Consider the following 70,357-nt stretch of genomic DNA (forward strand, 5'->3'; position numbering starts at 1 on the left):
CTGTCCTCACAAGCTTGAATTTTTAAGCCATTTTCAGCGATCATGTAACGCCTGAGAAATGTTTCATGTAAGTGCTGTGTGTGTGTGTGTGTGTGTGTGTGTGTGTGTGTGTGTGTGTGTGTGTGTGTGTGTGTGTGTGTGTGTGTGTGTGTGTGTGTAATGGGGGTTGTTTGTAAAGCCGTGCTCGGTCATGTTTAGCAGCCCCGTAGAGCAGTATACCAGGGTTGTTTCACCGAGACTGATTTTTAGAGATGCTACACTGATGCATTTAAAGTGGAATACCTGAACTCTAGAAGCAACAAGCTAGATGTCCTTGTCAAATGCAACGAGGAATTCTTTAAGGACAAGTATTGACAGTTTAACTTTGTGTCATCTCACTTTTGTCTGACAAAACACATCCATTGCCTTTAGTGGAAAATAATATTTAAACTGTAAACCAGACTAATGCTTCTTCAACAAAAACCTGAGTCGGGCTTCATCATCCCTCATGACAAGTCCCCATCGCTCCAACACTGTTTTCCTTTTTCCATATGAACATAAAAAAAACCAAGATGCCAAGGCTTTAAGCTTTTTTCCCTCCTTTTTGTATTTTTCTATTCTTAAAAAAGCCAAGCAGAAGCAGCTGGCACCATTTTATTCCTCTGTGTGAAGTATATATTTCCTTTATTCATTCATATTCACTTGTACTGATACATGAGAGAAATGACATTTTCTGTGCTGGATGCAATCACTCATGTCAGTATAATTGCTTGACTACATTTCAAGGACAAACGGTTCCAATTTGCTCTCAATCTGTCACAAAAACCTCCTTTTCATAAACTGCATTTAATCAGAAACGTAAGCCCTAAGTTTGCAGCATGCTGTGCGGTAACTGTAACGAAGCTCGCAGAAGCAGCAAAGAACAAAACAGAGGCAGATGTCGGGCTCTGTTTTACACATTTCAGTTTATTATACAATCAGGTCACTTCACGCGTAATGATCCAGCAAAGGATCATTAAAACTGGCATCAACAGGAAAACAATCACACTGCTGTTATCACCCAGTGGGGTGATGATATTATTAGGGATAATAACAAACACCTTAACGAGGAGAAAAGGTGAGGTCGGGTTCCGTGTTCGGCTCAGAAGCCTCCGAGCCTTTTTAATCGTAAGAAGATGAAACTGGTCCTTAAAAAGAAGTGTTTTCAAGTTGCATCAAAATATGTACACATAAAAAAATCTTACAAATTTTATTGAAACACTAGTGCAGTTGGATAGAGAAAGACACGTGTAAAGTTACAGGCGGCGTGGACGGCTTAGTGTTGCGCAGTCTTGTCAAACTGCTGAGCACGGCGATGACGTGGTGCTACTTAACAACAAAAAGAAAGAAAGAAAAAACAAAAACGTGTGTGTGTGTCCAGCACACACAAACATAAAACACTCACACATACACACACTCCCTGCAGAGGAATGAGGGTAAAGGACTTTGGAGACCCTGGCTGGCTGTAATTGTTGGAGAAGTTGAACTTGCTTGCACATGCATGCTCACAAATGTTCTCGCCTCTTTCTTTCTTTTTTTAATGTACTGAATGGAGAGATGGATGGTTAACAACAGAGAGGAACAGACCGGTGACAGACAAGGCGAGGCGCTATTTTTAGGCCCACCAGCCAAAGTCGCAATCAAAACCCCCTTTCTTCTATTCTCGCTGCATTTTTAAAATCAACGAGTGCTTCCCGGTTCCTGCCTCAGTGGCTGGTAGCGACCTGACCTAACCTGCCGAAACAAGTATAACCAGCATCTGGATGGTAGCTGGTGGTTCATTTCCAGCCCGGCGAGAACGTCAGAGAAGGTGCTACGAGCACTTCCACACGCAGACGGCCAGGCTTCCTCCGAAGAACATGTAAAGAAGGTTCTTCACCTCGTGTGTGACCTCAAAGCCGAAGCCTTCGCCAATGACCACGTGCCACGAGCTGCCAAATTTCTTATCCATGGACTCCTTGATCATCTTTGCTGCACTCTATGGAAGACGGCAAGAAAAAGAAAAAAAGAAAAAGAGAAGCCGTGGCCATCAGCACAACACACGAGAGAAATTTGAAAAGGCATCCTCAATATTTTACTCAAGACTGAGAGCAAAATATACACACCTCATTGTTGGTGGCATACTTTTCACAGGCTGTAACACACAGCTCCATGGTCTCAACCCTCATTTCCTCTGGCATGTCTGTGTGCTGAAGACAAACACATACAGCTATGACATGAATATAAACAAGTCAGCTAGAAACAACACTGCATTGCCTTCATCCTTTCTGACCGGCCCCCAATGTGGTAAGACAACTTGCCATGCGAGCTACTTCTTCCCTAGCGCTGTCTGTCACTGTGATGCTTGGTTTAGTCAGCGTGCTCTGACTGATCAAATGTGTGAAGACACAATAGCTGCAGACTTTATTTTGCAGTTGGTGCTTAGGAGCTGTTTGCTAATCTTAGAGAATACGACACCTTGTGTGAGCCACACCTGAGCCTGCTGTGTTGCCTAGCGTGCACGTATTTAACGACCAAACAAATATTGTGAAGTTTAGTGTGCGCTCTTTTGTTTTCTCACAGAAAGAAAAAAAGAAAGTTCCCGGTAATAACTAAACTAACTCCTACATGAGTGTTACAGTTTCTGTGTCCTTGAGACGCAAATGTCACCATCAGATAATGGACTTCTTCATGACACTGCACCGGCTACACAGGCGTCCTTAAGTGACAGTGCAGCACAACTTTTTAAGATATGTAGTTTCTAAATTTCCAACTAAACTTTTAGAAGTTTAGTTTACACAGCAGAGTATGTTCTGTGCCCCCTTTACACTCATCCCTGCATGCTGCAGGTATGGCAGTGGGCTGCTGTCAGCCTGCAGCAAACTTTATCAGAAACTTCCCACTGGCAAACTAAACAGGCAGCTTTGTGCGTGGGCGTGAGATGACTTTTTCACACTAATCGCTGCTGAATAGGTGGTTTGATAGGGTTTTTAAATAAGTCTATTAAGTTCTTAGCGATTACATAACAAGTATCTTCATCTAAATTATTATTTTTTGAGTGCAGGCATATTGATTCTTAGTCCCAAAGATGAGTGAAACTATGAGCGCATACCACCACTCTCCTACTCATTTTCAGCCTCTTTCTTTCAGAGTCGTTAAGCAGACCTCGATGTGAAAATACTGACTGCAAAACTGCTCATTAGTGAGGATTTGCTTCACAGGTGAATTGTGATTGATGGAAATACTGTCACAGGCCAATCAGCATTTTTTTTTTTAAAAAATGGTTATGATGATTAGTCATGTTTAACCCTACAACTTTTAACTACGAATTAGTCCTTACAGTACTTACTGTGATCTATCGCAACACTAATTTGCATCTGAGCCATCTTAGTCTGCAGTAGTTGTTTTAAACTTAACATTAAATAAAGCTGACTGAGTCCTTCACTCATTTACAGTCTTCTTATGCATCACAACTACATCTACTAAACCTGAGCAGCCTCACACCTGCATAATCTTTTTATTTCACAGTATCACAAAAGTCTCATCCACACTCAGGACCTCCTTGTCCTGGTTCTAGGTGAACAATGTCACTTCATTCCTACCCTGATGAGAGGGAAGCTGTGCAGTCTCTTGTAGTCGGCCTCTTCTTTCTTTCCCTCGCCAGTCCCGGCCATTCCGACTCCTGCAAATAAAGCATGTGTGTGCACGTTAAAAATGCTGTCCCCGGAGCGTGTCACCAAGTGTCACTTCATCAGGAGTAGCGGCTATCCTGCACAGCAAGCTCACATCTGTGGCTAACATGACCTGTGTTGGGGACGAGGTTAGCTAACATCGCTTAGCCTATACTGGCTAACGACAAGAAGTCTCACATCGTAGTTCACACCAGAATAATAAGCGGTTCCACACTTAAACAGTGTCCGCAGGTATCGCGTCACGGCAGGTTTGTTAACGGGACAGCGCCTTATCAGGTTAGCAGCCCTAACAGGCTAATTAGCTTAGCATGTTTTCATAGCAAACATTTGATGCCACTGGTTGTTTTCTAGCTAAAACTCGCCTTATTTAGATCCACCGTCGCGCCGTTATGGGTTGCCGTGCGTTATCGAGACTTGATGAATGCGCAGTGACCCGGAGATGTGTCACTTACGAAGCGTTTGCCCCACGAAAACTTCTGCTGTTTGACTTCCAGTTCGGTTGTTAAGGAGACATTTTAAACAAGCGATATCCGTGGAGTTGGGCCCCGCCCAGCTCTGCCGAGCTGAGTTCTTATTGGTTGAGAGTCCGTCGATCAAATGGAAAGCAACCCGCCCGTTTCCGAGAACGCTAACGTAACCAAACTTAAGTTTTTATTCTTTTTTTTCATATACATTAAAAAATGTACATAAAATGCAAGGAAAATTAAAAAAAAAAACGGAAAAAATGTAACGACAGAAATACTATGTAACTGTGTAATTACTTCTGATTCATTTATTACATATAGAAAAAAAGGAGAACTCTTAATACTGACACTGGTTAAGGTGGACCTATTATTAACAGCTTTTTGATACAAGATGTTTATAATAACATATACCTTAAGAATAATTTTATAAAGGTGTCTAATTCTGTCATTTAGTGGAAAATACACAGAAGGTCTCTTGATTTGGACCAGTATAAATGATTTTTACTGTGGTACAGAGCTTGAGCTAACACAATTATCATCACTATCTACCTGCACACATAACTGTTTTTAAATTAGGCCACTCTCCTGTCGATCAGGCAGAGCATGGGTAAAACCTTTTTTATCCATCCTAATCAGCTCTCTGACAGTCTCTGACCCACATTCAGCTGGAAACATGTGCGAGGAATCCCCCAGGTGGATTGATTTGACCCAGAATCGTCAGTCTGCTCTACATACGTGCACCCACAAGCACACAAAACCAAACCCAAGCTCAGAAAACTCCACAGTGCTTTGAAAGATAAATAATTCCACGGTCTGTCAGTGAGAGGTGCGTTTGCTGGTTGTCCATTTAGCCTCAAACACTCTATGGTATAATCCAACCTGAAATACCAACCCGAGCATCTTAAAAAATAAATAAATAATCGACTCTGTTGTGGATTAGAGTGGATTATCAATCAATCCCAGAGAGAGAAAACAATCAGATCACTTGATAATCTTCCTCTCCTTCCACTCTCACGGTCTCCTCTGTTCTTGTCTCTATGATTAATTTCTGGAGAAAAATTCATGCTGTTAACCAAATGCTGGGACGTTTCAACCCTCACATCACCTCCTCTTTATCCGCTTCTCTGAAAAGGGAGTGCCCTGGCTCAGAGAAACACTGAGCCATTAACTAATTGCACAGCAGTGCATTATGTTATGACATGATTTGGCAGGATTTCTGATCAGCCTAATTGACCCATTTGGGTTACAGCATCGGTTTGAGCACCTGATATGTGTAGTTTGATAGCACATTCTGACTCTGTTTACATTCTTTGTTTGAAGCCTTTAACCAACGCACACAGTCTTCAAAGCCACAGAATGAATTTGGTCACTATGATTCTCAAAGATCTCAAGTTTTTCTTTTTTAAAGTTAAGGATCAGTCTTTACTTAACTTTGTCTTACAGCTTTCAAACCACATCTCCTATCTCTATATCACATGTTGTTTCATTCATTTATTATTATTCAGGTTAAAAATAAATTTTCATGCTTATCAGAAAAAAAGGTGCATATAAACTATGTGATCTGTACCCCACATGGCTGAAAATTGGGTGGGCAGATGGAGATAAAGCAGAGGTAACATAAATTGCAGTTCCCCCAATGGCCACTTGAGGCTGGCAGTACCATTCAGCTCCCCCACAGACTCCCATGTTAAACTGCTTAGCTTTAACACACACATGTATAAGAAATTGCCATGTAGAAAAATAAACTCACCCTTACTGTTTCCCTTGGAAACCAGCAGCTGCTAATCAAAAGCAGCTGATTAAGAGCTCATCAGAAAGCAGAAATTTTGGCTGTCTGTGGAACATTCGAGTGTTTGATAGCTTTATGTTAAATGGTAAATGGCCTGTATTTGTATAGCACTTTACTAGTCCCTATGGACCCCAAAGCACTTTACACTACATTCAGTCATCCACACACTGGTGATGGCAAGCTACACTGTAGCCACAGCTGCCCCGGGGTGCACTGACAGAGGCGAGGCTGCCGGACACTGGCGCCACCAGGCCCTTTGACCACCACCAGAAGTGTCTTGCCCAAGGACACAACAACAAAGACTGTCGGAGCCAGGGCTCGAACCGGCAACCTTCTGATTACAAGAAGAACTGCCAACTCTTGAGCCACGATCACCCACAATCTTCCCAGGAGTTTAAAATTCCCCCCGGTATCAGGCGACTCAATGTAGTAGAAACTGGAAGAAACCCAAGAGCTACATCTCAGACTCTCCAGACCTCAGATAGCATGTGAAAGTTCATGACAGCATAATAAGAAAAAGACTGAACATGTTTGGCTTTTGGGAAGGGTTGCCAGGAAAAAGCCTCTTCTCTCTAAAAAGAACATGACAGCATGACTTATGTTCGCAAATTTGCATATGAAAACAACAATAGCAAGGCTGGCATTTACTTTTTTATATGTATTTGGATTAGTTACATTCAAAATCATCAAGAACTTATTAAAATAAATGCTGAGTGGTATAAAAGACTTGTACTAATATAGTATTTTTCTACACAACTTGAGCACTCAGAGTGCTTTCTTACTCCAAGCCTCATTCACCCACACTTTCTTTTTTCCCCTCCCCCAACTATGCCTAAGTGATCCTAACCTAACATCCACACATCCACACTCCAATGGATGCTCTGGTGGCAACCTGGGGTTCAGTATCTTCCCCAAGGATACAGTACTTGACATGCCAGGAATCGAACCATGAATCTTCTGCTCCATCTCCTTAGCTACAGCTACCCTTCTCAGCTGTTTTACACTTCAATCACATGTGAAACAGCTTCTAAAAATACACTGAGCAGCAGAAAGCAAGCACTGCATACCCAGGTGAGAAAATCACAAAAAAGGTGCCAGAGGGCTGGTGGGTACGCTGAAATGAGAATGTCAAAGTAAAGGAAAGAAGGAGATGTTTTTGACAAACGGTGTGTTGAAACTATGTCAAGAGAAAAGCTGGTGATATAAAGACCTTGAGGAAATTATTTATCACAAGGGGAAAACACACTGTAAATATTTCATGGTAAGTATGAGATGAGGCCAACAAAAAGAAAGTAAAAGTAGTTTGGATAGTGGAGCCTGGGTTTTTAGAGCAAAGCAATTAAAGGTGAATAACTACTTAATTGTACAATTATGAGAGGATCTGTAAGAGCTGCATGACTGCAGGGCTCATGACAATGAAGCCATGAGTTGCAGTGACAATAAAATCCTCTGTAATCTTCTGTTTCTAAAGTCACGAGAAAGACTGGCGCTCGCCTCCCTGCCAAGTATGTCCTGAATGAAATGAGAAAAAAAATTGTTCAGAAAGATTCTGAGCGGCTGTAAGATTAAATGTAAAAACTCGTGTTAGACTTGTCGCTGGTTGGTAGTGTGTCACATAAGGTTTTTCATAATAAAATGCTGCCCTTACACAGAGGTAATAAGGTATCTATAATTCAACAGCTGGGGAAGCAGACTGTTGGGGAGAGGAAAGGAACGCTCCATGTGACTCTGCTAACAAGCTGTGACAGAGGCGATATCAACAGAAAGATGGAGCCAAGAATCAGAAATTAACAATGAAAAACAATATTTGCTGCTTAGATGATTCACTGACTGACTGACTAATTATCCATCTGAGTGATTGGCTGATGACTCTCGAAATATGTCCTTAAATCTCCATGTCGAGGAGCCAGCATCAGCACAAATGTGGCAAAAAGTGTGTTCAGACAGAAAGAGAGGCAATTTTTCACTGTCTTGTTCTCACAGATTTGGCTGGTTGTGCTTGTTTGCCTCAAATGGCCATTGTTGTATACAAGCATTGTTTGATGTTGCAAACCAAACATCCCACAATAATCCTATCCACAGGAAACTATTGTGCATCTAATATGGGGGCTTGTGTCCCTATCCTCTCTTTTTCATTCTCTTCTCTATCTTCTTTTGTTTCCCCTCATGGTCTATGGCACTTTTCTATTCTAACTGAGCACTTTTTTTATATATACAACTCACCTCATTCACCCAATCTACACTTTTTTCTATGCTTTTTTTTTAATGTAAGTACTTTCTATTTAACAGTTTAACAGTTTTTTCCTTCCCACAGTCACAAAGTTTAGTTATTAGGGTTTTCTTCAGAAGACTGTGGAGTCTTTACCTTACAGTATAAATGACCTTGAGGTGACTGTTATTGGAAATTGGTGCTATGTAAATAAATCTGAACTGAAAATGAATTGCTGGCTCCAAAAAAGCAACTCAGCTTTATAGCAGAAGCAGGTTTATTCAGCCTGGTGCAAAAAATTGTGTTGTTTTTTCATTTCCTCCTTCGCAACAGCTGTACAGGGAGTAGTCTTTTATATAACATGCTAATTTAAACTCTAATTAGGCATTATTGACATGTGGCATGTGGGTGTTGTTGAGCCTTGTTCACGTTCTTGTTCATATTCAGCTGTGGGCATACATGGTACCAAACATGGACGTAGCCTTTGTGTCTGAAAAATGAGGCCAATGCAGAAGTGCCATGAGATGGCAATAACTGCAGTTGCAAAAAGATTAGTTATTATTAGAAACTTTAATAAAAACCACTTAGTTAACCATTTTGCCTCCTTTTTTTTCCTTTTTCCTCATTCCCTGGAACTTTTTAGAGCAAAGCAACAAGTGGGGCTCGTCCGGGATTTGAACCCGGGACCTCTCGCACCCGAAGCGAGAATCATACCCCTAGACCAACGAGCCACTGATGAGTCACCAATGGCATAAAAGATTGGTGTACCTACATCTCTTGTTGAGCATACAGAGCCCTGTTTAGTTTCTAAGTAGCCTACCTATTAGCTTAATTTAATCATCTTTAATGATCCATTGTTAGCGTCTCCGTTAGAATCATGGAAAACAGGATGTACCTTAGTAACGAAGCTAACCAATGGTTAGTGGTTAGTTGGTCTATCCTTTTATCCTCTAATTTCTGGCTTTGAAAAAAAAAACAATATACACGGCTAGAATAAACTCAAGGGTTGAAAACATTACTTGATGTGTTGATTTTTTACAGTCTATCCTTGAAGCCATAAAGGTCAGCTTCCACTATTACCAAAGGTATCTAGCCACCATTCGTTTCTGCATGAAAATCTCACTGTGACCCACACAGTGGTTGTTGATTTTTCAGTCTAGAGTGGCAGAAGCCAGTTTATCTCTAAAGCTTTCTTTCCTGCCTCCCATAGATTATTAATATCTTCTTGGGAAACAGATCATAGATATCTTTTATTTCTTCTTCTTTGGCATCAAACACAGCGAGAACCTCGAGGGGATTCTTCTAACCAAACTCTCCCTTTTCAAAAAAAAATAAATAAATTTAGACAGATAACAGGAAACTTACTTAAATTACAGCTAAATTTGGTGTTTTTTTAAAGCAGCATTAGAGATAAAAGTATAGAGAGTGTAGACATAAATTGCTAGCCACCAGACTGTAAAGGTTGGGTTTTGAGGAAGTCACAGGAAACCAGCTGAAGTAAGATAGAGAACTTTAATGAAGTGTTGTGCAGTAGGAGGTTAGACTTGAGCTCACAGCTAAGATGAACCAATCGCCAAGAAATGTGGTGTGTGTGGGCAGATGAGCAGTCACGAATCGTCATGATCTTCGTTAAATTTATGAGTAATCTATTATGTCTACATCAGCGGTCAGGATTTCTGTGGAGTGTCTTTGCTGAGTACTGCCTCCATGTAACACGTGCCATCTGACAGCAAATATGCTGTTAATCCAGTCTTGCACACAACAAAAAGAGCTTAAATCCTTTTCTTAGTGTGTGATTATGTATAAAGGCTTGCAGGCTGAGTGCAGTTGTTTAGTTGAAGTGTAATCCGGATGGCTTGGCAAGTCTGAAGGAATCAGCCACTCAAACCCAGCACACACATCCCACACTTTCTTTTTTTTTTTTTTTTTGCTTTTGTTTTTTTGACGTCATGTTAAAAAGCTACGACTCCAGAATTGTTGTCATAACCACTTTATTAGTTTTTATCCACCTATTTCACAATACCAAAGAAGGCCCATGAAGATGCAGATAAGGACAAGCGCAACACTGTCACAGCCATCAACGACCAAACAAAACCGAGAGAGAGAGACAGAAGAAAGAGACGACGAAGAAGAAAACTCTGAAAAAGAAAACCTCTGACCATTCTGTGGGCACGAGAGCCCTGGCAGGCACTTTACAACAGGGTGTCAAATTGTTTGCGGGAATGATGGATTGAGGTAATAAGTGAACAGAAGCACTGAGTGTATCTTAACCACAGTTCATTTTGCTGCACAGTGTTGACTGGATACATTTCTTAGCGTAGCTGGACGAAGCGAGAATTAAACCCTCGGCCCTCACAGTGCATCTGGCTTGCTCTTCCCTCTTCTATTTACTGTGATGTCCGCCTCGCATATCCGCCTCAACTCCATACAGGCCATTAAGCGCATCCATCTCAAGCTGACTATGAAAGATACAAATCAAATGCCAGACATCAGAGAAATACAACCATGTGACTTTACAGATCCCCCGCAAAAAAAAACCCCAAAACAAAACACAGGGGGCACAGAGCATCACAGTTTAATTAATTGTCTGTAAAGGTTCTCAGTCATCCAGGTCATCGTAGTCTAAGGAGCTTGGAAACAAAAGTGCCTGGACTTCTTTAAGGTTCTGAGCTCATCGTCTGGGAAGGCCCACTCACATCCTGGGCCATCTGACCTCAAATCACATGATAGGGTGGGGCTAGGTTTCACAATGAGCTCACCCGAAACCTTGGCTGATTGTGACCTACACCCATTTTCACACCTTGGCTCATGTGATTAGGTAGAGGATCATTAGGGGGTCCATTGTCCCTCTCGGGGGACACTCCCACAGCATTTGACCCTAGAACTGAAGAAGCTTCTCAGATGAGAAGTGAAATGTCTTCAAGCAAGTTTAATTAATTATTTAATTTTAGAAAAGTCCCGTAGGATCAACTTTGGAAAAAATGTGCTCAAAACCAAGCAACTTAAATCAAGGGAAATATATATATATCCTTCATTAAATGTAAAAAATGGGACTCAAATGCTTCCATGGTGCATAACTATCAATAAAAAATGCCAACAATCTAATGTAATCTAAAGGCTTAATGATTTTACTATTTATTTGTTTGGCTTGTAGTTCTTCAGGTTACTTAAAAGGTGGCAGTAGTTTGAGTTTACTGTCGCTCAGTGGAAGCACAGTCTTCTTTTCAGGCTGTGTTTTCTGCACAGAGCCAGCTGCTAAGTACAAAATGGCCATCATGGAATCAGTCCACCTCATACCCTCCCCCTCAGTCTGTGAGGATTTAATAAAAACATGTGTAGAGTGGGGCAGTGTGGGAATACGTACACTGTAATTTTCACCAAAAAAACAAAACAAAACATTTACATTTCATCTGATTTACACTCAGTGATACCACAGTTATATTGTAATACCAGTTCTCTTAGTGGTGCTTAGTTAGACATGATGTTTTTATTTCAGGGGTCGGCTGAGAGCGCTGTTTTATCTAAGCTGCAAACAAAAAGAAAAAAAAAACGCTGCAACTTCACTTTGCTGGGCTGTGAGATGCACGAGAGGCTACAGCAGGCATGGGGCGGGGAGGAGCAGACTGATACAGAGCAACATTAGCAGAAGTACATTACACATTATACATTTATAAGTCCACTGGTTTACCGAATCGTGGTATGCAATATAGAAAAACCGAAAAGCACACAGACTTTACTCGACAGGATCATATACAGTTAAAAATGGACCAAACTCAGTTTCCCCATTGAGTAATAAAAATAGATATTACCACTAGAGCATGTCAGAAATCAGCTGTAGCATCATAACACAACCAGCTGGACACTGGATGAAGAAAAGATGGAATTTTGTGTCACTGTGTTGCAAAAAAACATAAATGGAGAAACCCTTAGATGTGGCATTGTTAAAGGTTCTTTCCATGACTGCACTGAAACCTGCTGGAATAATCTCGTATGGCTGACTGGCCCTAGAGATTATCATCTGAACCACAGATTCCACTCTATCAATGCAGAGTCTCTGTTTAAACACGTTCACGCCAGAGGTTGATTGACCCATGCAAGCCTTCACTAAGGTGATTCTGTGACTAAACTCACTGTATCTCACTGCAGAAGTAAACACATGAGCGTGGACACCAACACAAAGAACAGAACAGATACACCACGCTTGACAATTTAATAGTCCACTGGTAGTAAGCTTACCAACCCCCAACAAGCAAATTATACTGGATGCTCCAACTTGGATAAAAACTCTTTAGACTCTTGAATTCACTCCTAAATTGACCTCTCAAACATGGCTGCCCTCTCCCAGTCATTCTTCACTGTTTGGGGCCAGAGGGGTTGGATCTCTGGGCGGCGTGGCACGGGTCCAGGGACTCCTTGGTGGCGCCGCCGTAGACATCTACGTCGTGGTCGGTCCAGGGCGCGATGTTGCCCAGGGCCGAGGAGCTGCAGTCGGCCACGGCGGCCACCTCGGCTGGCTTCAACACCCGGTCCCACAGGTTAAACTGAGAGAGCTCCCCGACCAGGGCCTGGGAGGCATCAAAACGTCCACCCAGTGTGTCCTTGGGTAGAAGAGATAGCACATTCAGAACTTCAACACCAGCCATTTTAAACATTATTACATTATTATTTGTGGTGGGGGGAAAAAAGAACGATTTCCATTGGAATATCATTTGGCAGCAGTTTGCTTGACAAAGTTTTTAATTAACACTAAGTAAATAACGATTACCCACTTCTTTGGATAAATACCAAAACTATGCTTTAAATGTCAAATCAGGCAACTGGTGAAGGCACTGAGCTAAAATAAAGTTTATTCTGCAGGAAAATATTAAGTTTTTTTCTGATTTTGCACAAATACAATTAAAAGCATTAATTTCCCTCTTGTGTCCTGGGATTTTTCTCCATAAAATGAAGTCAACACATCTCAGCCAGCAGCAATCCATCAGCCATCCTCAGAGGAGATTAATAAAATACTTGCTCCCTCTCGAAACTATCCATCAAATTACGTCGTGCTCCATCAGTGTTTTTGTCCTTTATGCAAGGACAAAAGGGCTGCAGGATGAGCTTTGGGTTGTTCTTTCGACACCAGGGAGGAGGGATAATGTCGCATTTCGTAACCGTTTTGTAATGTAGTTGTTTCGCTAATGAAGCAGCCAAGCGTGAGGATAAACACCATTAGGTTTCTGCCTCTTCATGTGTGAAAAGCTAATGGTGGTTCCTTAAAATAGCTCTCCTGGTTTCTCTGTGTATGTTTATCCATGGATCATTCACCTATGAATCATCCATCCATCCATGCATCCGTCTCACCTGCTCCTGTCCCAGAATGAGGACTCCCCCGGGTTTGATTGGGTGCCAGGCCGCCAGTCCCTCCCCTCGTCCCTTCATCTTCCCACCCTGGTAGGCCTTCCAAACCCCATCTCTGAGGGTCCAGCTGACACAGATGTGCTGCCACTCATCCTGTGGCAGGGACAGGGGCAGCTGCGCCACCTACAGGCCAGAGGAAACAGCGGCCGCAGTTAGAATTTCTCAAACTTGCAGACACTGAGCTCGCATTATAATTGGAACACCTTTCACCACGGTAAACCTCCACTACACTGCACTCTCTCACGGGAACTATACAGCAACTATATGAGCAATATTAAAGGAAAAACACTGGCGTGCCGTGTTCCTCAATAATGCATGTTTGCTGTGGATCCCGCCGCTACAAATGCAGAAAAACACAAACAGAGGACACGTTCTTCTTATTTTTAATCGACTTTAATCGAGGCTTTTGTTCTGGACGAAGAACAATTTTAGGCAAAGTAATGTTGCAGTTTGCGACTGAATTATGGCCGTGATAAATCACAAAAAAACCACTGATTTTAATGCTCTTTTTTCCCTCCTATCTTGTTTATACTTGTAAATTTTTAATGTGTTGTTGAAGTGCACCGTCTGTTTTAGTTTTACGTTCTCTGCATTGTGGGAATACACACATTTTTTTGGGGGGGGGGGATCGATGGCAGAAGTGGGATCAACACCAGCGCACACCTGAGGCTGAGAACCGAAACCCAAACTTAATGTAGATGGTGATTCACACACTGTTTACTCAAACAACAGCACACAGCTGTGACATTTTCAGGTTTGCTTTTTCTATCACTCTTGTAAAATTCCATAAGTCTGTGAGAATGAACATGTTTACATCGCTCACTTTAATAACAGTAAGCCATCAACTATACTCTACTGTTCTGTGAGACATCGTAATTAGCTTCCTTGCAGGCTTCTTTGCTTGAGTAATTACAGGGGAACCTTAAAGGTTATGAGATATTAATGCTTTTTCCGAGAAGAACCATTAATTTTCCCATGTAAAATGTTCTGACTTGTCCCAATTTCCAGATATTAGCACAGGTACAATAGACAGGTAGGTCTGAGAAACCCTCGTTACCTTGTCATTGATAAGCAGCTCCACGGGATTGTGGACTCCCTGTAACAGAACCAGCTCATTGGGCTGCCCCGGCACAGAGTAGGAGAAGGGGGTCCCAATGCCACCCTCTTTGGCTTTGAGCCATAGGCAGGCAGTGAAGGCATACATCTCGGTAATCTCTTTTCTGACCAGGCCATACATGTAGTTGGTCCGCATGGGGAAGGAGATGACAAAGCCGTCAGGGAACGGTGGCTCCGTCATCGCTTTGGAGACACACATGAAGGAGACGAAGAGAAAGAAGTTAGACGCTGTAAGGCAGACCCAGAGAGAAAACAGCGAGCGATGATTGCATTAATTTATACAAGGACACTGAGGCTTCTCTTCTCACTTGTCTCTGCTAGTTTGCGCTCAGCACACACTTGGGCACAGAGCGCTTGGCAAGAGCTCAGATGTTACAGTTAATGATCACCCTCTCTAACTCGAGGCCACACTGCAGCTCTTAAAGCTGAGAAGATGTAGAGGTGGTCAGAGAGGTTGGGAGAATGACAGAGTGGTGAAAAAAAAGAGGATAAATCAGTGCTTTTTCCTATTAACCTTCCTCTTGGCACCCAGCAAACTCTCAATCTCACCTTTGAGCGTCCACTTCTCCCATTATCAAACAGCGTATACTCCTTTTTCGAGAAGCTTTCACCTGCAGTAACCTTATTTCTGCTCAGAAAATCTGCAAATAAAGCCCTTCAAAACCAACGTGACACATCCAGACCTCGTTCCTGACACCCGCAAAGCAAGAATCCTTCCCGTAGGTCCCCCGTGAGGATGAAGATGAAGTTTAAAGCAGGTAAAAGCAGCGGATGATTTCAGATATATTATTCTCCCCTTCCTTTATTTTTTTTATTTTTAGTTCTCAGCTCTCACTTTGACATTTTCCCACCCTTAAGCACTCATTAATCATCTAATTTTAATCTAAAGCATATTCTCTGCTGCTGAGATGACCCAGTTCACCAGCAGAGCTCGTTAAACTTTCATTTCAGCCTTCTCTTGCAATGCTCTGATCTACGTTCAGCTTGATGTTGCCCTTGTCTTACTACCCTTTACATCAGTTAATCTGTCCCTTCCTTCGTTTATTTAGCCAACAATGTCATGTCTTTATTTCGCCTCCTCTTTTTTTCCTTTTCTTCCCACCCCCAGACTCACTGTGTTCCAGCTCGGTGACACGGTGGCTGACGTTGTCGATGCCCTTGTTGATCTTCTCATGCTGGCCCTGAGTCTCCTTCCTCATGGCCTGTCTCTCCTTCTCTAGCATCTTTATCTTCCTTTCCAGCTCCCCTTCCAGGTCCTCCACCCTCCAGGTGCTCTTTCCACGCCCAGGGGGACCCTTAGCAGGAGGCCTGGAGACAGAGGAGCCTGGGGAAGCAGGACGGCGGCCCCCAGGGGCAGACCCTGCAGATGGGGAGGAAGTACTGCTGGAAGGCGGAGCTGGAGCCTTGCCGGTGTTACCAGCTGTGCTGCTGCTGCCGCCGCTGCTGCTGCCGCCACTACTTACACCCACAGATGTGTCTGTGAGGTTCAAAGCAGCAGGGCCTATCTCTGCCTGTAGAAGAGAAATAAGAAACATGAGGTCTGTGTTAGCATTGATGCTAGTTAGTACTGGTTAGACACATTTAGAGGCGCAGAGAACAAATTTAACAACAGCAGATTTATGACAAGGACATAAAATGATTCAGTAGGTGAGTAATGCTACAGTTCCAGTGACAGTTTGGAAGTAATCAATATATATATATATATATATATATATATATATATATATATATATATATATATATATATATATATATATATATATATATGTATATGCTATATATACATGCTGTTACATGCTACATTAGTAGCATGTAACACTTTCTATAATTACTTACACTTAGTGTAGTTTTAGAGTCAGGTTGGGAGAGTGGCAGAAGGATTGTAGATTATAAACCGTGTTTGGTGTTCACTGTTCAAAAGTAAAGTCATGCTACTATTTAACCGTTTTAGCTTATTACATGTGGCCCTTTAATGATTACTTTTCTAGAGCACGACCAATCATATATCATATCAGCTGATATCACCTATTTGCTGATATGTCAGTATCAGCAAATATGTTTTACACCTGAAGATAAATGAAAAATTAAAAAGCAACAAAGACATGATAGAAACACCCTTCAGCCACGTTACTAATGTTGATGTTACATAGTTTGTCCACCAGAGGGCACTCTGCAACTTCCTTGTTAGCAAGTGTTTGGAACACCAAAAACACATCAACCAGCTGATCCGAACAATTTGTTACAATAACAAAAAGATTATTTTTAAAGTTCACTGTCATCTTAGCAATGATTCATAAATAACTGAAAACAATAAATTTTAAGCAAATCTGTTTATGATTTGTGTTTTTTAAAAGAAATCCGATATATTGGATTTCTAAATCACTAAATATCAGTATTACTCTTATATCAGTCTGGCTCAAGCATTTTCTTAAAAGAAATGTTTTCTGTGCTTTAACATCGAGCATTTTGATCTTGGCAGCATTTTCACAGCTGCTAACCAAGAGTCAGTCTGCACGGTAATGTTAGAGCTTTTTATTCAATGTCAAAAGGAAATGACTTTTTTGAATTTCAAGCACTGAAAGACATCCTTGTCAAACAACACGGTGACACTGAATGCAGCCTGTCTAGACACAGAGGCATCTCCTTCTAAGCCATTTATCCTAGATGATGCTGTACTCCTGGCTTTCCTGACCCATGATGTCTGGAAATATATGTGTTGTTACATGCAAAGACACATTTTCACCATGTAGGCTTTGTGCCAAAAATAATATATTTAGATATGAATGTTGTCATGAAAATTTACATTAGCAATTGTAAATGACTACAAATTTTAACATTTTATAACAAACCTATAGGTGTGTGTATATTTTTACATGGTATTTATCTAGATTAATACTTGGTTTTCTATTTAATTGTTCTCCTTTCTTTTATGTAGTTTTTATCTTACTGAGACATCTGCCACTGTGATATTTTACTTTATTAAGCTGTATATTTAACTACATCATTTTCAGCTTATTTGCTTTTTGGGATGATTAAATTATAATTTACCATATATCTTTATGGCTTTGTCTCAGCTTTATCTTTAGCACTGAAAATAATCTTGCATCATCGAAGCTTCCTGTGAGCTGATTTTTTTCCACGTATGCTTAATATGATGTAATCATTTAGTTCTCCTTTGCCAAACATCTGCCTGATCTATGTCTCAAGATCTGAATCTTTACTTTGTAATTAAATGCTTGGATCACACCCAGGCTTGCAGACGCGTCCTTTCCCAAGATTAAATGAAAAAAACACAAGGACTCTGAGCTCCGTCCTCCTCAGAGCGTGTTGTCCAGATGTCAATGACCTCTAATCGTATTGATCACTTTCAATTTTTAATGCTGTTTATTTGCGCCTTAGGTTGGGCGTAGAGATGCCTTGAGCAAAGTCAATAAATATCAATTAACTATTTATTATGAGAGCTGAGGGTCAGAATATTGGCTAAAAGTGGGAAAATGCTGTTAAAAAAAAGGCTGTCAGTGCAGTTCCTATTCACTGTGGGGATATTTGTGAAAAATACATGAACAGATTTAACATAATGGCAATGAGCAGAGCCCAGTCCTGTCTTTATTGCCTCTAAATATGGCTGCCATCGATGTTAGATGTAGTGGTGGTTTAAAACTGAAATGAAACTGCAGGGAAGGGGCTCGACTAATAAGGCAGCACCATGGAGCGAGCTTTTGTAGCAGCCAGGCACTGGCAGTATTAGTAGCCTATGCAGAGCATAAGTTGAAAAAAGAAGGTGTTGGTGGAGGAGCAGTAAAGAGAGAGAGAGCTGTTAGTGTGGATGAGACGGCTTCGGGGGCGATATATAATATCAAGAGAGTTGCTGAGGCAGGACTGGATCTGGACGTCCAGGATATAAATTCTCACTGACGGAGACAACCTTGTAACTGACTGTGCTTGGAGAGCACCAGCAGTGATGCTGCAGTGTTTGTGTGTGGGTGTGTGTCTCAATCTTTGCACACACACACACACACACACACACACATAGAATCTGACCCCCCTACTCCACCTCCCTCCTTCCTGTCCAGCCAGCTTCATGTTTTATTTATGTCTCCATCCTGCTGTGGGAGATGCGGTGGTACAGGGTATGAGGCAGCAGGGTGGGGGGATGCGGAGGAGCGTGAGGGCCAGCAGGTGGAAAGATTTCCCATGGGTCCGCGTGGAGCGTGTGCAAGAGATCAGGGGTATCTGTGTCACGAGTTATTTGTCAGAGAAAAGAGGAGCAGAAGATAAAAGAGGGAGGGGAGAATGAAAAGAGGTGTAGAGAGATAAAGAGCACCTGTGATGAACACAGAAGCCCCTCTTCAGGTTCAGAGAACCAGCAGAGCTGTGGCACTTTAATCTGAATCATAAGTCAAATCTAATGGTTAGTCCTAAACCACCACAGTGGATATCAAACTAAAATTGGGATAGCTTTTGAAATGAGCCTAATTTAGACTGAATGGCACTGACTCATCTGCTAATGCATCATTCTGGTGCCTCTCCAAATCTCCTGCTGTCAAACAAAACTCAGACAGGAGGTTAATCAGCGACAAGCCCGCACTCAGCATCCCTGTGTTTACCTCCAGTTTCTCAATGCGATCCTTCAGCTCCATGATGGCCCGGGCCAGCTCCTCCACGGCCCGCGCCGTCTGCAGCTGTGCCGCGGCGGATGAGGTCACATCATCCCCGGCCATGACTCGGCGGTTCCCGCTCCAGACCCCGATGCTGCGCTCCGGGACGCTCCGCTCGTCCTCCAGGCCGCTCTCGCACTCGCTGAGCTTCCCGGTCAGCTCCCGGATGGTCCTCTGGTCCATGAGGATCTGGTCGTTCTGCTGCAGGACCATCTGCCGGAGTTCCTCCGCGGTGGTCCGCAGGTCTTCATCCCCGGTGCCGTAGAGCGGATCGTCCGCTTGCTGCTGCTGCTGGTGGTCCCTCCGCTGCCTCAGGTCTTTGGTCTTGCACTCTCCCACTGGCACAGGAGTGCAGATGAGTCGGCTGAAGCTGAACTGCTTCGCCGACCCTCCACCCGTCTCCTCACCAAGGTTGAGCTCGTTCAGAGTGGGAACCTCCACGCCGATGCCGCCGAGCCCGTTTCCACCATCGTACGACTCCCCGCCGTGCAGAGCGCCCAGCGGCCCGGCGTGAGCCACCGACCCCGGCTCCAGAGGCTGGAGCAGCGACTCCGACGTCAGGGTTCCGTTATCGCTGACGAGAGCGGCGCGTTTGCGCGGATAAACGCTGGCAATGATGCAGATGACCGCGCCGAGGAAGGCCAGAGTGCCCGCTCCCACGAGCACCACTGCGAACTTCATGGTGACCGTGAAGAGCAGTGAAGTAGATCAGGAGTTCAGACAAAAGGTGACACACACACGAGCCTGCAATAAAAAACAAATAAAAATAAAAATCCTTAAAAAATAATTGAAAAAAATAAAATAAAAGCAAAGACTTGTCTGGGCTTTGGAGGCTGGAACACAGAACAGCATGTAGGAAGACTGCAGCCCGCCTCAGTATAATCAAAGTCTCAGCCTGACGTGTCAAATAAAGTCGCTAGATCTTTCATGCGGAATGTGACACTTACTGTAGGAGCGGGTAGATCCGGGGCTTTGCTGCTGTTGTTTCCTCACCACCCTCCGTGTGTACCTAATGTTGACGGCACCGCGCTGTCTGGAGCAGAGATGCTCCCTCTCCAGTCTCCGTGTTGCTAAGCTGCTCTCCTCCGCGCGTTACTATGGGGATCTCTCGGAGAGGAGGAGCGAGGCTGTGGGCATGCGCGGGTCAGAGCCTAGGTGAACCTCCAGCAGCAGCCGAGCAAACAAGGCGATGATGGATCAGCGTGTGACTGCACTGCCTGAGCGCACATCCTGTTCTGGAGGCTTGAAAGATAAAAGGAAGGAAAAAAAAGAGGAGATGGGGTGGACACATTCTTAAAACTTAACATAAAAACCGATGTAAAGAATCCAAACTGCATTGATAAGCGATGCAAAATCCCAGTGTGCAGTGCACTGTTTTCACAATGTGTACAGCCTGAGTTTATTTACATGCGACATCTGATGTAAGAAATCACACGTAAGACGAGCTGCAGCAGAAGTGGAAAGGCTGGATAGTGTAGAGGAGAAGAAGAAAGGAAAAACGGAGACGTGGGACCTTTAACACCAGGGTTTTTGTACTGAGTAGGAGGAAGAACATATTTTCCTCAAGAGGCAGTCCCGACTAATGCAGCACTAACGCCAACAGGAATGATCCAACCCTGACCCTCTGTGGCTCTGTTCAGCAAACAAATCCTCTCCGCTGGATGGAGGAAAGACTTTTATAAAGTTTTCTTTGCATAGCAATCCAAATAAATATGCATAAATTTAAATAAAAAGAAAGAAATGTAATCTACCACTGTGAAAAGATCTGGTAGTGTCAGTGTTGAGAAGGGAAAGTAAACCTATTAATATGTGATTCTTGCTTTGTAATGAAACAACTAAAATCAGTGAGGTCACTTCCCATGACACACCTTTCACCTAGCTTACACTTTCCAGAGATATCTCACAAACACATACTTGCTATTTCCAACCTGCCCAACGTGGCCCGCTGCTTGGATTGCAGAGAATGAAACAGAATCTTTTCACCGTGTTTTACAGCAGCAGCCATTGTGTTGTGAGGTCTGAATCATCTGTAGTTTTATAGCCTTCTTACTCACACAGACATCATCGTGCTTACGTCTTCCCCTGACTTACGACAGAAGTCGACCGGCTGGATGTTGAAAAACTGAGACATATTGTTGAAAGTGCACTTATTTTTCTCAAGCAAGCTCAGGATGCTCATCACGTCTTTTGAAAATACATGTTTTATTCAACGTTTAATTTCAGAATGAGCCTGTACTTCCTTACACTCAAAGGAATGGAAACAACTTGTATTCTTTTTCTTGTTATGCAGCGCTTTTATTTCAGTCCACCTGAGATCAAAGATCTGTTTGGGCTGTAGGTGGACCGTGAATGAGTTTGACAACCCTGGACTTCAATGTTCTCATTTTAAGGCAGGTCAAATGCTGACGTTTGACACCAAGGTGTTCTTTGCTGTTGGTGTCACGAATTACCGGGTTAATGTCAGCAGGGCAATCTTTGTCACATCCAGCGCCGCTGTAGCTAAAGGAGAATTTGTGTATCTCTGCGTGTATCACCAGCAGCTTCTCACGGAACAGCAGCTTTTGACACCCTGGGATTGCTACGTCGTTACTGCAGCAGTGTTTACTGTATTTGCTGTGATAGTGTAGGAGGAGAGTAGGTTTTATTAGCATTAACCAAAAAAATTAAGGTTGATGGATATGTTCAACAGGTTCAGGGACTTGTTCATTACTTCATTTCTATTTCATTCTGAGGGGCTATTGATGTCTGTAACACGCTTTCCAATAGATATTTCTCTCACAGCTGTTAATGTAAGTGTCAGTCTTGACCTCTCGATTCACAGTGACAGTTTTCATTAGCTAATGCCTTATTGCCTAATAATGTGTAAGTCCCCCTTTTGTTGCCGAAACAGCCCCGACCTTTCGATGCATGGACTCCACTGAAGGTGTAATGTGGTATCAAAATGTTAGCAACAGATCCTTTAAGTCCTGTAAGCTGCCAGGTGAGGCTTCCATGAATCTGACTTGCCCAGCACATCCCACTGAAGCTCAACTGGACTAAGATCTGGAGAATTTGGAGGCCAATCAAAACCTTAGAAGCCACAGACATGAAAGGGTGTATATGATATGCAACAAAGTAATAACTGCCTCCACCAGCTTGCCTTCTTCCCATAGTGCATCCTGGTGCTAGTTGTTCACCAAGTAAGCAATGCACACACACCCGGCCACCTATGTGATGTAAAAGAAAATGTGATGCATGAGACCAGCCACTTTCTTCCATTGCTCTGTGGTCCAGTTCTGATGCTCACATGTTCATTGTTGGTGCTTTCAGGAGTGGACAGAAGTCAGCACAGGCACCCTGACTGGTCCACAGCTATGCAGCCCCATACACAACAATTCAGATAGCTTAGTATCGAACCACCAACCCTCCACTCATTAGCAGATGAACCTATTGAGCTACAGCCTCCACCCAAGAGTAAGTGGCTGAGGAAATAGGGATTTGCATTTTTGTATAGCTGTGCATAGCAAATGAATTAGAGGTGTGGAGTTAAATCTAAGCTATTTTACTGAGTGGATTAAAACACACACACACACACACTGTGTTTGATGAACACAAGTGACTTTTTTTTAAGGATTTAATCGATGCCTGGAGAAAGACAGTGCAAGCAGCCCCATGTGTCCCACCCAGTCGGGTACAATGATGATAGCATTCAGGCAGTGAGCAGCAGTGCACTGGCTAGATTCACAGCAGCCAAAACATGGTTCCCAACCAACAAGGTTAAAATTGCAGTAAACAATATTTTCATATGGATATCAGATGAACAGATGATTTAGAATATGAAACCAGATCCGTAGCTCCGGCAGCCAAACATTTCCCTCTGCGCTCCTCGTCTGACGTCTCTATTGTCAACACCACTCCAGGCAGCCAGTCAAATTAAAAAGTGCAGCTGTCAACTCTAGAAGATCTAAAGTGAGATTTATCATCTCAGGGCTGGTTGTGTCAGATTGTGAGCCCATCCATGAATGGCATAAGTGAAAACCTGGAGCAGCTGGTGGCACTTTGCGTTTGTCAAAGTCATTAGAATTCACCGTTTGTTCAAAACGTCTTACCTGTCTGTTCAGTGTAAAGCGACAGACCAGCTAAGTAAAACCAGCACTGCCGTCTGTGTACGGTTGGGAAGCGAATGTAAACATGTCCTCCGACTGCTTTCCTTCCAGTCTGCAGAGCCAACGAAGGCATCTCTGCCTCTTCTTCTTGTGTGCTTGCTCCATAATACAGGAGGTGAGGTGTCACCCATTGATTTTGCAGGGCTTATGTTTGAGAGTGTTTTTTAAAAAAAATTTCTCTATGCAGCTTAACCTTGTTAGGAGTCTGTTTTCGGTGTGGAACACTGCAATCAACTTGACCCGGGCTTTTCGCTGTGAACAGGCTGGAATATTTATGAAGCAAAGCGAAAAGATTCGCTTTTATTACCTCTTTTGCAAGGACACACACAGTTTAAAAATTTCTATTTAACGGGGTATAAGGAATACTGTGGAACTACACTGCTGTGTTATTTTTTACCCTCAAGTCAAACTCCTGCAGAATGAAATCACATGAAAAAATATGGAATATGTATCTATAACCATCAGAAGCTCAAACACCAATGTAGATGGGCTTCAGTCTAATGACCAGTAACCCAGATTGTGGCTTAATCTGCAGAGGTGGGTGACTGATCTTGCACTCACTAATGCACATGTGTAGGTTATACACACACACACACACACAAACACACAGATGTCGGCCACTCGCATCAAACTCTGGGTCTGTTTTAGCTCCATCTGGCTCATACAGTAAGCGCCTGTGGTATCAGGCCAGGAAGGAAACAGACAGAGAACCAAAGGCAGCGCGGGGAAGGAGTGAAAGGAGACTACATGTGTCTTTCTGTTATACATCCAACAGTCTGAAGGGTAGAAGAATAAAATGAAATACTGCCTGTGGAAAAGAATGAAGCTGTTTGAACTCGACGTATTCATCTCCACATCAAAACACAGAAAGATGAATACACAGGCGTGATGACCTTAATATGACCCCCAACCCTCACAATCCATCTGAAAACACAGATGCTGCTGCTCCATTACTCTGAAAGAAAATGAGCAGCTCAACAGCGCCTCACAGTGGACTCTGGCAATAGTGCTCGAGTGAAATTGGTCTTTTTTTTCCAGATGGTCCAAGCAGGATTATTATTAGCCATTTCCGCCGTGTCAGAGTAAAAACTTGTCAGTGTTTTTAAGTAGTGTCAGTACGTACCATCCATGAGTAACTGGAAGCCTTTTCATGCTCTATATTTCTGTGGTAAAAACACAAACTAACTTTCATATTTTTTTAAAGGATTCGTTTTCCAATAACAGCACTGGTCTCTATGTGCAGCCGGCTGTGAGAGGCCCGTTACATATCGGTGACACTGTCTGAGAACATTTATCTATGTATTATATTTTTGTTTGTGTTGTACTTCGTAGACGTTCCCTGTACACTCTGCCATGTGAATATAAACAAACGTGACAAATAGGGTGACAGATATGGAGAGATTACCTGATATGAAGCTCTGGCAGTCAAACATTTCCTGCACAGTGTCATATGCATACAACACACACACCTTTAAACATTTCACTAACTCAAGTACTTTTTGCACAACCCTTTGTCATTGTTGCACTTTTCTCTTGCACTGCCTTGTGTCTGCATCTTTCTGTTCTGCCTGGTGTTGCACTGTTTTTGCAAGTTTTGCACATGTGCACTTTATGTAGTCCTGTGTTGATTTTCTGTTACATGTAGCACCATGATCCTGGAGGAACACCGTCTCATTTCACTGTGTACTGTACCATTGTATATGGTTGAAATGACAATAAAGCCACTTGACTTGATTTCCGTCTCCACCTCTATTCTGATACAGTTAGGGCCAAGTTTTTGGCCCTTTCAGTCTGACATTAGGGTGAATTTACTAGGCCATACACTCCTAGGAAGATTTAGCACTTTGTTAACACGCACCAGAACACTCCAGAGCACCAAACTGTTAAAAAAAAGTCTAAAGGTGCTCACACTTGCTAATGAATTGAAGGAATCGCGCATCTGATTAGCAGCGGCCAGCTGCTACTTTTGTTCTTATATCCTGTGAAAGCAGTAAAGGTACACTTAATTTTTCAGAGGAATTCAGAGTCCTGTGAAATCTATTTAACAGACGGCTGTAGCCCGGATAAGGTGAGGTTTCATAAGTTGGGCAGATCTGGAGTTGATTTTAAGTGTTGAAGTTGAATTGATGAGCCTAACTGTAGCTCTACTGTCAGCACCACTTCCAGCACCAAGTAAAATGAAAAACTACAGCTGTTAATTCTGCAGTCTGCCTCTTATGTTAAATCACACTAAAATATGACAACAGCCAAAAGGAAGTTTTTTTAGAGAGCTTTTAATTAAAAGCTTTGTACGAGAAACACACAGAAAGCAACAACAGTAACAGGTAACGTGACACTGAATACATAATCTGTACAATAAGGGTTTGTAAAACATGCTTCTGAAGTTCAGATACATTACAATGTCAGCCTCCAACTCCTCCTCTTTAGCATCAATACAATGTACATAATTCATATTAGCATAAAACCAGACAAAACTGCAGTCTTGACATGTAAAAATCAGTGAGAGTCCTTCTGATCAAACCCATCTTGGACTACTAAAAAAGCCAAAAGAAAATGGCATTCAAATAAACATCATCACATTGACAATGTTATGCATATTTCAAAAAAAGTACTTAATTACAGTACAAACAACAAAATAATGCTCGTTTCCATTTCGTTAAGCATCACATTTCATACGTTTAAACAAGGATCCTTCTTTTTCTTCTAATTAGTGCCAACATGAATCTAGCACTTAGATCACATAGAAAACTATTTAAAAGGGGGGGAAAGAAAAGCTTTAAAAATCGGAAATTATAAAAATCAAGAGCCCTATTTGGTTGAAAGAGAGGCCACTATATTGAGTTGTGCTACTCCGTATGACAAAGAATAAGCAAAAAATTTAAAACATCACTTAGCAGTCTAATACCTTACAAATCTACCAACTGCAAGAGTCACTTCTATCCACCACTTAAACATATTATAGAGTAGATGAAAAAATCTATTCCAAATTACAATATATCCATTTGAGAAGAAAATAATTCTAGAAAAAATAGGACCACTCTGTTTTTACTGTGTCAAATAAGGATTTAAGTAGTGTCATTATTAACAGACATTGATTCAAATTTGAATTACAGACCGTTTTTTCTCTTTTTCTTCATATTAATGGATGTGTCATTTTGGAATAAATCCTTCCAAGTGTAACCTATGAGAGAGTACTGAAACAGCATTGACAACAACTAGAACCATTCAGTATATGACAGGAACGTCGCCTTCGCCTGTTAAAAGACACGGAAAAAGCGGTACTCGCAACTTCTGGAAAAGAAGACGACAGAAAACTGTTAAAAACTTATTACAGTCTGCGACCCTTAAAGTCACCGAGCTAAAGTCGAGATTTAATGACATTTTCAGCCGTTCTCTTTGATAAGAGCCAAGTGTGATGAGGTTACAGTTGCCTCGAGTGCAGCCGACGGTGAGCTCTAAGGCAACGCATGCGGAAGCTTTTAATATATTCTAACACATACTGTAGATAGAGCGGAGTTGAGAGCCGAAGAGTCTGGGAAGGTCTAGAAAGAGCAGGGGGAAAAAAAGAATCTGTGTATAAAGGGGTCTGTAAAGGTTTCTTTAAAGTACGGCTGACGCGTTTGAAGGTAAGGTCAGAAACTTTGATCAATTTCAAGCTTGAGGGATTTAGCTGGAAACAACCTCCGGTTAACGTACACGGCAAAAGGTTTACAGCCAAGAACACAAGGGCGCTGGATCAAACCGTTAGAGATCAAGCAGCTTTTCTAACCATCCAGCTCCCCGACACACCAACTGTACTGTGATCCTACTGAAAGACAGCCCGTCTGATGTGTCTGAAAAGGGGAAGACAACTGTGCCAGCATCCTCTCCAGTTATTAAACAGCGGTCCAAAGGTTTTATCCTTCATAAACAGGTAAAAGCAACAAGGCAGGAAACAGACAAAACGGCACTTCATTTAGGAAGTAAAAACGCAGTGTCCTGTTTAGACTGGAACATCGAGGTATCCTTGGTCCTCACTGTTCCTCTACATGTGTCCAAGAGCACGGTTTACATTTAGCTGACAATAAGCTCAACTAAGTCTAAAGCCAGGACTTAAAAGACATGTTGAGCCTCAGTTATAGCAAAACAAATCTTGGTACAACAGGAGCAAGAGGCAAAGTTGTCTTACTTCTCATCATGATGACTAGAGTCTGATGGATATAGGCCTAGATTAACCCTTTTCCACTACAGTAGTGCAGGTGCCCCCTGTAGAACCAGTTTCATGCATTTCCACTACAAGAAAATATCAATGCTGGTTCCAAACAGCCGACATTCAGCAGCTTCACAAAACTGACTGCGCCAAAAGTTGTAACCACTGTTGTCTCTCAAGAAATTCACCAAATACAGATTCTCCTTCCCATGTAAATCACCCCAGCCTTTGCTACATAACCCCACGTAATGTTCGGTTATGAATCTGTGGAAATGTAGGCTTGTCGTCGTAAGGCACCCAAGTTGGAAGTGGCTTCGCACCGGCTCTGCATCAGTGGAAAGACACACGCATGCCCTATGGGTAGCAAGAATAAAGCACTTCTATTGACATTACTACCAGAGCACATACTAATAAAGAACAGTTACGAAGCATAAAAGGACAAACTGGCAACATCCACAGGACGAAAAGCATGGGAAACAGCTTTTAACCAGTCAAAAGTGGAAGATAAATAGACAAAACTTAACAGTCGCTACATTGTACAAGCCACAGCTGCCTGGATTCATGTTCCACAGATTTGAAACACCTGCCGCGGAGTCAACTTCTATTTTTAGCTGCATTTTGTCGACGGCTTCAGTCTGAACTGTGTTCAGCTCATGGACCTTCTAGACCTGGACAGTTTGAGAAGTTAATTTTTGCGATTACGGCATTCAGAGAAACTGTTATAATTCACTGCAGACCAGTTTAGGGTCTTGGTGGACGTTACGGAGTCGAAGTAGGTGGCGGGATCCGAGCGAAAAACAAGGCAAATACGTAAGAGACTGCAAATGGCAGCAATAACTTAAAAAAATTACTGAATTTCATATTCTTTTGCAGCCTTTATGGTTGTGCGTGCATATAAATACTTATATGTATATGCATGTGCATTCAAGAGAGCAAGAGGAGAAGGCTTTGGAAAAACTGATAAACCACACAGAATAGGTTGGTTTTTAAATGATGCAGTCAAGTGCATTTACCTCGCTATTGCATTGATGCAATATCCGAATCCAGCTGTGTTAAGTTCACTGAGTTGAACTTCCAACGAGACTAACAGGTCAGGACACCTGCAGGCTGCTGACAACAGCCTCCAGAGCAGAGCTCACATCTAAATATTATGTTTCTTCCACACAGGCCGAGTATGCCTTCTAAAAGTTCAACCTGCACACTAAACGGGCAACAGTTCCACTTTCAGGACAATGTTACATTGTACCAAACAAGTTAAACTCAGCATGAAGCAAGTGAAAGAATTACCACCATTTCCATCCAAGCCAAACAGTCAGTGTTGTGCAAGGAGACAAAATATGGCAACTGAAATGCCAAGAAGGGCGTATTAGCTGCCCCATCTCAAATTTATATAATTCTTCTAAAAAAAATATGTCCATTTTTTTTTAAACTATTCAACGACAGGGCGGTGTTGGGTTATATTTCATTACTCATTACACAAATATGGACATACCCTTCAAGGTAAAGGTAGAAGAGAGTTGAAGTGGCATGACACTTTTTTTTTTTTCCTTTCTTCAATGGCATTTGACTTCATAATGTCCGTCCTCCTATGGCTTCGCTGGGGAGGGGTCGTCGGAGGCGGCGACGGGAGGGGGGGACGAGGCATTTTCGGGGCTAGCAGAAGGTGAAGCGGGGCAGGAAGCAGGGGATGGGAACTCTTTTATGGTGACGGTGACTAGGTTGGTGGTCACATCTGTGACCACTACATCCTTGCAGCTCGGAGCCATTTCAGGGTGCCAGTCGGGGTCTCCCTCAGCGGGCACCCTTTGGGGTTCGGTGGGGGTAGAGGTTTGGTCCCCGGGAGCGGCAGGGGGAAGCACGATGGGCAACTGGTGTTTAGCTCTGCGCTGGCGAGGATTTTTCCTGCCTTCCTCCGAGGGCACCGTACGGTCCGGGGTGCCCTCGTCCTCTTCGTCTTCCAGGGAGGAAGAGGGAGAGGAGGGGAGGAAGGGGGATGATGATGCAGCCTGGTTTGCATCTGAGGACGGGGCAGGGGTGGAGGACTTGGTGCTCTGGCTCTTCTGAGTGTCTGCGTGAGGTTTGCTGGACTTGGGATCCTTGCTAGACGGCGAGGCCCCAGTGGAAGGCTGAGACTGGGCAGCTGTAGCATTGGTGGGAGATTTTCCTTCAGACCCACTGGAGCTGGAAGGAGAAGGAGGTGCCTGGTACTGAGAAGGGCTGGTGCGGCTTTCCCTAGCTCCTGTGCTGGAGCATGAGCCTGGGTGGGAGTGAAAAGGCACAGGTCCTCCACACTGCAGCCCGAATGGCTTCCCGTACATCGGGAACCCCAGCATCTTCAGAGGAGGCTGGAAAGGTCTATATGGGGCTTCCCTCTTCTTCCCAATGATGCGATTGCGGGATGGGATGCTCTGACGTCCTGCCGAAATATTCCGACTCCCCGCCGCTGAGCCACCTCGGCCCGCTTTGTCGATGACCTTCAGATTGAGGATGATTCGGCCTCTCTTGACTTCCCGGGGTTTCACCCTACGGTTAAGGATGCGGACGGTTTCAGAGAAGGGAGAAACGTGCATGCGGGACGGGAAGCCACCTGGGTTGGAGAAGGTGGTCGCCATGGGGTCTGTGCGAGGCAGAGGGCGCCGGGACATCCGGTGGCAGCGGTGAATGTCTTTCTTCAGTTTGTGTGTGGCCGCAAGGGAGTTAAGTTTAGGGGAAGGTGCGACAGCCGAGCTGGAGGACGACGGTAAAAGATGCGCTGAGGCAGAGGAGGAGGAGGAGGAAGCTGCCCGGTTAGAAGTGGACGAAGTAGGACGTGAAGTGGTCTGGCGGGTGTTTGAGGCTCGGCTGCCGCTCTCTCCTTTCTGACCGCGAGCCTGCGAGACAAAGCACATTTAAGAAACCATTTTTGTAGAGTGAGCTTTTTGAACTTCTAAACACGTTTGAGTGATACACAGCAACAGCAGCCACTTTTAAACATTTGGCTAAAACATCTGGCTCAACATCAGCACCTCAGACTGCAGCTAACTATGGTAGCTCTTGCGCTGCTCTTCAGCAGTGTGTGAACCAGATCTCCTCCAGCTCCAGCTCATTCTAGCTACAATTCTGGAGGGTGGAGCTGACACTATGTAACCATGGGCACTCACTCAAGTTAGTTTTTTTTTGGCAACACTAGAGTCACAATGATTTATATCAGCCATTAAAATGCTTCTTGGATGACAGCGTTGTAACTAATGCCTCAAAAGTGCACACTTTCCAGCTAATTTAGCTTACATTAGACTAAAGTTAATTTAAGATCAAAAGAATTAAGATTAACAAAATCAGCAGTTACAAAGAGAAGTTAATGCACCCAACACCGCAAAGTTTAGCCGTGCTGAATGTAACTTCAGTCAAAAGTGTCTCCTTTGTTACTCCATTTATTGTTGTTGATATAAATGACCCCCCACCCCCTTCACACAGCTTTCTGAAAGCGTTTTTCTGTGACCAAAGGTTGCTGCAGTATGTGCCTCAGGTGAAATGTAGCACAGGACAAACGTGTCCCTGCAGCTCACGCTTCTTTTCATGTCATTTTCCAAAGACAAAGCATGCACTGTATGTAGATTTAAATAAACTTCAGACACCGTTTGAGGTTTTAGCAGGTTGACCTTTTTCTCAGCTTTAACAGCAGAAACCACAAACAGAATGTTCCACTTTCCTGCAGGGTGACGCAAACTGAACAAAGGTACAGATTTCAACAAAGCTGCACATTTAATTCATGCAGAATAGTCGTAGTTTCCAGTCCACTCGTCAAAATTTTAAATATGATTTCAGATGCAGCAGCTCCTCCCTGTGGAAGAGCATAAACAAAACCAAAACTCCATAAACGGTACCTTCATTACAAGGTTCTTGGGTTTTGGTCCCCTTTTCTTTGGCCCGTGCAACTCTCTTTCCCGCTCTCTAAAAAAGAAAAAAGTAGTGACAGTTAGAATGGCATTGACCACAAACGAAAAGACACACACAACAAAAAGAACAAGACAACGAGAGCAAATAGAATGACTCAAAGGAGATGACAGACATGAAAGCTGTGGGTGCGCGTGGGCAAAAAGAGCATCTCTGCAGCCATGTCAGGACACAGTTAGGTTTCCTTTTAAAAAAAAAAAAAGAAAAAAAAAGAAAAATCTTATTCTTTGCTCTTATTTTCATCAGGGACAGTGTTGAAGAAGGACAGGAAATGTGAGAGCCAGCGAACAGAGGAATGACATGTAGCGAAAACACCATTTCAGTCATTTGTCTTATCCCCCGCCTCCCATTAAAAGTTTTCTGATACTTGAACTTTACTCTAAACATTTCCATGAGCAGCATGAGTCTTTCAAAGAGCTTGGCAACAGACAAAAAGAAGTTCGGTGCAGATTTTTTTTTTTTCAATTAGGCAGCAAAGAGGAGGAATGTAAAGACATGAAAGGGGGATGCGGGGGGATGAAAGTATGAGTAAACACAAGCACTTAGAGGAAGAGACACTGGAAGTAATTTAAAAGAAGAACACATGATAAAAAGGTAAATGGGGCAGTGGGACTGAGCAGACATGCTTTAAACCTTTCAAGATAGGAGCCAAAATATGACCCTTGTCTTGATAAAAACAAGCAAAAGAGAAAAAATAAATACATAAATAAAAATCAAGAGTGATTACTCATAGCACACGCAGGGCTCCTGATGAAGCAGCTACACTCACTTTTGCTCAAACCCCAAAATCAGCCTGTCATCCAGGATGTTCTCCTCCGGCTCCCAAGTGCTGTGCCTGAACACAAATGCAGCAACGTGAAGAAAAACGCATGCATTCATTTTTGCTCCAAAGCACAGTTAATGTGCATTTTTCAGCTGAATCGAACCAATGCTTGTGTCACATTAACATTGTGGATTCAAGGCACTCACTTCATCGCCCATCCTTTCCATTTCACCAGGTATTCGAGCCTTCCCTGAAAGAAGAAGACAAATGTTAGAATTACTAAAACAGTTCATATGAGAATAGATTTTTAAAAAGGAAAAAAAAAAACATTCAAACACAGGTTTTGAGTCTTTTAATTACAAATAGGATATTCTTGCCTTTACACCAACATGGAAACAAAACTCCACATGCTGTTAATGCACAGCAACACCAAATCTGCAATGCAACTGAATGCACTTTAGCACATTTCAGTCCAAGTTACAGAAGATGACTTCATTTCTTTCACGTCTCCGCTACGGTTAAATCTTCCTATGTTTTATAATAAGATCAAATGCATTTCACGTTTGGGTATCGTTTATTTGAAATCTACGTTTGTTCGTGTGTTGCAAGTGTTTTACAGCAAGAAGGATACGCTAAAAACTCCAAGCAGGGACTTCTGAAGCGATTGGAGGCACAGTGGGCCTTGCTGGTTAACTGTGTATACCGGCAACTTCAGAAGGCAACATGCCATAATGGACAGGGTCTCTTACATGCAAATACTGAAAACACACTGGAAACTCTCAAAAGTCCTTAATCAGCTATGGTTGAAGACTCCTTTCCCATCACCGGCGTATGAGAACTTGTGCTTCTGCAACCACCTTTCATAACTCGCACGAGAAAGTAACAAAGTCAAGCTGTCGTTAATGTGGCTGCTACACATAAACTGGGCTATGAACCGCTGACTGTGACCGTATAGCTTTAGCTACCATTAGCTGGCAAGCAAACCAGGCCTCTCCGTTTCACAGCACAGTCCACAATACCATCAGCGGGGCTAGCGTGTCTTTGCAGCCACCCCGTTCTTTGTGTTGTTGTTTTTATTGCCCTGTCGCTGCCTCAATGTCCGCGCCATGACTCATAAGCCTCGCTGCTCTGGTCTAGCTCGGACTAGCAAAGTAAAAGCAAACGCATGAAGGCCTCTGCAGTATTACATAGGCGTAAGATGACAGCCCTGAGCCTATGGACTAAAGCAGTGCCGCGCTGCCGACGGCCAACATCTGCACGTAGTCAAAACACGCGGGACAGTGGCGGCTGTAGCTCACCTTACGGACGCGGCGTTTAAGTATGGCTTCCGCGGCGAAAATGCGATCTCCCGCCGCCGAGAGCTCCATGTTTCATACCCGAACTGAGCTACCTGTCTCGGTGTCCGTCTCTCCAGACGACAAGCTCCGCTGTCTGCACGGATCGACCAAACCGTGTGAAGGGCTGCACACACACGGAGACAGCACAGCAGCAGCGGCGGCGGTGCGACCTATCTGGTCGCCGGCAACCCGAGGAGAAAAAAAGCCCGCGCGGCTCCGAGCTTTAAACATCAGCGTCAAAAGACACGAAAACCCGCCGCGTTTAGAAGCTTATTAACGCTAATTAATTTATTACAGACCTAATTAGACTTCATACAAAGCAATGTTTTAACACCGAAAGTCATCGGAATTTTATATTGCATTTATATTTCATAATGTTAAGTGGTTTAATAATATTTGCCTTATTCAAGTATTCAGTCACACATTTGAACCAGTGGGCAATTTAATCAATGGCTCTTTTCAAGCGTCCCGCTAAGCCACGAAAATTGAAAATGCCCTTCTATGCCATGAAATTGACAAATTTTATTTACATTACTTTGTTAAAAATGCATTTATTTATTTAATTATTTTAATCATAAACATAAAATAAACGTTCAGCGTTTGGTTTGAATGCAAAACATTAGTCCTCCAAGTTAAAAATTCCCTCTGGTTTAAGGTAAGAAGCTATTTATGAAACAATTATTAGTAATGGGGGGGGATCGACACAGCATAGTATGGCAATATTTTGCATGGCAAGATTGTATTGATACAGACTCAGAAAATACTGATATTTTATTAAATCACTTAAAAAATCGCTGAATAGGAACAAGAGTGCTCACATCATCCAACATCATCCATCCAGCATTAGCTGAGCAAACTCACATTAAATGGGCTTAACCGAAAACTCATCCAACACTGGACACACTTAGCTTGATAAAGCTTCCTCCTAACTCAGTGCAAACTAATGGCTCAGTCACATAAGTAAAAACAGCACAGCAACTTTCTTGCATCTACACAAAAAAAAGACTGTATGATTGGTGATTGTATTGTTTTGTTTTGTTTTTTCTATTCTGCACCAATTGCAACTTGTGGTGATTACCTGGTTGCCCATAGCTTGACAAGTTTGCACTTTCACGGCCACTTTGGATCACAAGATGATTGCACAGGTCACCTGATAGGTGGCGACCTCTCTGCAAACAGTGCAGTCTGACTTGGACTGACTGTAATCACTCTAAGAGGGATTGCTGAAGTCTTGCAAATGATTGTTGTCAAAGTTATAAATGCAAACAGATTGCCAACATGTTGCCATCAGTCTGAATGAGTCTTTGTAAATGAGCACAATATAAGGGGACTCAACCCATCTATTGAACTCCGCTTATATAGAACCGGAAGGTCAAAACTAAAGGATGTTGTGACCTTGTGAGACCCTCAAGGAATCTAAATCTGACAGTTTGGAAACATGCATGAGTGTCCCACCGGAGACTCTTGCAGTGCACTTCCTGTTCCTCCTTGCGCAAAGGAGCAGACACCCATGTCGTTGGTGGGTTGATCCAGCTCTCCTCATGCCTAATGGGATCTCATCTACACTATTAAGGCTATGGAGACCCAGCAAACCTTCTTGTAGTGGCACGTATAGATAGGCCATCCTAAAACAGGAGCTGCGCTACCTGTGCAACCTGAATGTGCTGTTGTTCTACCAGCAGTAACAAGGACACTAATAAAAAACAAAACTAGAGAAAGATCAGTCAGGAAAGATAAGGAGAGAGCAATGATCTATGCCCACCTGTAAAACCATTCCCATACCCTTGTTGTTGCCTCTCAATGGCTTGTTATTCCTGAGTGGATTGACTGATATCCCCGAAACTTAACTGAGTTGCTGTTATAATGTGATAATCACATGCTCCCTTAACTTTTGTTTTGTTTTGTTTTTTTGGGTTTTTTGTGCAATGTATATGTCACTGGTTTGCGTTCAGGCTTTAAGTATTGCGTAATGTAAGGAGTGTTGTTAAGGGAGGGACAAAGCTGACTCTGTTACAATTCATTCAGCTTGTTATTGTACTGAAAGACTCAGGGCTTTCAGTTTAACTCGTCTGATAAGTACACCCTGTTATAAGCACGGTTTAAGTGTAAGTGTTGAAAACTCCCAAGCTCTAAACTCTTCTTCAAACATGATCATGTCTCTCATAGAAAAAAACAAAACAAAACAAAACAAAACAAAGATGGCAAAAGCCAAAATGTCACGAGGATTCAAAAACAAAGGCGATACATGCTGGAGGCTGGTGTGAATGTCAGGTTTTTCTGGAAGGAAAAACAAACAATAAGAAGAGGTCACTGGCATGATAAATATGCTGTTTTGAAGCTTACTCAAAGCCAAAGAGCAGTTTACATTTTATGACACAGTCATGGTACTCTTAAGCTTCTTGTGGGGTATGTTTTACAATAGCGTTTGAACCAAGGACTTGCTGACAACTAAAACTGCATAATAGTGATAATAATAATAACAGTTTTATACCACACGACTGTTATTTGGTAGCTTATATTCAAGCTAAACTTTCTTTTACATCAGTCTGTCATCTCTCCCTTAAGGGAGCCTTGTTGAGAAAAATGAACAAAATGGAAACAAAATTTTTTACTCAAAATATTTTTATCGAGCAATTGTGGATACAGTTAACAAAAAAGAAAAAAAAACCCAAGGGAAACATAAAAACTGGTTACACTCTGAATACAAAACAGAACTTCTCACGTTGGAACAAAACAGACAAATGGAGGAGCGATTGATTCTAACAAAACCTTTCCTTGCAAACCACACAGAAGTTAGCTGCAACACAGCTGAGCTTCACATTCCCATTAACAGGGTAAAACCTATAGCGTGGTAGGTCATCATCATCAGACCTCTGTGGGATGAGCAAATCTGTTAGTCAACAGGAACATCCTTAAATTCCACGATGTCCCCCCAAGGATGGAGCAGTGGATCTTTTCAAGACTGAGAGACGACATGAGATCAGCAAGCCACTGAACATGGGTGGGCGGGGCACCAGCCTTCCACCTCATCAAAATGGCACGTCTAGCCACGAGGGACCCAAAGGACAGCACCCGACGTTTTGCCCCGGTGATATACTTATCATCCTCACCCACTGTACCAAAGAGAGCAAGTAGGGGGTTGAGAGCCCGTTTCAGGTCAGTAGCCTTGTTCAGATTGTAGAAAACCTCCTCCCAAAAATGTACCAAGTCAGGGCAGGTCCGAAGCATGTGGGTTAGATTGGCATCATCAGACCCGCATCTGTTACAGCGAGGGATAGAGCCAGGATAAATCTTAGCTGATTTGTATTTAGATAAGTGGGCCCTATGAACTACTTTGAATTGTAATAGGGAGTGGCAGGCGCAGAGTGACATAGAATTTACCAGAGTGAGGAGTGAATCCCAAACGTCATCTGACATAGATATACCCAACTCCTTCCCCCATGTGGATTTCAGGCCTTCAAAGGGAGCTGAATTTATCCTGCACAGTTTGCTATAGATACGGGAGGTTATACCTTTGCCTGATAGTTGCAAACTAAGGAGCTTGTCCAGTAAGTTAGTAGCTGGAGCTTCTGGAAAACTGGAGAGGTTGGATTGCAAAAAATGTCTGAGTTGTAAATATCTAAAAAAGTGAGTTTTGGGATGAGTGTATTTTGCTGACAGCTGATCAAATAATGCTAGTTGTGTATAAAGATATCTTTAAAGTAAATAATACCTGCTCTAAACCAGACCCAAAACAAGTTGTCCAAAGCTTGAGGGAATAATAGGTGATTTAATAAAATAGGATTTTGAAGTGAGAAATTCTTAAGATTGAACTGTCTCCTGAACTGAGCCCACACACTGAGGAAGTGCTGAATGTGAAGTTGTCAATTGACAAAGGTAGAGAAGAACCCAGAAAGGAGGCAAGAGAAATACCCTGAGTTGAGTCAAACTCCATTGCTAGCCAAGTGGTGTGGCCCACACCCTTCCCAGATTTTAACCAGTAGGCCATGGAGCGAATATTGGCAGCCCAATAGCAAACGCGGAAGCTAGGGAGTGCCAGGCTCCCTCCAGTCTTAGGTTTCTGTAAATGCATCTTAGCTACTTGAGGTCCTTTACCCTCCAAATGTAGGAGGAAATTCTAGAATTAAGGGTTGTAAAGAAGGACTTACTTAGGGATAAAGACTGGTAAAGATTGAAAAAGAGGAAAAAAATAGGAAGAAAATTTATTTTAATCGAATTAATTCGACCGACCAGAGTTGTGTGGAAACACAATTTAAATTTAAACAATTAGCTTTTTTTATTCTAAAGCAAACAATTACTTCACGTGCATGAAGTCAATTATATAATACTGTTGAAATCCTCACAGGTCGTTGATTGGTCGGTCAAAAGTCGTGTCGTTGTTGGTGTGACTTTACTTTTTGCCCCGCCCTTTCTACCAAGCAGCTTCACGTTCTTAAGCTGTGATTGGTTAAACACACGTCGATCAAATTCTCTTGCAGGGTTGGTTGCAGGGCGGCGGCGGTTGTTGATTTATGTGTCAGAAGTCAGGCAGTCGGCACAGAGAGCAGCTAGCAGGTAAGCAGACAGCAGCAGGCTGCGTTTTTACTACTTAATGCGATTAGCCGCACTTCACAAGTAGCCCACTAACTGTACTCTGTGTGCTCTAAATGAGTTTGCGATTGAAAAAAACATGAACGAAAAGGGTGTTTCGCCCACAGTGTTCGCCGTCTGCAGCTTTTTAGCTTTGGTATTTTGTCTGACTGATTGTAGATAACCTGAAACTCGTGAATGAGCACCATGAATGGAGCCACTTATTTATAATTCAAACGAGAACTAGCCTCTTTTATACTCAGTGTTCATATCAACAAAGCAGGTGTTGGAGTGTGAGAGGAAGTGGTGAGTGGGCTAACCTTCACTCAGTTCCTAATAATAACTGTAATATAGCGCTTATTTATACCCGCAAGCTACTTCACTTGTATTTCCACAAAATAGAAACAGTAAGTATTATATGTATGTATCTCTTAGATATTGCACATGTCGCTCCTGTTCAGTGGTAACATGGGCTCCTGGGGTGAAATAAATCATTCATTAATGTTGACAGCAATACTACAGGCTGCTGTAGTTTGTTTCAGCCTCCCCTTTGTGTTCCCAGGTAACGATGCAGTTCCTAGGGCGGCTGCTGGACACAGTCTCCTCTGTGTCGACCCTCTTCACCAACCCTTACCGGGTCCGAGAAGTGCCGCTGTCTGACTATGGAGGAGGAGGGAAAGTGAAATTAAAAGAGGAGGGTCGCATAGTTCTGTACAAGTACAGTCAGTCATGGGACTGTCTCCTTCTCTGCCCAGAGACACCGAATGTGGCTTTGAGGTCTGTATTGATCACGTCGATACACTGTTCTGTGTGTTCTGCAGACTCTGACATGGGTGTGAAAGTTCAGTGTCAGCTGCAAAAACATTTCTTTTGCACCTTTAGTTGCTTTTATCAGCATAGTTGCTCATTTCATCCTGTGTCATCTTACTGGTTTACTGGTTTAGTCTACATCACCATTACTCAAACAGGCAGCTAAGGCTACGCCTTTTATTTTATCAGCTATATAGCTTTATAGCAATCATGTAATATGCTAGTAACTGTGACATCATCCATTTTTTTGCGAAACCCTGTTTTCAGCCTTCAGTGTTAGCATTTTGGGAGGCATGTTGTTGGTTTTTGTGCACCAGAGTTAACCTTATGTAGACACAAGGAGGGAGTATTAAATTATAAACTAGTACTAGCAATCTTGCTTAGGAAGTTGCATCTGTAAAGTACATGTATATTTGCTATTTAGTTCTAAGTAACATTTCAAGTAAAATGTTACAACTTCAGTCATAAAAATGAAAGCGGAGACTATCGGTCGGGATTATCTGGACAATCTGTTACCACTACAAAAAGCATCAATGTAATGTAATTCCATTACAAATGCTCCTAAAGTATCAAAGAACACAAACAAGCTGAGAGGTCCAGGTTTGTTATTCCTATGAGCAGAGGTGAGGAGATCTCCTGTGTTGTCACGATTGACAATCAGAGTAGCCTTACCCCTAACTTTAACCCTTAATAAGTCTTCACTTTAACTTGATCAGTTGTCGTGAAAAGGATTAGTCATAGAATTAGTCATTTGATGTACCCAGCTGTAAACATGTTTATTTCTTTCTCCTGTTAAAGTTGTCCATGAGCGTATAAGGGAGTTGACCTGCTTTTGGAGTTGGCCTCATATTGCCACTCCGGGAGCTGCAGAGTTTGGCAGATCTGCGCTGGCATAACTTTTCAGCTCGGGATGTTGCTGCTTGGCTACAGATCTGAAAGGCAGGTTTGAAGAAAGATAGAAAGAAGGTCTTAGAATTGGCCTCAGCTGATACCAGACATGTCAAATATTATTAGTTTACTAGCGCAAACCAGATCCTTGTTGGGAGTAACCAGGAGGGACAGAATTAGAGATGAGTGTATCAGAGAGAGCTAAGGTTGAGTGGTTTGGAGAGAAACTAGAGGTGAGGTTTGAGATGGTTTGAGACACAAGCGAATGATTGATTGTGGATATGTTGAAAGCAAAAGTAAAATATTTTTTATATATGGTATGTAAAAAAACATTAAAATGAACTTTTGGAAGCTAAAGCAGCAAATAAATAAAAGGAATAAACTTCGTAAACACTAATGCTTGAAGCTTTTTTGAATTATTTTTCTTAGCAGAGAAGAAATACTTTTTATTCTGATTTATCTACTAGTTCATTGGTACCACATTAGCAGAATTTTTGTTAATCTATCCACATTTTCTCTTCTTGTAATCATTGCATTGCCTGCAGGCTGTTTCAGGTGGTGTCAGAGGAAGATGCCATGAACTGGTTCCCGCAGTACGCCCTCAAACTTCGACCTTTCTATGAAACGCTTCTTCTGAAGTGTGAGTCGACACAGCCAATCGTGGACTGCATCCGTGCTCACCCGGACTGGAGCTCTGCCCACATTGCCGTTGAAACAGGCCTGAGAGAGTGTCTCAAACATAACTATGTGCAGAGGTAAGATAAGCCAAATTGATATTCTTTTTTGGGTTTCTGTGATCTGTGATTATTTTGTATTTATTGGCAGTTTAGTGAGTGAAATATCAGACAGCAGTACGTCTCACAGTTGCATCTTCATGTTTATGGTATTGATGGATAGGTGGATTAATAATGCAGAATGAAGAGAGATGTGACTTATAAGTCAGGAAGTCTGTGCCAGCTAAATGAATCCAGTGCAACAGATGGTATTGATTATTTAATTGGTTTATAGAAAAGCCTCCTCAAAGCACTTATAGTAATATTGAAGCTTATAGCTCATTAGATACAAGTAATTTATTTTTTCACTGTTTTTTGTGGGAAGGGACAACTGATTTTCTTGTGCATTTTTTAGTTTGCTCCCTTATTGGCAAAAGTTTCTGTGTTATTAATAAAAATTGTGACTTTTGAGTCATTTTGAGCCAAAATTAAAAGCTACTTGATTCAGTTAGTCTAGTGGATATTTAGTTCTAATAGCTTCATAAAAAAAGTCTCTGATTCAGCCTCAGAATTATCCTCTACAAGTAGCGTTGCTGGGAAGTTTAACTTAAAAGACACGATCTGGACTGTAGGTGTGAATGTGAGTGTGAATGGTTGTCAGTGTGTCTGTGTTAGCCCTGCGACAGACTGGCGACCTGTCCAGGGCGTACCCTGCCTCTTGCCCTAAGACAGCTGGGATAGGCTCCAGCACCCCCGCGACACTGAAAAGAATAAGCGGCAGAGAGAATGGATGGACACGGTCTGGACACGAGAATAACATAATAAGGAAATGAGTTGCTGAGGAAAAACAGGAAAAGGCAGTCCTTCCTTGACCAAAGCAATAATAACACAAGTCTGTTTAAAAAACAAAACAACAAACCCCCCTGCCCAGCTCTCACGCTTTACTGATATGACTTGAAAACTTATAACTGAAGATTTTAGGAAATAAAAAGAAGCTTAGGAAAGTTTGTTGACTAAAGCACACAGAATGCCTCTGTGGTGCTTCATGGTGCAGAGCTCCCACAACATCAGCTCAAAATCTTTACATCTCCAGTCAGATCAACGCTCGGGACGCATCAGGTCAGACGCCACTGCATCTGGCATGTGGGCGAGCTGACGCCACATGTGTGAAGGAGCTTTTGGAAGAAAGCCAAGCTCGCACCGACATCAAAGACCACAACGGAGAGACACCGATCCACTACGCTGCCAAGCAGGATTCTACGGTAATCATCCAGGTGAGACTCAGCTAAAGCAAGATGGTAGAGTCAGACCTCAGACCCTCTAAAGTGCACATTAAAATGATTTCTCCCTCGCTTCACTTTTCCTGCTGTTTTCGTTCTCACCTTTCTCTCATCATCCAGGTCCTTTGCTCCCGGTTATGCTCCGGTGTGAACGAACTCAACCAGAACGGAGAGACGCCGCTCCATGTGGCCTGCCGTACAGGCCGAGTGGAGGCTGTCAAGGCCCTGTTAGGAGGTGGGGCCAAGTGTGACATCATTGGCGGTACAGGTTACCCCATCCACAGCGCCATGAAATATAGCGAGAAGGGGTGAGTGGGAGGAACAATGAGTTATTTTTGTGTCTATAGATTAGCAGAATTTGCTGATAGTGTGTCTGTGTTTTACTGCACGATACTAAAGAACACTGAAAATGGGAACAGCTTCTCTGGTTCTCCTTTTTTACTGACCTCTAGAAATAGTCTGTCTGTCTGTCTGTAATGTGTGACTGCTCTAAACTATAATAAAGAATGTAGTACATATTTAATATTCTTGTTTTAATTTCGTGTTCATCTGTTAGTTGTGTGGAGGAGATCCTCAAAGCAGATCCAAACCAGCTCCAGGCAGAGGACTCTTTGTATGGAGGGACGCCTCTCCACTGGGCTAAAACTGCTGAGGTTAGAAACACTACGTCGTGTGCTGTGTAGAAATTCATAATGGTTTGTTTAGTTTTAGCATTACTCACTCAAACAAACCCATAGAAATTCACATGTCAAATTGAAGTTTGACTGAGTTTAATCCTGAGTAAATCTAGCTGCCTGCCAGTGATGGCTGTGCATCCTCTGGTCTCTCAAATCAGCACATCTGTGAGGGATTAACACGGAGCAGGAGACTTGACTTCATGTTTCTTTCTGTCTTCATGTCTGGGTGATAGATGTGTCGCATGCTGTTAGAGTGTGGCTGTGAAGTGAACTACCTGAGTAAGACTGGAGAGAGCGCTCTGCACATTTTGACCAAGAAGGGTCGCTTTGAGGCGGCTATGGTGTTGCTCACCCACGGAGCGAATGCCAACCTGAGGGGCCAGGATGGAAACACAGCTCTGCACCTAGCCATGAAGGTCTGTATACGATCTGCAAAATGTTCATGAGGAAAAAAGAGAACGGTTACTTTGCAAGACACTGTGAGATTACGGGAGTTGTAAAACCCAGCATGTTTGAAATCAGATTGCAACACTCATAAAGAAAACTGAGGTCATGCTCTGTGTTACAGCCAGCGTGTTCACACTGCAAAATCTCTTTCCAGTCTGTTTTGATGATTTCTTATTCAAAAGCAAATGTTTGTGGGCACATGGTTAGCACTGCTGCCTCACAGCAAGACGATTCCTGGTTCAAATGTCCTGGCAGGCTGGTGCCTTTGTATCTGGAGTTTACATATTCCCCCTGTGCTTTCCTCCCACAGACCAAAGATGTGCATTGTAGGTTAGTTAGTGATTGTAAATTGGCCATGTGAGGTTAATAGTGTGTATAGCATAAAGCGCTGCATAAATGTATGGTTAGAGAACTGCTGTCTGAATTGCCACAATGTTTCCATTTTTAAAAATATGTATTATTTTAATGTGAGCTGCATAACTGAGGTTTTTCACAATGGGGGTACAAGCCCAGCTAAGCTATTGCAACAAGTACTGATTGTTCAAATACAACTGCAAAAAAAATTACGATGCTGTGTGAAATGTAACTAACTACAAAATGTAATGATTCGCAAATCTGATAATCATATTTTACTCAAAATAGAACAGTGAAACAAATTTTGTCTTAAATGTTTAAACTGTAAAAATGTGCCAACTTAAGAAAAACATTTGCTTATTTTGAATTTGATGGCAGCAACACATCTTAAAAACAGTTGCGACATTACTGAGTAGCAGCCCCTCTTGTTTTGACAGCAGTACGTAAATGTCCGTAGACTCAGGAGACCAGTTGCTGGACGCCTAACTGTTGTCTGATTTAGGATTCTAGCTGCTCAACAGTCCTGCAGACTGCAGGCAGGCAGGCCAGCTCAGCGGACTCTTATCCTACAAAGTCATGCTGTTGTAATAATTGCAGTATGTGGTTTAGTATTGCCTTGTTGAAGGGAAGCATATGTTGCTCTAAAACCTGCTAGCACCTTCCAGCATTCGTGGAGCCTTTCCAGATGTAATAGTTTCAACAAAAACTTCTGGAAGTCTTCTTGAGCCCAATCAGTGATTTCCTCTATAAACACATTTTTTCCATATTAGGGAACTTCTGCCCATCTTCACCTCTGAGAAGCTCTGCCTCTCAGAATTGCATTCTGTTTTTATTTACTTTTTACCCAGCATCCCAATTTGTTTGGAGTTGGGGTTGTATTTTGTGTTATCCTTTGTTCCATATCCTTAAAAAAACTCTTCTCATTTGTTGTGACTGTTCAGATGGACCACATAGAGTTGATCAAAGCTCTAATAGTGTTTGGTGCAGATGTGGAGGTTCACAATGATTTGGGCGAGACACCTGGACTCATCGCTGCACGCACCAGCAAAGGTAATGAGAGAGAGAGAGAGAGAGAGAGTGAGATGGGGGTTAAAAGCGAAACATTTAAACATAAAAAGAACATAGAAGTCTGAGTTTGGACTGTTAGTGTTAACAGTGAAATTAGGAGTTAATGTGCCTGACCTAACAACCCTGTTTGATCTCATGTAGTCTGATTTGAAAGCATGTGTCCACTGTGGATGATATTAGTCTGCATGTTGTGTTGGAGCTGTAATTAAGGGTTTTATAATCTGCTATTTTATGCCATTATGCATTAATATTATATGATAACACTTCCTGTTACAGATATATTGCTTTAACACTATGAAGCAATGAAAAAATATTAGTTATTACTTATAGTCAGTTAAACTTTCTGATCATGCTTTTTTTTGCAGTATGCAATATTGCAGCATCTATGGCTTCACTGCCTTTTAGTGAAATATCCGATTAGATTAGGTTAGATTTTGGTCCACAGAAGCTGAAAATGGAAACGAGCATAAAAATAAACTCACTAACTCTAAGACTACGTTCACACTGCAGATCTTAATGCTCAATTCCGATTTTTTGATCAAATCCGATTTTTTTGTCTGCTTGTTCACACTACAAATAAAATGTGACAGCAAACGCTCTCTAGTGTGAAACCTCAAAGCGGCCCGCATGCGCAAAAGACGACGTCACACACAACGCGCCCTGTTTAGACCAAACAGTATTGTTTGACTGATGGCCCTTAATATAAGACTTGTTTCGGACTTTACGTTTCCCAATTTTGCTTTAAGTTGTAAAGTTATTTTGTTATTTACATGTGGCCTAATAATGATCCTTATTGCTGTTTTAGAGAGGAGCGGTGCTTCAAAGAATAGTTGCAGATTTCTGTCAGAATCTGCAGATTATACAGTACAAATAAAATGTTCACGTTTCTCCAACATTGTCTTCCCAACAGTTTCACTAACATCGACACTGGATGGCCAGGAAACGTTCGCGATGTCTTATCGGGTGCCAGCGCTGATAATTGGCATCTGTCTTGTGTCAGTGACGTAAAAGACGGATTTAATGCGACATGACCATTCAAACAGCAGTCGCTTTCTAAAACATCAGATATGTATCGGATTCAGTACCACATACGAAAGTGACCCAGATCGGATTTGAAAATATCGGACTTGTGCCGTTCACACTGTTCATACCATGATCGGATATGGGTCGCATAGGGTCAAAAAAGTCGGATTTGATGCGCTTTCGCCTGCAGTGTGAACGTAGCCTTAGTCATCCCACAGGAAATAAAAAGAGTTTCTAATTTCTTTCTGTTGATATATGCAGCTGTTAAACAGTAGAGGGCAGTGCTACAGTTGACTGATATTTAACGTCTTTGTTGTGCCAGACTGTAAAGGTCATATTTAATTGCTGTTATTTTTCTGATCACCCAGTTTTTTTTTTGGCAGAAAGCTGGAGACAAAGACAAAGATTTTAAATTTCACTCTGATTTCTTAGAAAAGCTCAGAGCATGTTACGGCTAAATTGAGCCAGCTAATGGATGTTTGCTTTCAAATACAGAGACTGTGCAGGAAACCATTCACAAAGCAGAAATGGGAGTAAACTGAGTTTGTATTGACTTACTGATTTTGAAAATGCATGATAATTGCTAACAGCTTGCTTATGTTCTTGCTTTCTCTCTTCCTCTCATCTCTCTCCGTCTCTCCTCTTTATGGCGTGTGTGCACGTCTAACTTGTTGGCTGCTGCTCTGTGTGTGTGTGTGTGTGTGTGCGTGTGCTAACATGAAAGGTCCTAATAGAAAGATACTGCTGGACTTGCTGTGTAGTGTAGGAGTACAGCGTTGCCTCCCTCCCTCCCCCGGCAGTCCTCCTCCTCCTCCCATCTCCAAGAAGGTCAAGCCTCAAGGCATAGGTAACACCACCACCCCCTCACCTCTGCTCCCCCCTCATGGTTCCCCATTTCCATTTTTCTGTCACTTGAAATATTCGAGTTTGTGTTGTCAGTCAATTTTTTACCCTTATTTTTCTTAGCTATAGATCATTCTTTTTGTATTATATATTTAATGATCAAATTTAGTATAATCTTAAATCACTGTAAACGTAATGTAAGAGCTGGATTCAAGTGTTCCTTCATATTTAAAGTTAAAATGACATTTAACCCTTTAAGCCTGAACCGTAAAATAATTGCCAGAAATTTGTTTTAATTGAGTGTTTATTGAGCCTTGTGACAAATTTAAAAAAATATATAAATTAGCATAGTTGATTTTTAATTGTATCATATTTGTTACATTGTGCGTTATTTGCAATTTTATCCTTAAAAATGTCATGCACAATTTTTTTAGGGGTTCTTTGGGGAGAATAAAAATTACAGTAATGTAGAAATCTCAAAAACTCATAAAAACCACATGTATATAATATGATAGGGGATCAGTTAAGGGGTTAAACGATATAAAAACAGTCTTCAAAGACTACTCTTTAATCTTTTTAAAAGGCAGGTAATGAGCTGTGAAAAAAATAGGACCCAGTAGAATTTAAATTTTCTGTAAAGGGTGAGCTGCATGGTGTGATGAGCTCCTCAACACTTCCCAAAAGCAGCAGGCTGTGGCAGAGTGTGTGTGTGGTGATGGTTTTTACAGTAGTGAAACCACCAGTACATGCTTCCTCCACAAAATCTTGGTGACCCTGTTTTTTTCCTAGTTTAGTTTAGTTTATGCACAATGTGATGTCATGTTTTGCTCCTGTACCAACAGCTGTTGTGATTGGCTTTTAGGATTTGAGGACATCTTGTATGTGGGGGCTGCAGTGGGTGCAATGAGCAGAGGCATATCTGAAATAGACGGCCCCCAAATGGAAACGAGAAAGTGAGTATAAAACATTTCTGATTGCACACTACACATCACATGCCTTATTGCCACTACTTACCCGTAATCAAAGCACACACAGAAGGTTGTAGGCAAACACTGAATATATAAGACAGACATGGCCGTTGTGACTTTACCTACAGTTATCATAGTTCTGTATAGTTACTGTACTGTAGGTAAATATGTGTCTTTTTTTCAAAGTGGATGTAACGGTAACAGGTGGATGTGATATTCCTCATACTTTATCCTAAATCATACTCTGCTTTATCTATACTGTCTATTTAACTCCAAGTGGGACAATCATGTATAAAATAATCATATTGTGTTCAGTTTGAGATACACATTTGACACTGACAATGTGACTGTGGCCATAAACTCACCATGAAAGTGTTTCTAAAACCACTTTGATACAAATGTAATATTAATAATTCATATTATTGTAAAGTGTATAATTGATACACCCACTGCTCACTTTGAGAAAGAATCCAGGGTCAAAGCACTTCTGCTGTTCTGTGCTGCACAATAATAGGTTTCACAGTGTAGTAATGCCATTGTTCAGTATGCACTGAAAGCCTCTGCCCTCCTTGATTTCTTTACCATTTGTTAGCTTTGACCTGCATGCGTTAAAGGCCTTTCTCTCCAGGTTTACTTTGCTTTGCTTTATTTTGCTGTTCTGTGTTTTGTGATGTTTGGTTTTGCTGGTCACATGACTCTTTTCAATAAACTCTGTTTCGAGGATTCTGCTCTGTTCCAGAGGATCTAAAAAGTTGGATATGCAAGTGATTGGCTGGATAAAATTCATCATATTGGTCTGGGTCATCCAACAGGATGGACAGACTGCTGTGTCTTGATGGTGGTGGTATTAAAGGCCTGGTGCTGATCCAGATGCTGATCGCTCTGGAGAAAGAGGCGGGCAGACCCACCAGAGAGCTCTTCGACTGGGTAGCTGGCACGAGCACGGGAGGCATCCTGGCTCTGGCTATAACCCACGGTGTGTTTGTGTTCTCTTTTCCAGTGCTCAGGGTTTTCATCACATAGCATCAGAACAACAATGACACTTCTTCTATGTGTAGGTAAATCCATGGAGTACCTGCGCTGCCTGTACTTTAGGATGAAGGAGCAGGTGTTCAAAGGATCAAGACCCTATGAATCAGCACCGCTAGAGGACTTCCTCAAAACAGAGTTTGGAGAAAACACCAAGATGACTGACATAAAGTTCCCCAGGTAGATGTCTGCATGTGATAATAGGCAGAAAAATGCAAAAAATGAATTGCAAACCTCCACCAATCTGGGCAGTATTTACTTTTAAGCGAAAAGTAATGTATTTTCTACATAAACATTGTGTACAAGTAGGTAATAGTTAATAGGTATTGATTTGTAAATAATTGAAATAACTTGAGCTTTTTATATAATATTATAATGCAGTTTATTTCTAACCAACTAGCAGCTCATTCTTCATCGTGTGAAACAAAGTGAAACAAAGGCAGATGTGATACGTAAAAGTGAGGTCAGAGGTCAAATGTGACATGATGTTTAAATGCTGACTATAATGTGATATTTAGAATCCCCATATAGCAGTATCCTTTCCTAAGTAATGCCAATACAAATGAAGGCAGCAGAATTTTAAACACCATTTTAAGAAAATTGACATTTTATGAAAGTTTGAACTTATCTGACCTTGAAGAAGACGTCAGAGATCAACAGTAACATGATATTTACAATCCCCATATACCATTTGTTCCCTCTAATTTTTCATGTGTCTGAGCGAACACACAAACTCCCTGAGCGATCCCTTGGACCACTGTGAGCAACAGCAGACGTGTGCACTGTGGTCACGCCAGCATCTAATCCATCCAAGTTACATGGTTTATTAAAATAATCAAATTACAGCATTTACATTTATGTTAGACTACTTTTAAATAACTGCTTTAGCCCACTTACAATGAAAATTTAAAAAAATCTTGTTCATGACCTGTGTAGTATGTTAACACTATTGGAAGTAAAAATAACTTGAGCTCCAATTTTGAAAACACAACTTTATTTTTTTAATTTTTTTTTTTATATAAAGCACTTGTATTATGAGTCTGTGGTCTGGGAGAGAGTCCTGTAACTCTCTGTCTGCAAAATACAGTATATAATGACCAATGTTTGGCAATTAATTATATAGTTACTTTATAATTAACTTAGTAACTGAGTTTTGCAAGTTTTGCAAGTTTTTTGCAGCTGTTTACCTAAAAATGCAGCCAGGGCGGTTTTTTAAATAAACATTTCAAACTATTTACAGAACAATCAGCTGTTCTGCATCAAATTTGATGCCACACAAATTATTTGTGCCACTCCAAACAATAATTTCTGTCCACTATGAGATAAAGGAGAACAACAGCCTGATACCTGCAGGCCTGACAACAGGAGATGTATCACTCCTGTAACACCTGTAACATTCAGCAGTCGCCTCATTGTTCTGACACACACAACAAAACTATTGACTACACTACACACTAACTACACAAGATTTGTGCTAAACGTTGCAAATCTCTCACATCTCAAAACACTGCCGTCACTCCTAAAACTTCCCCCTTCCTAAATAACTAAATGCCATGTTGCCATATCATTTTTTGAGTGGTCCACATGGTATATTTTTCCACCAATAGGAAAGGCTGGGGGAGTTGGGAGGGGGGTTGTTTTTGCTCACAGGTGGAGAGCGCTTTCGAGCGTTTTCCTTATAAAACGCTGTTTTTACCGTTTCTTCCTGCAGTAAATATAAAACAACGACAGTATTCAGGAAGAAAACCAAACATTGCAAATATTTATATCATAACTCTGGTTTTACGTGGTCTATCAACACAATTTAAAAACTGGTATAAAGTCCACACTTTTTCTGTCAATTGTTCCATCTGTCCTGCTCTAATGGTTGTACACATTGTCATTAACGTGGCTTCACTCCACATCAGCCACGCCGCTTTGCTCGCTAAAACACCGGTGTCGGCACATAAGGACGCTGTCATAGCCTGTCAACGACGTTGATTAGCTGCGTATATACGAATGTGAATCGCATCATTGGCTGGACTGTGGGATAAGGTGGCATCGTTCTAATCCCATACTGGAGCAGCCAGTCACTTACTGACTAACACTGCAAAACAGAATTGTTAACGTATTTATTTTAATTTCAATTCAGGTTAGATTTTTTTTGTGCGCAACACAGATTTTCTGTGCGCAGAGACCGTGCCAGCAGTGCGCAATTGCGCATGCGCGCAGCTTAGAGGGAACATTGACCAATCCCTATATAACTATATGTTGTCAATACTAACAATGGCAGAAAGAAACAGTTTTAAATAGCTCTAAATAGAATTATTATCACTTTAACCATCAGTTTTACATTGAAGGCGAGGTCAGAGGTCAAATCTGATTAACATGAACCCACTCTACACTCCTACAAAGTTTTATTATAATTCACATTGCTTTACATTGCTATAGAAAAGCACCAGAAATTTGTTAATGCAGCCTTGATCTTCTTTTAAGTCTGTCATTGTTGTTTTGAAAGTGAAAGATCGTGGATAAAGGTGCCAGAAGTCACCTTTCTCTCAGGAGTAGCTGCACGTTTCCTTGGCATAGGGTGAGGAGTGCAGTCATTTCAGAGGGGCTCAGAGCAGAGTAGCTGCTTCTCCTCCACATCGAAAGGAGCCAGTTGAAGTAGTCGCCTCCTGGGTAAGGTGTTCTGGTCCAGCATGGATGATCGAGAGGAGGCTCAGGTGTAGACCCAGGACACCATGGAGAGATTAGCTCTCTAGGCCGGCCTGTGAACATCTCGGTTCCCTGGATAAGCTGGAGGAGGTGGCTGTGGAGAGGAGGTCTGGGGTTTTCTGCTTTGGCTTCTTTCCTCACAAACAGGTTGAATAAAGTGGATGGATCCATGATTTATTGTTTTGTTTTGTTTTTTTTTAATGTTTTTTTTGATTTTATCTTTTAATGAGATGTCATGAAGTCATGAAATGTAGAACAGTATGCATTGTTGATTATTCACGGCACAATGCACCACACTTTCTAGTCATAATTCTTTTTGTTAATTTGTTGCATTTTAGTAATATGTGAAGATCTATTGTAGTAATTTTCATATCCTAGTTAACATCAGTTAATTTTTAGTGGGGGTTTTTGTGATTAGTGGTTTCAAATGACAGTTTTTGACAATTATCTAGTAAACGATCCTCAGATTTAACTTCAGACTTCAGTGTTTCTTAGGTTTTATACTAATCGATTAGCCAAAAATTTTTCTTATTTAGTCGACTAAGAATTTAGTCGCCCTAGTTTCTGCTGGTGCTAACAGTGTCATATAAAAGCTTTAAATATTCCACTCTTTTGCTGTGATTGGTCAGTTTTTAAAACTTTGAGCTGGTTTTACCCTGATGTGTTAAATTGAGTCACCTAATTTTTTTCTGAGGTTTAGTTCCTGAGAAGTTTACAAAAGGTACTGAGTTGCTTAGATATGTGTAGCATGGCTGTGTAAACACTAAAATAATACATCTGAAGCCAGATTGTTTTTAAAAATATTTTTGTAATTTGGTTGAAATGCTGCTGTTCAAATTTTCAGGTGTTTAAGGAGAACAGTTGAATGTTTAGTATGACATCATGACTTTTCCCTTCTTTCTTTCTTTACAGGGTAATGGTGACCAGTGTTCTGGCAGACAGACATCCAGGCGAGCTTCATATATTCAGGAACTATGACCCTCCATCCGTCTCCAGAGAGGCCCCATACACCACCACTGCCACATTCAAGCCTCTCACCATCCCACAAGGTACGTCAGATATCACCTGTGTTTGTCAGGCTACAGCACCAGCCCTCAAATGTCAAATGTATTAAATGGGATAATGAAGTGCACTCAACATACCACTGGATGGCACCAAAGGAATTTTCAGCACTCATATTTTAATGTGAGGGTTATGTACTTTCACTTCACTGAGGCAATAAAACCTGAAAACTAAGCCTGTGTGTGAACACAACACTGAAACTGAGACTGTGTGTGCTGTTCATGAAGGAGTCGTGTCCTGTGCTGTTTGAGTCCCAGCCGTGTTGTTGTTACAGGCTGGGAGGATGAAGATGTGTTGATAGTAGGATACACAGAAGAGCCACCCAGAAAGATAAGGAAGGTGACAGATGAAGGTGTGTGTATACGTACAGGACCAAGTCCTGGAAAGTCGTGAAAAAGAATTAAAAAAAAAAAAAAAAAAAGTTTTCAGACAGACAGGAAGTGATAATTATGAACTCAAAACAGTGTAATTGCATTTACTATGCATTACTTTCTTAATTATATCCTTGTGTTCATATCAGAACAACTTGTATGGCGAGCTGCTCGCTCCAGCGGCGCTGCTCCCACCTACTTCCGACCAATGGGGCGCTTTCTGGATGGAGGGCTGCTGGCCAATAACCCGACACTAGATGCCATGACAGAAGTCCATCAGTACAATAAGGCCTTAAAAGCAGAGGTAGGCAACCGGAGCTCTATTCACTTTCCTTCCTTTATGCACTTAATGGACGTTAAGCCACATGGATTTGTTCATGACTTCTTCTCTGCACGTGTCTCTCTTAGGGCCGTGAGAAGGACATAAAGAAGCTGGGTATAGTGGTCTCTCTTGGAACAGGTGAGCCAAGTAATTGTGTGTCAAATTGTTTAATTATGTGAGTCATATCTCTTCTTCTGTGTCTTTAATTTACATTAAATGCAAAGTAAACTGATATATACACACACTGGCCACTTTATTAGGTACATATCGCTAGTACTGGGTCGGGCTCTGTTTTGCTTTTAGACCTGCCCTAATTCTGTGTGGCACAAATTCAACAAGGTGCTGAAATGATTCCTCAGAGATTTGGGTCCATATTGACGTGATATCACAGAGTTGCTGCAGATTGGTTGGATGCACATAAATGATGTCATGTTCAAGGAACCAGACATGGCACATTATCCTGCTGGACACAGCCTTCAAAAGATTGGTACAGTGGGGTCATAAAGGACCACATAGACATACAATATAGACATAGCAATAACAGTCAGGTAACTGTGGTGTTTAAATGATGTCATTTAGCACTAAGGGGCCCAAGAGTACCAGGAAAGTATCCTCTACACCATTACACCACCAGTAGCAGTGCAGACGTTTGTGTTTTTTATGCCAGATTCTGACCCAACACTCTAAATGTTGCAGCAGAAATTGAAACTTATCAGACCAGGTACTGTTTTTCTAATCTTCTGTTGTCAATTTTTGGTGATATGTAGCCTCAGTGTTCTGTTCTTAACTGATAGAAGGACACCTGGTGTGGTCTTCTGCTGCTTTAGGCCATGTGTTTGACATGTTTTATATTCAGAGATGCTCTTAATTACCTTAGTTGATCTTTAGTTGTCCATTCTCTTGTAAACCTTAGAGACGGTTGTGTGGGAAAATCCCAGCAGATCAACAGCTTCTGAAATAGTCAGAGCAGCCTGTCTGGCACCAACATCTGTGTCACTCAAATAAAGTTTGTTCCTCATTCTGATGCTCAGTTTGGTTTTCAGCAGTTCATCTTGATCATGTCTAAATGCACTGAATCGCTGCCATGTGATTGACTGATTTAGATATTTGTGTTAACATGCAGTTGAACAGGTGTACTTGATTAAGTGGCCAGTGGGTGTATATATCAGTTGTCTTGGCATTTAATCTATATTTAGACGCTATCTGACGACTCGACAGTTTGTGTAAATGATAACAAAAAAACCAAACAAACAGTAATTTGCATGTATTCATCCACACAGAGCAGTGTGGATGAATACAGAGCTACACAGGAATACATACCTATCACATTGTGAATAATTAGCTTGAGTTCAGTGTCTCTAATTGAAGTCCCCCTCCCCTTTATCATTTTGTACATGTGCTCCTGTGTGTCTCCAGGTAAACCACCTCAGGTGGTGGTGAGCTCTGTGGATGTGTTCCGACCCTCCAACCCACTGGAGCTGGCCAAGACCTTTGTAGGAGCAAAAGAGCTGGGCAAAATGCTGGTGGACTGTGTGAGTACATCATTTTTTTCAGTTTCTGTCTGTGTGGTTAACTCTGGCCATTCTTGTAATGTGCCCTGATTATTTATTTTTTACTTAATCTGTTATTTGTTTTTATTCCATTTGACCTTTGTGCATGTATTGGTGTTCTAATAACAAAAGCATTTGTTAAAGCATGTTTGTCTTGCTCATTATAAAAATGTCTCTCTTACTGCACAGTGTACAGACTCTGATGGCTGTGCAGTGGACAGGGCCAGAGCGTGGTGTGAAATGATCGACACCATTTACCACAGGTCAGAAACGACACACGTGTTAGTTTTGGTTCTTGTAAGACTGATTGTTTACTTCAATTTAATTCAGTTTTATTTAAATGGTGCCAAATCACAAAAACAGTTATCTCAAGGCAATTTATATTGTAACGCAAAGACCTTACAATAATACAGAAAATAGAGAAAAGCCCAACAATCATATGACCCCTCTGTGAGCAAGCAGGAAGAAACCTGCACTAAAGTCGGGCTCACATAGGGGCGGCCATCTTCGGTGACCGGTTGGGGCTGAGCGGACGAGACAGGACAACGACATGCTGTGGAAGAGAGCCAGAGATTAATAATAACTATTGATTAAATGCAGACAGTTGTATAAACTGATTCACATGTACATTACATGTGAACTGTCACAGTGATCAAATCTGCAGCATGTCAGTTATCTAGAAGTAGGACATTTATGACCAACCTATATATGACATGACTGCAGTTTGGTCACATTATTGATTACTTTACATGGATGTAGTTATGACATTTCAATTCAGTTTGGTTTTAATTAAGCATCAAATCACAAGCCACCTCAAGGCACTTTATATTTTAAGGTAAATTACTTTACAGTAATAGAGAGAAAACCGCAACAATCAGATGACTCCCTATGAGCAAGCACTTGGTGACAGTGGGAAGAAAAACTCCCTTTTAACAGGAAGAAATCTCCAGGCTCAGGGAGAGGGGCGGCTATATGCGGTTGAGGGTGAGGGGAGGAAGACGAGGTAAAAGAAGCACTGTGGAACTAACTGCTGTGTCTTTTAGCTTCATGGATAGATAAAGGTGCACATCATTTAAATAGCAATAGAAATATATATAACATGCCTGCCTAAGAGAAGCATGTAGAATATAAATAGAACTGATCCCTGCAGAGAACCCTGTGCAACTCCATATTTAACCTTAGTGTGTGAAGGAAATTCTCTATTTACATAAGCAAGTTGAAGTCTATTAGATAGAGTTGTGCCATCGCCTTGTAAACTAACCTTTGAAAGCTGAAATTGACTATTTAATAAAATCTAGTTCTAATTTTGAAACCTTTTTTTCACTTGATGTACCTAATTTACATTTTCATTGCAGCAAAATTTGAGCTTTTTCATTTGCAGACACGTTTGTGCATTTCTCTTTTATTTCTCTAATAGTTTCTCTGTGAAGAATCTCAGAAGAATCTGTATTTTGGGGACATCAGGAAGACATGCATCTATAAATATATAGATGTTTGTGTTTATAAATGTGATATCAGTCCATACATATACATTTTGATGTCAGTGTTTCCGTTAAGTTGTGTGATAAAAAGGACCCTAAAGTGTCACAAGGTCATGAGGTTATGTTACATCTCGTCTTTTTCACTGTACTCACGTGAGAACCTGAGACCAAATGCTGTAGTTTCACTTCTGTTAGAAACTCATAAAGCACCAAATAACAGGTTTGCACTGCAGTCAGTCAGTTTAGCACACACACTCTTTTTCTGTTGTAACATGTGGTTCAGCATTGTCTTGTAAGCAAGCCTACAGTGGAAAAGAAGCATGAACGTAGCTCCAAAAGCTCTTCAGCAGTAATGGTGATTTTTTTTCTGGTGTTTTTATTGAACCTTTTTTACATTTTGTCTTTACTATCTTTAGTATGTCTCTCTGCACAGTTAGTTATCATTATTTTGTTTATTAATCACTGTGTCCATTGCATTGTGTGCAGATTGAGCCCCCAACTATCTCAGGAGGTGATGCTGGATGAGGTGAGCGACGCAGCCCTGGTGGACATGCTGTGGGAGACCCAGATGTATCTGTATGAGAAGAGGGAGGTCCTCCAGTCTCTGGCAAAATTACTACTGAACAACTAAAAGCACAAGAAAATCACAAATGGAGGCTGTGAAGAGTGTTTGAATGGAGCAGTGAGATTACTGAGCTGTATGTCTGACTAAAAACTGTAATGTCTGTGTTGTTGTGCTCTGTTTTCAAACTGAATGAATCAGTTTGAGTATGAGTACAAAAGTATTAAATATGTGGAAAGCTAACCCAGGAAACAGCTGACCTACTAAAGCCTGTTCAAAGGTGTTTTATGTAGCATCATGTGACCTTCGCACTGATCCTGTTGTGGTTGATCAGGTTTACTTCTAACATATGAACCAATGAAGAAGTTGAGGTTGTACTGGGGAAATGTAAACTGACTGATACAGTGTCATGTAAGTTTCCACTCCCCCTACACTGTGGGTTAATCTACCTCTGGATTTGTTGAGGTAAGTCTGGAGTGTTTCCTTCCCTTTTTTCTTCACTTGTTCATCACATTCACTTCAGACACACACTTACAAATACACCCGAGTCATTGAATTTTTCCATTAAGCTGTGTGATAAAAGGGACCCTGAGTTGCCACCAGAGCATCAGCAGTATTCTCAGGTGCAGCTGAGATGGTGGTGATGTTGAACCAGTTCTGCCTTATGTGTGGAACCCACATTTGTACCTTTTCTTCCTTCCGTAGTAATCTAATGCCTTTCTGAGTTATTTAAACTGACTTGAAACGCAATATTTAGCCTCATGTCTGTTGATAAAATATGATATTAATATGAAATCTTAAAACTGACATGAAAGATGTATTTGAATGAATCATCTACATGAAAGATAAAGGAACAGAAGCCCTGCTGCTATCTGCACAACACGGACAGAAGGAACAAATTATTTTGTATTTTTATTTTTTTGTATTTGGCTTAATCCTGAAGTATAAATGGTATGGGAATAAAATATCTGAATATTGACCGAACTGCTTTGTTGTTGTTTCAGTTCATCTCAGTCAGCCTGCACCCTTATTAAACTTGGCTGTTTATTGCTTTGAAACCCTCTATGCATGATAAGGAGCTTTCTTGTATTGATGTCAGTGGCTTCTATTGCTTCCTTTGGCCAGCTTCTTGTCCCAGCAGGGTATCTGACCAACAGCAGGGTGTAGATGTTGCCCTGGATCTTGTCCACCCCATTTGGCTGACTCCTCAGAAGTCGCCTTACTCTCTGCAGGTGTTTGGTGGTTGCAGCTTGCCAAGCGGCCTCTTCATGGTTGCCATTTGCCTGTGTGATTCCAAGGTACTAGTACTATAGCTGTCCTCAGTGCTTGAAATGGTTGCTTTCTGGTAATGCAATCAGACTACAATTCTCCGGTAGGAATGACATTCCAGTGTCATTGCTGGTTGCTGGATTCAACAACAGAAGTTTGGCATGTTGTAACACCTATAAGGATGATTTGTTTGTCAGTCCAGGCATGATTTAGGTGATCCAAATGCAATTACCTGAACAAAGTCTTTAATGTTGTCCTAACTTTTTTTTTTAGCAGTGGATGTGGGTTGGAGTTGCAATGACCTTCAACCTGCAGGTGACCACACCATTTGTGACCGAGAACTCATCTCCATGTGTCATGCAAGGAAACAATCATATTCTTTAAAGCACAGTTATATTTGCTCTACTTAAAAAAAAACGTCTGCTCTCGCAGAACAGAAAAGATTGACAGGGGAAGTTTATTTCTGCTGCTTGTATCTGTGATCTCGTTCTTTCAATCTTTAAATCAAGCTTATGACCATAGGTGAAGACAGGGACGTAGCTCAGACAGTAAATTGAGATCTTTGCTTTTACACTCAGCTCTGTCTTCACTTCAAACTGGGAGTTTAAGATCTGAACCGGGGCCTCTGTCAGATGTCTCCAGCTCAGCTCCTCTCCTCACCTGAGTGTCCAGACCATACAGCCGCAGATACCCAAGCTGTTTATTGAGGTCAGTATCTCTCAACCCAAGACACTAACTCAGGCTCCCTCCCCAGTGTCCCGAGAGGTGACATTTCATGTCCCACTCATCAGCCACTGATAGCTCTGACCACCGTGCAACAAACAATAATATCATGAAAGCATATTTTAATAAAGGGTTATGCAAACATAGCTATTAACTTTTCATTCTGGATGCCTTCTCTCTGTGTAAAATGAATTTGTTATTTTATTTTAATTACATGGTGTGTATATACCTTTCAGATGATCAGAAGACAGGAAAACATCAGTAAAGAAACAATTTTGCCAAGCAAAAGTGCAAATCAAATGAAAAGTAAAACAGGTTAGTCTAAAGTAGAATTAAACTTCGGCAAGATTCATATAAATGTGTTACGTTCCCCTAAAACGGTCTAGGGGATGAGGAGAAGTAACAAAAAGTGTCTGGGTCAGAAAAAGGAGACAGGCAAAATGTTTAAATTAAAGAGTTTTATTACAGTTTCTATTAATAGCTCAACTAAAAGAGACGGACAAGCTGCTATTACCATTTAAAGAAATAAACAAAAAAAAAACTCAGGCGTCGGTCAGTAAACTGAAAAATAAGTAAAAAAGAGTTTAGTCAGCAAACACTCCACAGAGCAGCAGTAAACAACCTCCAAACAAACACAGCTCACTAGCTGCAACCACCAACATGGATCTCTGGCACCAGAGCTCACCTTTCTCTGGCCTTAAATACCTTTAACTGCTGATGGGAGTCAGCTGTACAAAAGAAAAAGGTGGCACCTGAGGCAGGAGAGACGGTAGGACACGTCCACACAGGCGACTTCAGGAGGAGGCCCTGCTAGGACCGTAACAAAATGACGCCAAAGATTACTAATATACTAATACTTACCACTCCATCAACGTCTTTCTGCTCATTTTCTAGAGTTGCAGGACTTTGATAAATATTGTTGAGTGCAGGTCCAGAGCTTTAAAGAAATCTCTTTCCACAGACAAATGACTATTCTATATTATTCAGGTATTCAGGAGCAGGTTCTTGTCAGCGCACCACACAGCTAGGTATACCTCTTCCCTTTTATTGATGAGATAGCAGAGTAAAGTTAGAGCAAATGGAAAGTACTCTGTACAAAACCTGGAGCTGTACTCAACTACAATACTTTAGACTTTTTTTTCCCCCAAAAGGCATCAACAACACAGACACAGTGGATATCATTCACAGAACAATGTTTTCAACCAGGATGTAAACGTTTTTATTTCTGCTGTTAGGTTGTTATAATTGGACATTTTCATATGTTTTAAATGAGACAAAATGTTCACACTTCAGATGTTTTGTTAAATCCAATTGTTTATTTAATTTTTTGGATTGTAATTTTTTTTATGGGTAAGATGTTATAATACCCTGGTTCACTCAGTGACTACTCCGTCTCCTAAAAATCTTCTTTAGTTCAGTTCAATTCAATCCAACAGTATTTACATACAAATGAGTTGAATTGAACTGAACTAAAGAAAAAACCCAACAATCCCCTATGAGCAAGCACTTGGCGACAGTGGGGAGGAAAAACTACCTTTCAAAAGGTAGAAACCTCCGGCAGAACCAGGCTCAGGGAGGGGCGGCCATCTGCCGCGACCGGTTGGGGGGGGGGTGGAACCGATGACAAAGTTATACACAACTAAATATTAAAGCAAATATGCTTTTAAATGGATGTTTAGGCACTGGAAGTGACTGTTAATATTTAGTTGTATATTACTGTGATTTTATAGGAGACGGAGTGGAAGTCACTTAAGTGAATAGTCTCCAAAACCAACTGCGCTGCTTTTTCTTTTTTGGTTTTTCTTTTGGCACTTTGTCTTCTCGGGCCTCTGGACTTTCTGGTTTGGTAGCGCTGGCCTCCTCTTTTTCTGGCTGATTCTCCTGGAGTGTCTCGTTTTGGGCTGGAGAATTTTCAGGACTGGCAATGTTGGACTGGTCTTCTTGCTTTTCCATTGTCTCTTGCAGATACTGCAAAAACTCCTGAAGTGTGATCTTTTCTTCCTCTGGTTGCCCGAGTTGGTTGCAGATTGTTGTGTTCCCCAGGTTTTGCTTCTCCACGATTTCCAGGTGGGAAGCTTTGGTTTTCTCCAGCTCTTCTTTTAAGTTTTGCGCCTTCAAATCATTTTTTTCACAAAGAGCCTCACTGGTGCTGAGTTTGTCTTTCAGCTCAGCGAGCTCACAGTTGGCTCTTTGTTCCTGATCTTCACGCTTTGCAACTTCCTCTTCTAGATTCTTTTGAGTTTTGAGGAGCTGCTCACGGAGTTGTTCGATCTCTTCTTGCTGTTGTTTGCACTGGATCTCCAACTCAGCTTCTCGATCGGTTTTCACATCTGTAGAGTCTGTGTGTGGAGCTTCTGCAGTTTGTGTTGAAGCGTCCACACTCAGCTCTGCAGCTGTGACAGCTGTGTTGCTGTCTTCAACAGGAGCCTCACTCACCTCAGGGGTGAAGTTCTCCTCGGGTGTCTTTCTACGAGCCTCTTCCAGCTGTTTTTGGAGCTCAAGGATGGTTTTTTGAGCATTTTCTCTGCAGCACTGTAGCTGCAGGCGAAGCCAATCATTCTGTGTTTTAGCTGCAGCAGCTTTGTGGTTTGCAGCTGTCATTTTGTAAAGATTGGTTTTGCACATGTTCTGAGCCTCCTGCAGGTGGAATCTCAGAGCACCCAGTTCATCAGTCTCTTTGTATGGACGACTGCCATCCTTTGGTGTTAAGTGAGGCTGTGGCTGAGATGGCCCATCGTTGGTGTTATGGTCAGGATGGGGCTGATGTGGCACAGGCCCTTGTTTTGGCAAAAACCGTGGATTTTGCCAGTGTTGCCCAGGCCCATTATTGGGTTTAAAGTGGGCATTGGGCTGATGTGGCCAAGGCCCTTGTTTTGGCAAAAACTGTGGATTTTGCCAATGTTGCCCAGGCCCATTATTGGGTTTAAAGTGGGCATTGGGCTGATGTGGCCAAGGCCCTTGTTTTGGCAAAAACTGTGGATTTTGCCAATGTTGCCCAGGCCCATTATTGGGTTTAAAGTGGGCATTGGGCTGATGTGGCCAAGGCCCTCCATTTGGTCCAGGGTTTCTGGCTCTGGGGTTTGGGTTTGCATTTTTCTGCATCTTCTTCTTGTTTGCACCCTTTTGTTTGGCAGCATCAGATGGAGTCCCCCCATTTGGTGCCTTGTTTTTCCCTCTTGGGTTTGGGTTTTGCTGCTTAGGGTGAACAGCAGCCGATGAGGTCCCTTCCTGGGGATCAAGGTTTTGCTGCATATCTTGCATTTCTCTTGTCTTTTGTCTTACAGTGTCGAATGATGTTTTTTCTATTCGATCGGGGTTTGGGTTTGTATTTTGTTGCATACACTGAACGTGTCAAATCTTTGTCTAGAGGTTGGCTCGTGGTGTGTTCCTATACAGTTGCACAGTTCTGAGACATACTGAGTGCACGCTGGTGTCCTACTTAAGGACTTTTGAGAGAATGTTATTGCTCAATTTCCTTTTGATCCTTTGATCTGGAGTGTGATGTCATGGAGGGCAAATGGAGCGTGATGTCATCCACTTAGAATGTAAAATGTGATGTCATCAACTTAGCAGAGAGTCTTGTTTTTCTTTGAAATAGAATTCTACCAAACTCAAATAAAAGTCTTTAACTTTGTACGAGATGTTAAATTCCTAATCGAAGGGCCAAATCTACCCGAGAACTTCAGGAGAAGATTACACAAATAGCTCAGAAGCTTCAGTAAATGCTTCGGGATCAACATGTTTTCTATATACACCTTTAGGATGTTGCATCTTCAAAAAATAAAAATGAAATGACTGAGCCTCACACAGGAATATCGTTGCTACGTGTTTACTGAACCTTCTCTTAGCCACATGTTTATAACATCAGTGTCCGTTCACTGCCTCCTGCAGGACGCTCCCTTCTTCCACTTTCTTACAGAACCGATACTGCCTCTGCTGGCATTACCAGTGTAACAACACACTATGTCCTTTATCACACTCATTCTATGTGTCTGTTTCTTCAGATGAATAACATGAGCTTGTATCTATGTATCTTTAAAAGAGTCTTTGTCATAATAATTTCTGTCCCAATGCAAAAAGATTTTCAAAGCTTCAAGTTAAAAAGGAAATAATGTTATTTAACACTGTCCAGTTGGAGATTTGCTATATTGTATAGTATTAAACTGTAAGTCTGAAATAGGCGAGTTTTAAGGGGCATTAAGTCAGGACAAAATAACTTATTTGCTTTCTGTGTCAGACTCACAAAGTGATAATCAGCACAGGGATGTGTGCATGAGTTAATGCTGTAGAGGAGACAATGATCAGGAAGAGAACTGCTGCCACAGCTGCTCCTTAAATACCTGGTCTTGATGAAGGGGAATGACAAATGTGATGAAAAAACTTGTGTTTCACCTCCTCTAACCTCTGTGTACTATTGATATATATTTGTAACTTTCTTGTGCAAAGTTGTAGTTGTTTTTCTGTCTTCATAAACTCTAACTGTAAGCTTTGCTCAAGGCCACGACACACTTCATTACCAAACTGGTGCCTACATGATGGGGAGAATTTCACTCCCAACCACTGATTAGACAAGACTGCATCCATGCAACATATATACAAGAGTACACAGGACCAATATGTACCTAATAAAGTGGCCGGTACATTTACTTTCAGAAGAGCTATCAGTATATATAAAGTCAGACAAAAACAATGTTGTACAATATTAAAAAGAACAAAAAGCAAAGCTAAAGTGAGTTCAGCCGAGGCCCAGTTAATTTTACCTTCTTTATCACGAAGAGGTTATGTTCTGGAAATATTCAAAATGTTAATCATCACATTCAGTGTTCCCAAATAAGTCACATAAGGGAGCTCTCCTTACTCGTTGTTTTGATATGAGTAAGGAAGTAATGCATAGTAAATGCAACTGCACAGCTTTGAGTTCATAATTATCACTTCCTGTCCGTCTAAAATCCTTTTTAAAATATATTTTTCGCAACTTTCCAGGACTTGCTCCTGTACGCACGCCCACCTTCATCTGTGACCTTCTTATGCCCTCCAGGTGGCTCTTCTGTGTGTCGTACTATTAACACATCCTCATCCTCCCATCCTGTAACAACAACAAAGCTGGCACTCAAACAGCACAGGACACAACTCCTTCATGAACAGCACACACAGTCTCAGTTTCAGTGTTGTGTTCACACACAGGCTTTGTTTTCAGGTTTCATTGGCTCAGTGAACTGAAAGTACATAACCCTCACATTAAAATACAGTGGCTTGCAAAAGTATTCGCCCCCCCTGAACTTTTCCACATTTTGTCACATTACAGCCACAAACATGAATCAATTTTATTGGAATTCTACGTGAAAGACCAATACAAAGTGCTGTACACGTGAGAAGTGGAACGAATGGGAAGGGAATGTAACGTAGAGCCATTGATTGAAAAAGCTGAGGTCATGTGTTCATGTGATATGTGTTCCTCAGAATGATTCAAACACTGCCTCCTGTTTTACTAAGACAACACAGGAACTCTCACATAAACTGTTGAAACATAATAAACAGGAAAGAAATGCGTAATGTATCAGAATCTGAACCAGAAGCAGGCCTGTGTGTTCTATGCTATAAGAGACTGGTGTATTCAGCGTGTTTGTGGTTAGAAGAAAAATGGATCTGGGTTCAATGTAAACAGTGGTACAGGAACTGGAAGGTCACATCTGATTAAATGTATTCACTCTGAAGCATCAAAGATCCTTAGCAGACTGCCTACTAATGCAGAAGAAGCTGACATATCAAATCCAACTGTTTTACTGACTTCATTTACCGGGACAGCAGCTTTTTCTATCAATGGCTCTACGTTACATTCCCTACTCAAACTACCCAGAAGTCTGAAACCACCAATTCAAGGACTTGGTAATCGACTGGATGAAGTCAGATCTGAGCTTATGAATGCTGAAATAATTGTTACTGATGATTATACAATTGTTTCAAAACCCCTTTTTGCTTATGTGGATGCAAGACTGAAACAAATCAAAGGCACTCAGAGACCTTTTGGTGGAATGTCAGTTTTAGCTGTTGGAGATTCTTGCCAGGTGCCACCAGTGCGACAGTCTAAACCTCTCTGCGTTCATGATCCAGAAGTCATTGACCTATGGCAGAAACATTTTCAGATGATCACTCTAACTGAGCTCACGCGTCAGGAAGATGATGTTGTCTTTGCAGAGATGTTGAACAGGATTAGAGTAAAGAAAAAGACTGATGAGCTTTCTCAGTGCGACAGAGATTTGTTGTCACAGGCCGTGACTGTACCAGAGGAATGTCCAATCGAGGTGTTACACATATATGCCACCAACAAGAATGTGGAATCCCACAACACAGATATGCTCAAGAAGCTTCATTCAAACATTAAAATCATTAATGCAGACAATTTCCAGAAGGATAAACGCACAGGCAGAATGTTACGAAGAGACAAACCATTTACAGGTGGGCGAAATGATTTACCCGACACCCTGAACGTTGCCGAAGGAGCTCGAGTGATGCTGACCAGAGACCTAGATACACTAAATGGTTTGGTCAACAGTGTTTTGGTATACTGGTAAAGGTTGTAAGATCTGAAAATGATGGACGCATAATTAAACTGGGGCTCAGAATGGACAACCAGCAGTCTATGAGAATAAACCGCAGTGCTAATGCAGCATCTGATGATCTGGTTTATATTGAGAGAGCAGAGGAGAGTCTGAAGTTTAAATCAGCGGTACACAGACAGTTTCCTGTAAAGCTAGCATTTGCCTGCACAATTCACAAAACCCAGGGTCTGACAATACAGAAAGCTGTAGTTTCAATGAAGAACATTTTTGCAATGTTTTTAATCATTTCACCAAATCATGGCTGAACTTCATACAGAGCTTTTCAGTTTTTTTCCTTTTAGATTTGGATTTTGGATTTGGACTAAACTGGTCCCAGTAAGCAGCACATCATTGGTCAAAGGTAAAAAGGAGCACATGTCACACCAACAATGAATTTTTGACTCTGTTTGTGTCACCAGATTTAACAAACAATATCAGACATATGAAACTGAACTTTGGTTTAATGTGCAAATATATTGGGTTTTTTTTTGTATTTTTTATTGTTGAATAATTATTTTTTATAACAAACCCAATCTATTTACCCAAAAAATGTAACTTGTTTGGGTAAATAGTGGATTAATATAATTTTAGTCTATAAGAATAGCAAGCTGAATTCATACAAACACACAGCTCTAAATCTTGAATTGTAGGATGCACAATAATGATCATGTGATTATTATGGACATTTAAATAACAATCTGTTGAACCATTACACATATTCTTTACAGAAATTACACAACCTCAAAATGTGAAAAAAGAAAGTGTTTAAGAGAATAAATAATGAAAGTGTGGTTGTATGAATCCTGCCTTAGGTGTCAGTAAGTACATTAGTATAGAGTAGGTCTAACAGTGGTTTTCCACATCTGTGCTTAGACTGCTCTAATATATATATAGATAATGGGTCAGACATATAAAGTCTCTTTGAAAAGTTCATGAAGGTCACATCCAGTGATGTGTTTCTGTTTATCATTTTATATGAGGTCACACAGCTGACTTGAGTTTTGATCAGAGAAGAACCATAATATTCATGTTAATGGTTCTACTGTTTACAGTTACTTTATAATGGATTTCACCCTGGTCACAGCACTATGTGAAAAGCTGTTACCCAATTAATACCTCATCATAAGTCACTCTCTAACACAGGGCAGTGATTATTTTTCAATGTAATTTATTCCACAACAATGCTCTTTATTCAATCCCTGTATCTTTAAATATGCGCATCAGTTGTTCAGCTGTGTGACTCTCTCTGAATAACAAAAAAAAATAAATACTTGGACACTGCAGAGGATGAAGCATCGCCAAATATGCTTCCAAATCTACTTCCTTCCAAGCCAAATACTAGAAAATATAATGAAGCATTTCTTGCCTTCAGCTTCAACTGCACAAGGTAGCAAGGTAGGTAGGTATCCCCGACAGAATTTGCTTCCCCTGCATCGGGAGCACGTGCTGGGCTGTCCAAATCACAGACAAATATTATCCCACATTCTTGATTTTTAGTTTACAAACACTTCCTATAATGAAATTTTGGCAATGTTAACTCTTTATACATATAAAGTTACAGTGGCATACAAATAATATCAGGCTGATCCTTCCACAGTTTGTTCACCCTGTCCAAATCACAGACAAATATTATCCCACAGCAGTTTATATTTTTAAACCCATTTTGCACAAAGAAGCATTTTTTGAAAAATGTATTGATAGCACAAAGATTTTCTTGTAAAACAAAGGGGGCCTAGCAAAAAAAGGTTTGGGAACCGCTGTAATAAACTTGGATGGATTCAATGCTGGCGTGACCACAGTGCACATGTCTGCTGTTGCTCACAGTGGTCCAAGGGTCCGCTCAGGGAGTTTGTGTGTTTGCTCGGACACATGAAAAATTAGAGGGAACATTGTCTGTGAGTCAATGTCGCTGACATGGATCCTGGAATGCCTCGAACTGTACAAGGTCAACAGGACTGAAAGAGCCTTCATCACAAATTAGTGGGGGGTGTGGGGAACAACACTAGAGGTTAATTTAAAGCCAGGAGAACAGTCACCATCAACTGCAGGTTCTACAGAGGAGATCATTAACAAGACGGGCTACTGACTATGAAGTGGAGCAGTTGTCAGTCGCCTCGTCTACACTGGTGACATCAACCTATATACATATACCTGCATACAAACTCAGGCATCGCCCGATTAGCAAGGTCTGCATCAGGTGTTGAGGAAAGGTGGTGAGAATAGTGAACAGCTGGAACCTTAAGCTAGGTCCGTGGCTCCACCAGATACTAGAAATGATATCCAACACCTCTATCCAGAAGAGCTCCAGAAGAGCTAGACAAAGTAAATGGTAAATGGACTGGTTCTTATATAGCGCTTTTCCACTCAAAGTGCTTTATATAACTAATTCATTCACCCAATCACTCCCATTCACACAAGCACCCTTTCTAAGCTGTTAAGTGCTCCCTATCTAACATTCATACACATTCACACTCGGATGGCTGCATCGGAGAGCAACATGGAGTTAGTATCTTGCCCAAGGATATTTGGCATGCAGACTAGGATAAAACCACCAACCTTCCGGTTAGTAGCTGACCTGCTCTACCGCCTGAGCTACAACCACCCCAAAGGAACTGCACAAAACACTCAAGCTCCCAGGCCTGAGGCCTGAGCTTGAAAGATAAAGACTGCCTGCAGTTGGCAATTACATGTATATATATATATATATATATATATATATATATATGTACACACACACACACACACATAGATAGATAGATAGATAGATAGATAGATAGATAGATAGATAGATATGTGTGTGTGTGTGTGTGTGTATACATACACCAATATTTTTGAATACACGTGTCCATATTTATGTTTCCAGATTGTTTGTATAGTGCACTTTCTATACCGTGCTTTGTCCACTTTTTTGCAATGACAATGCAGATTTTCCACTTGTGGGACAAATAAATGCAGATTTGCTGTGTGTGTGTGTGTGTGTGTGTGTGTGTGTGTGTGTGTGTGTGTGTGTGTTTGTGCAACATTGGCATTTGTTTACTCAGATCCAAGGCAGGCCAAACCTCTGTGTTACAACCTACATACAAAAGACACACATTCACAATATATGGGTACACAAGTCTGTTTCAAACTTTACAGCATTTGCAGACCCAGTGTCCATCATCCCTGCATTTGGCACAGGTGAATTTCTGACATGTTGCACAGGTAAACCTGCTGCGATTCCTGTTGCAGCTCTCTTGCACCTGGCACTGCGTTGTCTTTACAGTCCCTGGCACAGCAGCTGCAGCAGCTGTGCCAGGGACAGGTGCATAAATTGTCAAGGAGACACTTCCACTTCTAAGCACTGAAGTGGAGAATACCTCTCGCTTTGCAGTATCTTTTGCAAGTTGAGGAAGTTCACGCTGGACTTTATTCACCGTGCCCAGTAACGTTGTTTTGCGCTGCAGCAGTCTGTGCAACACTGACAGTGAAGTAAAGAAATTGTCCGTTGTGACGTTTCTCCCATCATCCAAAAATGGCTCCATCAGTTTCATGACCACGTTCTCTGCCAGCCTCTCTCCCTTCTGACGACTGGGGTCTTTTCCCAAGTAAGGAGATGCACTGCAGACATATTTGGTGTCCAAATCCGTGGCCATCCAGAACTTGATCCCAAATTTGTCTGGCTTGGTTGCGATATACTGTGTGAATGGACAACGAACCTTGGTAGGGAACAGCTGTTCATCTATGGTCATGTGTTCCCCTGGAGTGAAACTCTTAGCACAGTCTGCTTTTATGCACAGCACTATGCTGTAGTCAAGCAATGCCACTTCCTCACATACACAGTCACAATGGAACAATGGAAGATCTGTGCTGAGAGTCAAGGAAGGTGTGAATGTGTGTCTTTTATATTTGCAGGTCAGTCAATGTGTGGGATATTTTGTATAGGTACGGTAGGCATTTCTAAAAGTTGTAACACAGAGGTTTGGCCTGACTTGGATCTGAGCAACTCTGAGCGGCTGTGGCAGCAGTTCTCTTCCTGATCATTGTCTCCTCTACAGCATTGACTCATGCACACATCCCTGTGCTGATTATCACTTTGTGAGTCTGACACAGAAAGCTAATAATAAGTTATTTTGTCCTGACTTAATGCCCCTTAAAACTCGCCTATTTCAGACTTACAGTTTAATACTATACAATATAGCAAATCTCCAACTGGACAGTGTTAAATAACATTATTTCCTTTGAAACTTGAAGCTTTGAAAATCTTTTTGCATTGGGACAGAAATTATTATGACAAAGACTCTTTTAAAGATACATAGATACAAGCTCATGTTATTCATCTGAAGAAACAGACACATAGAATGAGTGTGATAAAGGACATAGTGTGTTGTTACACTGGTAATGCCAGCAGAGGCAGTATTGGTTCTGTAAGAAAGTGGAAGAAGGGAGCGTCCTGCAGGAGGCAGTGAACGGACACTGATGTTATAAACATGTGGCTAAGAGAAGGTTCAGTAAACACGTAGCAACGATATTCCTGTGTGAGGCTCAGTCATTTCATTTTTATTTTTTGAAGATGCAACATCCTAAAGGTGTATATAGAAAACATGTTGATCCTGAAGCATTTATTGAAGCTTCTGAGCTATTTGTGTAATCTTCTCCTGAAGTTCTCGGGTAGATTTGGCCTTTCGATTGGGAATTTAACATCTCGTACAAAGTTAAAGACTTTTATTTGAGTTTGGTAGAATTCTATTTCAAAGAAAAACAAGACTCTCTGCTAAGTTGATGACATCACATTTTACATTCTAAGTGGATGACATCACGCTCCATTTGCACTCCATGACATCACACTCCAGATCAAAGGATCAAAAGGAAATTGAGCAATAACATTCTCTCAAAAGTCCTTAAGTAGGACACCAGCGTGCACTCAGTATGTCTCAGAACTGTGCAACTGTATAGGAACACACCACGAGCCAACCTCTAGACAAAGATTTGACACGTTCAGTGTATGCAACAAAACACAAACCCAAACCCCGATCGAATAGAAAAAACATCATTCGACACTGTAAGACAAAAGACAAGAGAAATGCAAGATATGCAGCAAAACCTTGATCCCCAGGAAGGGACCTCATCTGCCGCTGTTCACCCTAAGCAGCAAAATCCAAACCCAAGAGGGAAAAACAAGGCACCAAATGGGGGGACTCCATCTGATGCTGCCAAACAAAAGGGTGCAAACAAGAAGAAGATGCAGAAAAATGCAAACCCAAACCCCAGAGCCAGAAACCCTGGACCCAATGGAGGGCCTTGGCCACATCAGCCCAATGCCCACTTTAAACCCAATAATGGGCCTGGGCAACATTGGCAAAATCCACAGTTTTTGCCAAAAC

At 41.7% G+C, this 70,357-nt stretch overlaps 4 protein-coding genes and 1 non-coding gene across 9 annotated transcripts; 1 reads left to right on the forward strand and 4 right to left on the reverse strand.

Annotated features, from left to right (window-relative positions):
- Positions 1–902: 902 nt before the first annotated feature.
- Positions 903–4,226, reverse strand: LOC134628469 (dynein axonemal light chain 4). 2 transcript variants are annotated; one of them, XM_063475149.1, is made up of 4 exons: positions 4,142–4,226; positions 3,600–3,679; positions 2,124–2,207; positions 903–1,996 (listed from the first exon to the last, which is right to left on the reverse strand). In XM_063475149.1, the coding sequence occupies exons 2-4, from the start codon at positions 3,669–3,671 to the stop codon at positions 1,832–1,834; spliced, it is 321 nt and encodes a 106-aa protein (XP_063331219.1). In that variant the 5' UTR covers positions 3,672–3,679; positions 4,142–4,226; the 3' UTR covers positions 903–1,831. The 2 variants fall into 2 exon arrangements, with proteins under 2 accessions (XP_063331219.1, XP_063331218.1); XM_063475148.1 differs by having other exon boundaries at positions 4,052–4,218.
- A 4,584-nt stretch (positions 4,227–8,810) lies between these two features.
- trnap-cgg (transfer RNA proline (anticodon CGG)) lies at positions 8,811–8,882 on the reverse strand. The gene has a single exon. It is a non-coding gene; the product is annotated as a tRNA-Pro (tRNA).
- Positions 8,883–10,133: 1,251 nt separating this feature from the next.
- On the reverse strand, positions 10,134–20,407 carry nptxrb (neuronal pentraxin receptor b). The gene is made up of 6 exons (XM_063475813.1): positions 20,273–20,407; positions 19,275–20,069; positions 15,782–16,178; positions 14,609–14,850; positions 13,495–13,674; positions 10,134–12,749 (listed from the first exon to the last, which is right to left on the reverse strand). Exons 2-6 carry the CDS (start codon positions 20,004–20,006, stop codon positions 12,504–12,506), a joined length of 1,797 nt encoding a protein of 598 aa, XP_063331883.1. The 5' UTR covers positions 20,007–20,069; positions 20,273–20,407; the 3' UTR covers positions 10,134–12,503.
- Positions 20,408–25,760: 5,353 nt separating this feature from the next.
- On the reverse strand, positions 25,761–33,871 carry cbx6a (chromobox homolog 6a). 2 transcript variants are annotated; one of them, XM_063475816.1, is made up of 5 exons: positions 33,746–33,871; positions 32,562–32,605; positions 32,362–32,427; positions 31,523–31,589; positions 25,761–30,529 (listed from the first exon to the last, which is right to left on the reverse strand). In XM_063475816.1, the coding sequence occupies exons 2-5, from the start codon at positions 32,564–32,566 to the stop codon at positions 29,246–29,248; spliced, it is 1,422 nt and encodes a 473-aa protein (XP_063331886.1). In that variant the 5' UTR covers positions 32,567–32,605; positions 33,746–33,871; the 3' UTR covers positions 25,761–29,245. The 2 variants fall into 2 exon arrangements, with proteins under 2 accessions (XP_063331886.1, XP_063331884.1); XM_063475814.1 differs by having other exon boundaries at positions 33,654–33,871.
- A 4,291-nt stretch (positions 33,872–38,162) lies between these two features.
- On the forward strand, positions 38,163–57,385 carry pla2g6 (phospholipase A2, group VI (cytosolic, calcium-independent)). 3 transcript variants are annotated; one of them, XM_063475817.1, is made up of 19 exons: positions 38,163–38,246; positions 38,824–39,038; positions 40,505–40,714; positions 41,766–41,946; positions 42,073–42,260; positions 42,509–42,605; positions 42,863–43,045; positions 44,372–44,480; positions 46,246–46,368; positions 47,227–47,317; positions 48,145–48,308; positions 48,391–48,541; positions 51,971–52,107; positions 52,395–52,472; positions 52,641–52,795; positions 52,900–52,951; positions 54,230–54,345; positions 54,553–54,626; positions 56,331–57,385. In XM_063475817.1, exons 2-19 carry the CDS (start codon positions 38,830–38,832, stop codon positions 56,473–56,475), a joined length of 2,463 nt encoding a protein of 820 aa, XP_063331887.1. In that variant the 5' UTR covers positions 38,163–38,246; positions 38,824–38,829; the 3' UTR covers positions 56,476–57,385. The 3 variants fall into 3 exon arrangements, with proteins under 3 accessions (XP_063331887.1, XP_063331888.1, XP_063331889.1); XM_063475818.1 differs by lacking the exon at positions 52,395–52,472; XM_063475819.1 differs by lacking the exon at positions 46,246–46,368.
- Positions 57,386–70,357: the final 12,972 nt, after the last annotated feature.

The sequence above is a fragment of the Pelmatolapia mariae genome, linkage group LG6 (assembly GCF_036321145.2).
Source record: "Pelmatolapia mariae isolate MD_Pm_ZW linkage group LG6, Pm_UMD_F_2, whole genome shotgun sequence".
Lineage (NCBI taxonomy): Eukaryota > Metazoa > Chordata > Actinopteri > Cichliformes > Cichlidae > Pelmatolapia > Pelmatolapia mariae.

What these genes read in the sequence shown, in the direction of transcription:
- LOC134628469 (XM_063475149.1), bottom strand. Translation starts at nt 3,671, where the DNA reads ATGGCCGGGACTGGCGAGGGAAAGAAAGAAGAGGCCGACTACAAGAGA. An exon ending in ACAGCTTCCCTCTCATCAGG is followed by an intron (nt 2,208 to 3,599) that starts GTAGGAATGAAG and finishes GTTTGTCTTCAG; the next exon opens with CACACAGACATGCCAGAGGA. An exon ending in AGTATGCCACCAACAATGAG is followed by an intron (nt 1,997 to 2,123) that starts GTGTGTATATTT and finishes CGTCTTCCATAG; the next exon opens with AGTGCAGCAAAGATGATCAA.
- nptxrb (XM_063475813.1), bottom strand. Translation starts at nt 20,006, where the DNA reads ATGAAGTTCGCAGTGGTGCTCGTGGGAGCGGGCACTCTGGCCTTCCTC. An exon ending in ATCGCATTGAGAAACTGGAG is followed by an intron (nt 16,179 to 19,274) that starts GTAAACACAGGG and finishes TCTCTTCTACAG; the next exon opens with GCAGAGATAGGCCCTGCTGC. An exon ending in TCATTCTGGGACAGGAGCAG is followed by an intron (nt 12,750 to 13,494) that starts GTGAGACGGATG and finishes CTTCTACCCAAG; the next exon opens with GACACACTGGGTGGACGTTT.
- cbx6a (XM_063475814.1), bottom strand. Translation starts at nt 33,722, where the DNA reads ATGGAGCTCTCGGCGGCGGGAGATCGCATTTTCGCCGCGGAAGCCATA. An exon ending in TTAAACGCCGCGTCCGTAAG is followed by an intron (nt 32,606 to 33,653) that starts GTGAGCTACAGC and finishes TTCTTCTTTCAG; the next exon opens with GGAAGGCTCGAATACCTGGT. An exon ending in CCAAGAACCTTGTAATGAAG is followed by an intron (nt 30,530 to 31,522) that starts GTACCGTTTATG and finishes TTTGTCTCGCAG; the next exon opens with GCTCGCGGTCAGAAAGGAGA.
- pla2g6 (XM_063475817.1), top strand. Translation starts at nt 38,830, where the DNA reads ATGCAGTTCCTAGGGCGGCTGCTGGACACAGTCTCCTCTGTGTCGACC. An exon ending in CCCCAAATGGAAACGAGAAA is followed by an intron (nt 47,318 to 48,144) that starts GTGAGTATAAAA and finishes GTCATCCAACAG; the next exon opens with GATGGACAGACTGCTGTGTC. An exon ending in GCCTCTCACCATCCCACAAG is followed by an intron (nt 52,108 to 52,394) that starts GTACGTCAGATA and finishes TTGTTGTTACAG; the next exon opens with GCTGGGAGGATGAAGATGTG.